This window comes from Dasypus novemcinctus, chromosome X (genome assembly GCF_030445035.2).
Source record: "Dasypus novemcinctus isolate mDasNov1 chromosome X, mDasNov1.1.hap2, whole genome shotgun sequence".
NCBI lineage: Eukaryota > Metazoa > Chordata > Mammalia > Cingulata > Dasypodidae > Dasypus > Dasypus novemcinctus.
The window spans coordinates 89,400,590-89,472,678 of record NC_080704.1 but is presented as its reverse complement, the minus strand read 5'-3'; the positions used below and the strand labels follow the sequence as shown (position 1 = coordinate 89,472,678).

At 36.3% G+C, this 72,089-nt stretch overlaps 1 protein-coding gene across 1 annotated transcript; it reads right to left on the bottom strand.

Annotated features, from left to right (window-relative positions):
- Positions 1 to 35,293: 35,293 nt before the first annotated feature.
- Positions 35,294 to 49,514, bottom strand: TENT5D (terminal nucleotidyltransferase 5D). The gene is made up of 2 exons (XM_058291255.2): positions 49,442 to 49,514; positions 35,294 to 38,025 (listed from the first exon to the last, which is right to left on the bottom strand). Exon 2 carries the CDS (start codon positions 38,004 to 38,006, stop codon positions 36,834 to 36,836), a length of 1,173 nt encoding a protein of 390 aa, XP_058147238.1. The 5' UTR covers positions 38,007 to 38,025; positions 49,442 to 49,514; the 3' UTR covers positions 35,294 to 36,833.
- Positions 49,515 to 72,089: the final 22,575 nt, after the last annotated feature.

The window sequence follows — 72,089 nt, the reverse complement described above, 5'->3', positions numbered from 1 at the left end:
GTATCCATGTGGAATCTAAGTCCCCACTTGACATAGATGTGCAATGGACACAACCAATCCAATGTCCACAGAGAAAATGTGGAATGGGTGTGGGAAGGGTAGCCATGGTGGCTGCTGGGTTTGGGGAATCGGAGGAAGAGATGAGATGTGGAGGCGTTTTCGGGACGTGGAGTTGTCCTGGGTGGTGCTTCACGGGCAATTACAGGACATTGTAGACCCCCCAGGGCCCACTGGATGGAACGGGGGAGACTGTGGGCTATGATGTGGACCATTGACTACGGGGTGCAGTGATGTTCAGAGATGTACTTACTGGGTGCAATGGATGTCTCATGATGATGGGAGAGAGTGTTGCTGTGGGAAGAGTGGGGGGTGGGGGCGGTGGGGTTGATTGGGACCTCATATTTTTTTAATGTAATTCGTAAAAATAATTTTAATTAAAAAAAATAAAATCAATGTGCAAAATCAGTAGCATTTCTGTACACCAAAAATGAGCAATCTGAAGAGGAAATAAATCCAGAAAAAATAGTATTTGCATTTTTAAATTAAAAAAAATTAAATACCTAGGAATAAATTTAACTAAAGATGTAAAAGACAGAAAACTACACAGCACAGTTAAATGAAATCAAAGAAGACTTAAATAAATGGATGAATATTCCCTGATCATGGATAGAAAGACTAAATATCATTAAGATGTCTATCCTACCCAAACCAATATACAGATTTAATGCAATCCCAATAAAAATCAACACAGAATTTTTTAATGAACTGGAAAAACTAATTATGAAATTTATTTTGAAGGGAAAGAGGCACAGAATAGCCAAAGATACGTTAAAAAGGAAAAAAAAAATGAAATTGGAGGAATCATACTACCTGAATTTAAAATGTACTACAAAGCTATAGCAGTCAAAACAGCATGGTATTGGCATGAGGGTAGACATACTGACCAGTCCAACTTAACTGAGACTTCTGAACTAGATCATTGTATATAGAGTCATCTGATAGTCTACCAGAAACCAAGGCCACTCAACTGTTGAGAATGGCCTCTTCAACAAATGGGGTTGGACAACTGGATATCCATATTCAAAGGAATGAGATAAGAATACCATCTCACACTTTATACAAAAGTCAACTCAAGATGGATCAGAGCTCTAAATAGAAGAGCTGAGACAATAGACCTTGGAAGACAATGTTGGGAAGCATCTGCAGGACCTTGTAATAGGAAATCGCTTCATGAACTTCACACCTTAAGCACCAAGAATGAACATAAATAGATAAATGGGACCTCCTCAAAATTAATGCCTTTTACACCTCAAAAGAGTTTATCAAGAAAGTGGAAAGACAACCTACCAAATGGGAGAAAATATTTGATAAACATATAACTGACTGGCACCTAATATCCATCATATATATAGAAATCCTATATCTTATAAATAAAAAGACAAACAACTCATTTAAAAAGTGGGCAAGAGATTTGAACAGACTCTTCTCCAAAGAAGAAATACAAATGGCTAAAAAGCATGATATACTCAACAGCACTAGGTATCAGGGAACTGCAAATCAAAACTACAATGAGATACCATCTCACAGTCATTAAACTGGCGACTATTAAAAAAACAGAGGGCTACAAGTGTTGGAGAGGATGTTGAGGAATGGGGACCCTCATCCACTCTTGGCGGGAATGTAGAAGGATGCAGCCATTCTGGAGGACAGTTTGGCGCTTCCTCAAAAAACTAGCTATAAACAAGCTATATGACAGCAATTCCACTGCTGGGTATATATGACCAGACGAACTGAAAACAAGGAAACGAACCTATATATGCACACCAATATTCATAGGGGCATTATTCACTATTGCCAAAAGTTGGAACCAACCCAAATGTCCATCCACAGATGAACTGATAAACAAAATGTGGTATTTACATACAATGGAATACTACTCAGCTATAAGACTATTGAGGCCCTTATGTTGAGTGAAGCAAGCCTGGTAATGAGGATAAATACTACATGACCTCTCTGATATGAATTAAGCAAATCAAGCTACCTCAGAGAAATAGAGATTGGAAGATAGGCTTACAGGAAATGGGGGGGGGGAGAAAAAGGTTTGCGCCAATGCCCACATGGGCAACATCTATGATAAAATGGAGGTAAGTCGTTGTGCAGTAAAGGTATAAAATGAGGGCATTGGAATACTCTTCATTTGGGCTTTGTAGGCTTGAGGGGGCTAGGGTTGAAAGTATGCATGAGAAGGCGCAAGGAATTGGGGGTGGGTTGGGGAGCAGGTGAACACGTGAGATTGTCGGATTTGTTGCTGAAACTATAATGTTGAGAAAACTCTTAAGAAAGGAAGGGTAACTGGTTTAAGGGAATTGACAGGGGCATCTGGCACAGAGTGCACCTGTGGCAGGCTTCTAGGGAGTGTGTGATTGCTCATCTTGTCATAGTGTGGTATATCAGTGGGTGGAGACCCAAAAAGATGAATGGGAAGGTGCTATACCCCATACTGGGGAGGCCTGATGTTCTCAGATAGAGAGGAGGGTGTCTCAAGAGCATGGGTGGCACACAATGGGGGAGAACAGACTAGTGTGTAAAACTCTCAGCATTGTTGCCAGTATCTATGAATCTTGTCCTTCCAGCAGTGAAGCATTGTTGTCACTGTGAGCACTGAGGGGAGGGAGAGAAAGGAATAAAAAAGATGAAAGAGCATGTAACAGTGGGACATGGAACTGTTCTGCATGACTATACAATGATGTGTACAGGCCATGTTAAATTTCATGAAAATTTTATAAATGTGTATATTCTAAAATGTAAACCATAATGTAACAAAAATTTATAAAAGTATACAGTCCAAAGTGTAAACCATAATGGAGATTATAATGGAACCATGGTTAGTAACTATGTTTCAATATCTGTATATCAATTGCAGCAAATGTAACATCCACATGTAAAAAGATCATTGCTGGGGAAGGGGGAAAAGGGTTTGATCTTGGGTATATACGAGTACCCTATATTCTATATATGACTTTATTGTGACCAAAACTTTTAAAATAGTTATATAGGAGAATACCTGTAAGTCCATGCTAATCAATATTTTATTCCTCCTTCCTGTGGACCCTGGGATGGTAATGTCCACTCCACCTCTAAATCGAGAGGGGGCTTAGATCCCACTTGGATGATGGATGCGATTCTACTGCACAATATAAACTATAACCATTTGGTGCAGCGGTGTTTCAAAATATATTCACCAAATGCAATGAATGTACCACAGTGATTCAAGAGGTTGTTGATGTGGGAGGAGTGGTGGGGGTGAGTTATGGGGTATATGGGAACCTCTTATATTTTTAATGTAACATTTTTTATCTATTTATCTTTTTAAAAAGACAATTAAAAAATAAAGAAAAAAATCGTTTTAAAGACATAATAAAAAAAAAAAAGGATGTAGTCACTGAGGAGAAAATGGAAGTGAATGCCCTACCACTGTACATACAGGGCAACACCTATTACACTGATGACAGGCAAAATGTCAAAAAAGATTTTTTAATGAAATTTTTCATTTTTTAATGCTCCAATTTATCTTTTACTTTATTTTAGTTTTTCTAAATTGTTACATATTCTATTTCTAATCTTTAAACCTATATTATTTCATTTCCCTATTAAATGAATTTTGCAATATATTAGGCTTCACTTTTTAAGAAGTTTTGGATTTCAAAGGTGTTCAACTATGGCAGGGGAGAACTGATGTGGGGTGTCATTGATGGGTGGTACATGTGTGATATAGTGTGTGTATATATATAAATGTTTGGATGGTCATCGTGTATTGATATAGTGAGTAGAGTTTCACATGACAACTGAGGGAATGTTGAGTTCCCACTTGAGGGAACTCTGCCACACTCCCCAATGGAGCAGCCCAATTCCCAAGTGCAAAGGCCAAGACCCATGAAGTAGACTGGTCATATGATGGACCCTTAATACTGATGGCTATGCTTATGAGCCTGTGTGCTTGAAATCTCATCTAGGCCTAGAGCTGCAGGGTGTATAAGATTTACCTCTTGAGAGCCTCCATGTTGCCCAAATTTGGCCATTCTCTATGCCAAACTCAGCATGTAAATGCATTAGCTTCCTCACAGAATGGGACATGACTACCTGGGATGCGCCTCCTTGGTATTGAGGGATTACGACCAAGCACCAGTTGGTGATGCAACTAGAAAAACATCTTGAATAAATGGGCAAAATGGTAAACACAATGGAGTTTAAATGGCTAAGAGACTTCAAAATGAGTCAGGAGTCATCAGAGGCGTTGCCCTTAAACACATCTCTGCAGGAGCTCAGAGATAGCCAAAGTAGATACAACCAAAAATAGTGGTGCTCCTGATGTCTACAGAGACACCCAGGTCCTATGGTCATGTTTGATGGCTCTGGATTTCAGTGCCTTGCCAGTGTACCCAACTTTGGAATTTGTGCTCCTGAGTGTGATGGAGTTTGGCTCAGATGTGACCTCCCTACACATGACTTTTCTGTCACTTTTTCTGAACCTTTGGTTGGCACTGAGGTTGGTGTATGCTCAGGAGATATGAATCTCTGGACTGTATATGTGCCAGCTGAGCCCTGAGCCTCAGCACAGTTGCAACGCCTATCCTGGTTCATTGGACTTACCTAGATCACCAAATAGGGAGGTGAGGATGGTCAACCACTGCAACAGGGGACTGAGAGAGTCTATAACTGCAGGCAGGAGAAGCCCATCCCTCAGTCTTGTGAGATCTATGCCCCCTCTTGATTTAGACTTGGAGTGTACATCACCATCCCAGGGTCCTCAGGATGGAGGAATAAAATATAGATTAGAGTGGGCTTAGTGATATTCTACTATAAAATTATTGTGACTCTAGCAGTGGAAGAAACTGTATCAATGATGTAGAGACAGTGGCCATGGGAATTGCTGATGGCAGGGAGAGGGAAGAAGAGGTGTGAAATTGGGACATTTTCGGGACTTGGAGTTGTGTTGCATGGTATTGCAGGGACAGATGCAGGACATTATATATCCTGCTGTAACCCACCGAATGGACTAGGAGAATGTAAACTACAATGTCAACTATAATCCATGTTGTATAGCAGCACTGCAAAACGTATTCATCAAATGCAATGAATGTATCATGCTGATGGAAGAGGTTGCTGCTGTGGGACTAGTGGGTGGGGGGCAGGGAGTGGAATATATGGGAGCCTCATATTTCTTAATGCATCATTTTGTGTGAACTGTGTATCTTTAAAAAAGATAATAAAATATTTTTAAAAATTGCTATGTTATTCAGAAATGCCTTTAAGTTCAGCCACTCTCTTTAACTCATTTCTTTTCTTTCTAGAAGAATGGTCAGTTTCACCAAACTTTTATTTGTAATCTAATACCTTCTCATGTATATCAGTTGCAAGTGTTCATTTGACAGGGGAGAGTTTATTTTATTTTATGACATGTATATTAAGTATCTGCTACATTTGTGCCTTTGTCTATGCATGGGTGCAGGGAGTTGTCTAATATAGAACTTAAAGACTTCTGGGAAAAAGGCATCAAAGTAGGTAGGCAGAGCCCAGCTCTCTCACAAAAAAAGAATGGAGAAAGGGCAAAAACCTATCTGACAGGGCTACCTTGGAGATATATAGAACAGAAAATGGCTATGCTTTATCGAGGAGGGAGTAAGACAGATAAAGATTCCAAAGGAAAACCATGAGTTATGTGCCCCTGTGGCAGGAAATGGCACATATACCCCACCCCAAAGGCAAATAGCCTGAGTACAGGCCCTAACACTCTGCAACCAACTGAGTGGAAGGGAGCATTCCCTGGGTGCAGACAGAGGGTGTCTGACAGAGGGTGGAGTGTGGTTTCTTTTAAGGAGTTTTGCTAGCTGAGCCGGTTTTGAATCTTGGAGGGGACTGATATGGTGCAGGGACAGGAGAGGGGGGATCGGATCATGCAGGCTATCTCATACTCACTGATCTGGAAGAAAGAGGAATTAAAGTAGAGGGGGGACAGAGACAGTTACCTAAACAGGCTGGCTTGGCAAACTGTTAGAAACCTAACTTTCCTGAGGTAATGGAGCATGGAAGAATCAGAGAAGCTTTCAGACATCTATTTAAACTATGAAATCTGTGTAGCTCCAGTGGAAGAATTCCTGGCTTGCATATACAAGGTCCCAGGTTTGATTTCCAGTTCTCCTTAGAGAACTGATCCAGAGGGTGGTCTACTGGGTTATCAGGCTCACAGCTAGAACTTTACAACAGGGAACATAGAGACTTTTGTTGTTTTTTTTTTTTAGATCTTTTTTTGATTTATTTATCAGTTCCTTGTTTTTTTCTATTTCTTTGTTTTATTTGCTAGGAACGGGTACATCACCTGTGGAGGGCAGGCTGAAAGTTGATTGATTGATGAGTATCAGCAGCCTGAGAAGCTCCATAGGGGCTTAAGAGGGAAGGCTGCTTATCCTGGGTTGTATTGCTGTTGTTGTGTTTCTTGTTTGGTGTCTTTCAGCTTTCTGTTTTTCCTTTCTTTTACTTATGTTTTCTACCTAATTTATTTTTTCTCTCCTTCATTTTTCTGTTTTAAGTTGTTTTTATTTCATTCTACCTCTCTTTGTTTGATCTTCAACATTTTAAATTTTCTTTTTTCTGTTTTCTTATTTTTTACTTTTTTCTCTTATTTTCTTATCTTCTCATCATTGCAGCCTTTTAATTCAATGTAAATATTTTACTTCTATATTGTTTCTTGTATCATTTTTTCTTTTCCACTTTTTATTCTTATTCCTTCATACTTCTTATGACTTTTTACTCATGATAATTATTTATTTTCCTAGGTCTTGTACAGGTCTTCTATCTTTTTATTATTCTTTTTCTCTTATTATCATTTTCCTTTTTTCTGGACTTAATATTCTTTTTCAAGTGAACACAGGCAATAGGAATGAAATAGAATTAGAGGAATGAAGTGTCAAAGTGAAACTTAAAACATATGCAAAAAAAGAAAAGCAAAGTAAAACCCAAGAGTAGTAAGAGAAGCTAACCAATCAAATAAGACCATCAAAATAAACAGATGCTTATACAGCAACAAAGAAAGTACAAACCAGGCTAAGAAACAGGAAGACATGGCCAAGTCCAATGAAAAACTTAAAGCCAAGATGAAATTCATAACTTGGAACAATGAATCAGACATGTCCAAACAAATATCATGAATCAACTTAATGAAATGAAGAAAGAGATTAATGATGTAAGAAGACACTTGGAGAACATACTGCAGAAATTGTAAACATGCATAAAAGTTAGAAGATATGATGGTGGTGAATAGCACAATCCAATGAATCAAAAATAAACTGGAAGCACATAACAGCAGATTTGAACAGGTAGTGGAAAGTATCAGCAATGTGGAAGACAGTACATCTGAAATCAGACAGATAGTAGAACAGATAGAAAAAAAATAGAAAAAATCCAGCTTGGACTTAGGGATTTGAATGACAACATGAAATGCATAAATATATGCAGTACAGACATCCCAGAGAGAGAAGAAAGGGGAAGGGGACAGAAGGTGTGTGGAGGAAATAATGGGTGTAAACTTCTCAACCGTATTAAGGAACATGGACATACATGTCCAAGAAGTCTAGCTCACCCCATACAGTATAAATCCTAACAGGCCTACTCTAAGACATGTGCTTGTCAAATTGTCTGATGATCAAGACAAAGAGAGAATACTGACAACTGCAAGAGAAAAGAGATCCATCACATACAAGGGAAACTTGGTAAGATTAAGTACTGATTTCTCATCTGAAACTGTGGGTACAAGAAGAAAGAGGTATGGCTAAAAGAAAAAACTGTCAGCCAAAAATTCTGTCCTTCAAAGGTACCTTTAAAAGTGAGTGAAAGTTCAACATATTCACAGATACACAGAAATTAAGAGAGTTTGTCAATAAGAAACCAGCCTTAAAGAAATAAAAGAAGGAGTTCTGCAGGATGAATGAAAAAATAAGATAGAGAGGTTTGGAGGACAGAGTATGAATAACTAAAAAGATAAAAAAAGAAATAAAAACAACATATGACATACATAAACCTAGAGAAGATATGACTAATGAAGTAATTCCTGGACAGCAATAACATTGAATATTAATGGAATAAGCTCTCCAATTAAGAGACACAGATTGACAGACTGGATGTGGAAATATGACCTATCTACATGCTGTCAACAAGAAGTCCATCTTAGACCAAGGGATGTAAAGAAACTGAAAATGAATAATTTAACAGCTGGAAAACAATTTTATATGCAAACTATAACCAAAAAAGTGTGGGAGTAGTTGTACTAAAAACAGACTAAAGAGACTTTAAATGAAAAACTATAATAAGAGACAAAGAAGGTCACTATATATTAATAGAAGGGGTAAATTCTTAAGAAGAAAGAACAATCATAAACATTGATGCACCTAACCAGGGTGCTTCAAAATACATGAGGCAAACATTGTAAAAACAAAATGAAGAAATAGATGCATCTACAAATATAGTGGGGGAGTTTAATACACCATTATCATCAGTAGTCAAAACATCATGACAGAGGATCAATAAAAAACATCTAGAACAGATCTCATGTTAGGCCACAGAACAACTCACAATGAATTAAAAAAGACTGAAATCCTACACAGTAATTTCTCTGACCACAATGGAATGAGGCTAGAAATTGGTAAGGAACAGAGAAGCAGATGAGGCACAAAGATATGAAAGTTAATCAAGACACTTTTAGACAACCAATGGGTCAATACAGACATTACAAAACAAATTAGTAACCGCCTTGAAACAAAAGAAAATGACACACATGACACAGCATAATAAAACCAAAGGGATGCAGCAAAAGCAGTGCTTAGAGGATATTCATAGCCATAAAGGCATATATTAAAAAAGAAGAAGAAGCTAAAATCAAAGGCCCAATTTCCCACCTGGAGGAATTATAAAAGATAAAAAAAATAACTCAAAGAAAGTAGAAAGAAGGAAATTACAAAGATTAGAGCAGAACTAAATGAAATTGAAAATAAGAAAGCATTAGAAAAAATAAGTCAGAAGCTGGTTCTTTGAGAAGAATATTAAGATGGACAAACCCTTAGCTTGACTAACAAAGAAGAAAAGAGAGAAGATGCAAGTACATCAAATGAGAAACAAGGAAAGGGATATCACTACTTACCCCATGAAAATAAAGTGTGTCATAAGAGAATTCATTGAATAATTGTATGCCCACAAGATGGATAATTTAGAGGAAATAAACAAATTCCTGGAAACACACAATAAGCCAACTTTGAGGAAAGAAGAAATGGATGAACTCAGCAGGCCAATCACAAGTAAAGAGATTTAATTAGTAACCATATCCTCCCAAATAAGAAGAGCCCACATACATGGCATTACAAGTGTATTCCACCATGCATTCTGGAAAGAAATAACACCAATCCTGATTGAACTATTTCCAATAAAAGAAGTGGGAGAAACATTTCCTTACCCATTCTATGATGTCAATATCACTCTAATACCAAGATCACACAAAGACTCCACAAGAAAGGAAAACTATAGACCAATCTTCCTAATCTAAATAGATGCTAAAATCCTCAACAAAGTACTTGCTAATCATATTCAACAACTCATCAACTGAGTTATGCACTATGACTATATAGGTTTCATTCCTAGTATGCAAGTATGGTTCAATATAACAAAATCAATGTAATGCACTACATCAACAGAAAGAAAGATAAAAAGAAAAAAAATCACATTATTATCTCTATTGATGTTGAAAAAGCATTCAACAAAATAAAGCACACTTTCCTGATTAAAAAACACTTCTAACAATATGAATAGAAGGAAACTTATTCAACATAATAGAGGTTATATATGAAAAATGCACAGCTAACATCATATACAATAGTGGAATCCTAAAATCTTTCCCTCTAAGATCTGGAACAAGCCAAGGATACCCATTGTCATCCCTCTTATTTAACATTGTGTTAGAAGTACTTGCTCAAGTACTGAGGCAAGAAACAGATATAAAAGGCATCCAAATTGGAAAGGAAAAAGTCAAAATTTCATTATTTGCAGATGACATGATCCTATACATAGAAAGCCCTGAGAAATCTACAACAAAGCTTCTAGATCTTATAAATGAGTTCAGTAAAGTGACAGGTCATAAGACTAATGTGCAAAAATCAGTAGCATTTCTATACACAAATAATGAAGAATCTGAGTAGGAAATAAAGATAAAATTCATTTACAATGGCAAATATTAGAATCAAATACCTAGGAATTAAATTAACTAAAGATGTAAAGGACTTGTATGCAACAAACTGGAAACACTGTGAAAAGAAATCAAATAAGACCTATAAAAATAGAAGAATGTTCCCTGTTCATAGATAGGAAGACTAACCATTATTATGCTATCCAGCCTACCCACACTGATTTACAGATCTTACACAATCTCAAAAAACTTACATGGCATTTTTAACTGAATTGGAAAATCTAACTATGAAATTTATTTGGATGGTCAAGTGACCATGAATAACCACAGACATATTGAAAAAAAAAAAGAAAATCAGAGGAATCACATTAATGGATGTTAAAACATATTTCAAAGCTAAATACTCAGAACAGCAAGCATTGATACAAAGATAGACATACTTACCAATAGAATATAACAGAGTTCTGATGTAGATCCTCATATATATGGTCAACAGATATTTGGCAAAGCCACCAAGCCCACTTAAATTGGATAGAATGGCCTGTTCAGCAAATGGTGCTTTGAGAACTGGATATTCCTATCCAAAATAATGACAGCATACCACCATCTCACACCTTATACAAAAATTACCTCAAAATGGATCAAAGATTTAAGTACAACAGTCAAGGTCATAAAGATCTTGGAAGATATAATGTAGGGAAGCACTACAATATCTTGTAGTAGGATATGGTTTCATGAATTTTACACCTAAAGCATGAGAAACAAAAGAAAAAAATAGATAAAAGGGACCTCTTCAAATTAAAAGCTATTGTACCTCAGAGGAGTTTGTCAAGCAAGTGATTCAGTTCTTCAGTAGTCTTGCAACTCTTATCTTCTGGCTTATTGGACTTACCCCGGCCAGTGAACAGGGAAGTGAAGAAGGTCAACCACCACACCAGGGAGCCAAGAGTGCCTACAACTGCAAGTAGGAGAATTGCATCCTTCATCCATGTGGAATCTAAGCCCCCTCTTGAAATAGAGGTGGAGTGGACATAACCATCCCAGGGTCCACAGGATGGAGGAATGCAGTATGGATTAGGGTGGACTTACTGATATTCTACTATGGAATGATTGTAATTAGTAATGGAAGAAATTGTAGCATTGATGTGGAGAAAGTGGCCACGGTAGCTGCTGAGGGTAGGGAAAGGGAAGAAGAGATATGATGTGAGGGCATTTTCAGGACTTGGAGTTTTCCTGGGTGGTACTGCAGAGACAGATGCTGGACAATGTATGTCCCGCCATCCCCCACTGGGTGTACTGGGAAAGAGTGCAAACTACAATGTATACCATTATCCATGTGGTGCAACAGTGCTTCAAAATGTATTCACCAAATGCAGTGAACATCCCATGATGATGAAAGAGGTTGTTGATGTGGGAGGAGTGGGGTGAAGGAGGTGGGGATTATGTGGGATCTCTTATATTTTTTAATGTAACATTTAAAAAAAAGAGTGAGAAAAAAATAAAGTGAAAAGGCAGCCTACTCAATGGGAGAAAATATTTGGTAACCATGTATCTGCTAGCAGCCTAATATGCAGCATAGATAAAGAAATCCCACATCTCTAAAATAAAAAGGCAAATAACCCATTAAAGAATGGGCAAGTGATTTGAATAGGCACTTCTCCAAAGAAAAAATACAGATGGCTTAATAGCACATGAAAAGATGTTGAACATCACTAGCTATTATGGAAATGCAACCTCAAACTACAATGAGATATCATTTTACAGCCATTAGAGTAGTGGCTATTAAGATTTCAAAGTGATTTGGGAGATCAACCCACAGGTAATACTTATGCACTTTTTAGCAGGATCTCATAGACTGCCAAAGAAGATACTACCCCAAAGAGTGGGGCTCTATGGTCAGGACAGACATCTCCCGGGTTAGGCGCCTTCCCATAGGACCTTACTTTGGAATTTGTGCTCCTGAGTGTGACAGAGTTGGACTCAGTTATGGCTTCCCTACACATGGCTCATCTGCCACTTCTATTTGAGCCTATAGTTGGTGCTGGAGTTGAGTGAAGGAAACCAGGCACTGCAGGACATATATTACATGACCTCACTGATATGAATTAAGAAAACTGAGAAAACTCACAGAGTTAGAGTCTGGAAGATAGGTTTGAAGGAGACAGATAGGGAGCAGAGGGATTTGAGCCAATACTCTTTTGGGCCAAATCTATGATAAGGTAAAAGTGTGTGGTTGTGTAGTGGATTGGCATAACAGTGGTGCAGTGATGCCATTGGGTTTCGCAGTGCTGGTCTGTGAAAGGAGTAAGGTGGGGTGCTGCACTGTACTGTACCTGGAACTAGGGGAGTTTTGGGGGAAGGAGCAGGTGAACTCTGGGGATTTGCAGGTCTGTGGTTAAAACTACAATGTGGGGGATGTTCTTTTGGTAAATATGGCAGAAGAGGGTTACTGTTGTAGGGTATTGCATGTGGGGTGGAATAAGGACAAGTAACATCTAGGGTGGGCTTCTATGGAATACATAAGTGTTCATCTTGTCATAATGTGTTATATCAGTGGTGGATACCAACACAGTAAACAAGAAAATATGAAACGCCCATCCTTAGGAGACCTGCTATGGTTTAGGGCACTAGAATTGTTCTGCATGATCAGTCAATATTGGATACAGGAGGCGAGGCAAGATAGTGTCTGAGTGAGTGCACCTTATGGTCTCTCCTGTGAAGAGGAGACTGAGTGGGGTTGGAGTCTTGCTGGAGCAGGCTGTCTTGGGGGCTTACAGGGCAGATGGGGTGTGGACATCAATTTGGAGAGAGAGTGGTGGAAAGGCTGCTAGCTAAAGGTAGAATTGAGGCTTACAAGTACAGAGTTCAGAAGTTATGAACTGGCAGGACCCTTCCCCCTGGGACTGGCAGCCACAGTGTTTCCTGAGAACTGTCGGTTGAGCAGTGACACTCCTGGACCTTGTGGCCCTGGATTCGTGGTCCCCAGGTCAGTGTCCCCTGAGCCCCCATAGCCCATGTTCCACAGACCTACATACCCTGGGTCTGCAGAATCCCAGACTTCTCTTTCCCAAGTCCAGCACTCCCAGAGGTCTGGGATAGCCTTAGACCTCCAGTTCTGGTCTGATTCCATGGGTGGGAGGGATTCCATGGGGGGTGCAGTGGAGGGGGGGCTGGCTAGTGTAGGTTCAATTTTCTGGTGTTCCCCCCTACTTTTTTCTTTTCTTTTTTTTTTTTTTTGCACTTGGAGGGGCATACCAGCTGGCTTGGGGAAAGTCTGGGAAGAGAGGACTGGTGAATCTGCTGAGAAACCACAATTCACCTAAATACCCTGGGATAGGAAACTTGGCCTGGGAGAAGGTGGAGTAAGAAAGTCAACTAGCCCTCTCACAGCACACCTAAGCAACTGACTAAACCCATCAAGATAAAGTGATTACCAGACAGCAAGAAAAAGCTACAAACCAAACCAACAATCAGGAAAACATGCCCCAATCCAATGAACAAACTAAAAACCAGGAAGAGAAGCAGAATATCCGACAAGTAATGAAAGATCTCAAAACATATATTAAGGACCAATTTGATGAGGTGAAGGAAGAGATAAGAATATGAAGAAAACAATTGTAGAAAATATGGGAGAAATAGCAATCATACAAAAAAAGATAACGGATAAGATGGTGATGATCAGCAAAATTCAAGAAATCAAAAAATACATTCTCAGCAAATAACAGCAGACTCGAAGAGGCAGAGGAGAGATTAAGTGATGTGGAAGACAATACATCTGAAATCAAACAGAGAGTAGAACTAGTTAATAAAAAGATAGAAAAATTCAGCAGGGGCTTAGGGACATGAATAACAATGCAAAACATGAAAACATATGTATTATAGGCAGCCCAGGAGGAGAAGAGAAGGGAAAGGGGACAGAAAGGATGTTGGAAGAAATAATGGCTGAAAACTTGCCAAACCTACTGAGGCGGGTGGTTGTACATGTCCAGGAAGCACAACGCACCCCAAACAGCATAAATCCCAACAGGTCAACCCCAAGACATATACCTGTCAAATTATTCAATGCTCAAGACAAAGAGAAAATACTAAAAGCAGCCAGAGAAAAGATAATCATCACATACAAATGAGGCTCCATAAGATTAAGTGCTGATTTCACATCTGAAACCATGAAGGCAGGAAGACAGTGGTATGACATGGTCAAAGTACTAAAAGAAAAAAATTTCCAACCAAGAATACTCTATCCAGCAAAGTTAGCAGTCAAAAATGATGTGGGTTTCAAAATATCACAGATAAACAGAAATAAAGAGAGTATTCCAACAAGAATCCTACCCTTCAAGAAATACTAAAGGGAGTTCTACAGGAAGAAAGAAAAAACAAGAGAGACAGAGTTTGAGGAGAGTGTAAGAGCAACTAAAAAGACAAAAACAGAAAAAGAAAATCAAACAGAATATGACAAACATAAATCCAAAGAAAATATTGCTAATATAAGGAATTACTTGAAAGTAATAACAATGAATACCAATGCATTAAACTCACCTGTCAAGAGACTCAGCTAGGAAGACTGGATAAGGAAATATGACCCATCTATATGCTCTCTGCAAGAAACACATCTTAGACTCAGGGATACAAGGAGGTTGAAAGTGAATGACTGGAAAACAATCTTACAAGCAAACAATAGTCAAAAAAGGGCAGAAGTAGCTATTTAATATCAGACAAAATAGACTTTAAATGCAAAAAAAAATTATTATAGACAAAGATGGGCACTACATATTAATGAAAGGGGTAATCTTTCAAGAAGAAAGAACAATCATAAACATTTATGCCCCTAACAAGGGTGCCTCCAAATACATGAGGCAAACACTGGAAAAACTAAATGAAGGAATAGATGACTTTACAATTATAGTGGGGTACTTTAATACACCTCTATCAACTCTCAAACAAGAATAAATAATGAAACTAAGACTTCAAACAACATATTAGAGGGTCTGGACCTAATAGACATACACAGAACATTACACCCAAATACAGCAGGATATACATTCTTCTCAAGTGCACATGGATCATTCTCCAAAATAGACCATATGCAAGGCCACAGAAAAAGCCTCAATGAATTCAAAAAGATAAAAACCATGCCAAATAATTTCTCTGACCACAGTAGAATGAAGCTGGAAATCTGCAAGGGCCGGAGAACCAGATTTGGCAACAAGATTTGGAACTTAAATAACACACACTTAGAAAAACAGTGGGTCAAGGAGGAAATCTCAAAAGAAATTAATAATTATCTTGAAACTAATGAAAATGATAACACAAAATATCCAAAATTATGGGATGCAGAAAAGCAGTACTGAGAGGGAAATTTATAGCCATAATTTCATACATCAAAAAAGAGGAAAGAGCTAAAGTTGAAGAACTAACTGCACACTTGGAGGAATTATTTAAAAAATAACAAACTAACCCCAAAGGAAGAAGAAAGAAAGAAATAACAAAGACCAGAGCAGAACTAAATGAAATAGAAAATAAGAAAGCACATGAAAAAATAAACAAAAACAAGAGCTGATTCTTTGAGAAATCAATAAAATTGACAAACTCTTAGCTAGACCAACAGAGAAAAAAAGAGAGAAGATGCTAATACACAAAATAAGAAATGAGAAAAGAGATATCACCACTGATCACACAGCTATAAAGACTATCATAAGAGTATACTTTGAAAAACTATATTCCAACAAAAACAAAAATTTAGAGGAAATGAACAAATTCCTAGAAACACATAAGCAGCCTACATTGACAAAAGAAGAAGTTGATGATCTCAACAAACCAACCACAAATAAAGAGATAAAATCAGGCATTAAAAACCTCCCAAATAAAAAGTGCCCTGGGCCAGACTACTTCACAGGTGAATTCTACAAAACATTCTGGAAAGAACTAACACCAATCTTGCTTAAACTCTTCCAAAAAATTGAAACAGAAGGAACATTGCTTAACTCATTCTATGATGCCAGCATTACCCGAGTGCCAAAGCCAATCAAAGACACCACACGAAAGGAAAATTACACACCAATCTCTCATATGAACCTTGACATGAAAATCCTAAACAAAATATGAACTAATCATATTCAAAAACACATTAAACAAATTATACACTATGACCAAGTGGGGTTCATTCTGGGTATGCAAGGATGGTTCAACATAAGAAATATAATTAATGTAATACACCACATAAATGGATTATAGGATAAAAATCACATGATCATATCTATAGATGCAGAAAAAGCATTTGACAAAATACAGCACCCTTTCTTGATAAAAACACTGCAAAAGATTGTAATAGAAGGAAACTTTCTTAGCATGATAAAAAAGTATATATGTAAAACACACAGCTAACATCATAAACAATGCTGAAATGCTAAAATCTTTCCCTCTAAGATCAGGAACAAGACAAGAATGCCCACTATCACCTCTCCTATTTAACATAGTCTTAGAAGTACTTGCTTGAGCACTGAGGCAAGAACCAGATATAAAAGTCATCCAAATTGGAAAGGAAGAAGTCAAAATTTCACTATTTGCAGATGATATGATCCTATACAGAGAAAACTCTGAGAAGTCTACAACAAAGCTTCTAGAACTTATAAATGAGTTCTTTAAAGTCACAGGTTACAAGATAAATACACAAAAATTAGTAGCATTTCTGTACACCAATAATGAGCAATCTGAGGAGGAAATCAAGAAACAAATACCATTCACAATAGTAAATAAAAAAGATCAAATAACTAGGAATAAATTTAACTAAAGAGGTAAAAGATTTATACACAGAAAACTGCCCAACACTGTTCAAGGAAATCAAAGAAGACCTAAGTAAATGGAAGAATATTCCCTGTTCATGGATAGGAAGGCTAAATATTATGAAGATGTCTATCCTACCAAAACTGATCTACACATTCAATGCAATCCCAATAAAAAATCAACACAGCACTCTTTAAGGAACTAGAGAAACTAACTATGAAATTTATTTGGAAAGGAAAGAGGCCCTGAGTAGCCAAAGACAAATTGAAAAAGAAAAATGAAATTGGAGGAATCACACTACCTGACTTCAAAACATTCTACAAAGCTACAGTAGTGAAAATGGCATGGTATTGGCACAAGGAGAGACACACTGACCAATAGAACCGAAATGAGAGTTCTGATATAGATCCTCATATATTCAGTCATATGTTATTTGACAAGGCCACCAAAACCTCTCAACTGGGAGAGAATGGCCTCTTCAACAAATGGTGCCTGGAGAACTGGATATCCATATGTAAAAGAATAAAACAGGATTACCAACATACACCTTATATAAAAATCAACTCATGATGGATCAAAGACCTCAATATAAGGCGCAAGACCATAAAGACCTTGGAAAGCAAAGTAGGGAAGCATCTACAGTACCTTGTAATAGGAAACATCTTCATGAACTTCACACCAAAAGCACAAGAATCAAAAGAACAAATAGCTAAATGGGACTTCCTCAAAAGTAAACCCTTCTGCACCACAAAGGAGTTTGTCAACAAGTGAAAAGAGAGTCTACACAATGGGAGAAAATATTTAGTATCCATATATCAGATAGGAGACTTTTATCTTGCATATATAAAAAATTCCTATATCTTGAAAATAAAAAGACAAACAGCCCATTTTAAAAATGGGAAAAAGATATGAACAGATTCTTCTCTGAAGGTGATATATAAATGGCTAAAAATCACAAGAAAAAATGCTCAAAATCCTGAGCTATTAGGGTAATGCAAATTAAAATAACAATGAGATACCATCTTACTCCCATAAGACTGGCAGCTATCAAAAAATCAAAAGACTACAATTGTTGGAGAGGATGTCCTCATCCACTGTTGGTGAGAATGCAGAAGGATCTAGCCATTCTGTAGGAAAGTTTGGTGGTTTCTCAAAAACTAACTATAGATTTGCTATACGATCCAGCACTTCAACTGCTGGGTATATATCCAGAAGGTCTGAAAACAAGGACACAAACTGATATATGCACATCAATGTTCATAGCAGCACTATTCACTATTGCCAAAAGTTTGAATCAACCCAAATGCCCATCAACAGATGAATGGATAAATAAAATGTGGTATATACATACAATGAAATACTACTCAGCTATAAGAACAAATACAGTACAAACACAAGTGATAACATGGATGAATCTTGAGAACTTTATGTTGAGCGAAGCAACCCAGACATTGAAGGACAAATACTACATGACCTCTCAGATATGAAATAAGTAAACCAAGCTGTCTCAGAGAGCTAGAGACTGTATGATAAACTTTAAGGTAGTTGGGGTGTACAGGAAGGTTGTGAGGTGACAGCTACTTAGTTGAAATCTATGATAAGCTAGAGGTAAGTATTTGTACAGGGAAAGGGTAAAATTGGGGCATAGGGATAACTTTGGATGGGGCTGCAAGGCCCTTAGGGGCACTAGGGATGGGAGGATGGATCAGATTGCCCAAGAAATTGGGGAAAGGGTGGGGGGATCATTTGATCATGGAATATTGTCAGGTATGTGGTTGAAATTGTGGTGCAGAGAAAACTCTGTGGAGAATGTAATATGGAAGGTTGCATGTTTGGGATGCTTGGGGGGGCATCTGACACAAGGCAAGCTTCTGGGGAGTGTGTGAGTGCTCATTTTGTCATAGTGGATTATATCATTGGGTGGAGACCCATAAAATGAGAGTGAAGGTACACCCACATCCTGGGGAGGACTAAAGTTCTCAAATAGAGGGAACTGTATCTCTTGAGAGAATCGGTGGCTCCCAATGTGTTATGGCAGTCAAGTATGTCAAGCCCTCATCATTTTTGCAAGTATCTCTGAATATGGTTCCTCAAGTAATGAGGATTGATTGTCATAGTAGGCCCTATGGAGAGGGGGAAAGAGGTGTTGAATACATAGAATCAGGCTAACTGTGGGGCAATGGAAGTGTTCCTTAAGATCATAACATGATGGATATAGGTCATGTTAAATTACACCAAAAATGTATAAAAGTCTATAGGCTAAAATGTAAACCATAATGTAAAATATAAAATAACTAAAAAATTTAGAAAATTGTATAGTCTAAAATATAAACCATAATGTAAACCCAAATGGAACCATGTTTGAAAGCTATTGTTTCAAAATCTGTATATTACCTGCAGCAAATACCATATGAACATGTTAAAAGATCACTGTTGGGGAAGGGACAAAGGGTTTGATGTTTAATACGTGGGAGTACCATATATTGTATATGTGAATTACTGTGACCTAAAACTTAAGTCAATAGAAACTTAATAATTAGGGGGAAAAAAGAAAGAAAGGAGGTAGACACTGAGGAAGAAATGGAATAAATTGCCCTGCCACTGTACATACAGGAGAACACCTGTAGCAGTGATGAAAGGCAAAATGTCAAAAACAAAGCTTTTTCATTTTTTGATACCCCAATTTATTTTTCCTTTTTTAAATTTTTCTAAATTTCTATGTATTCTATATCTAACCTTTAAACCCATCACTATATTCCATTTTTCTATTAATGGTACCTGGCAATATATTGAGCTTCCATTTTGAAGAAGTTTTGGACTACAGAGAGGTTCAACTATGTTGAGGGAGGAGCACTATTGTGGGCTGTCATTTGTGGGGGGCACATGGTTGGGAGGAAGTTCTCCAGGGCATGTATATAGGGTACATAGAAAGGTTTGGATATTTTCATAGTGGTTTCAGTTGGAAATGATGGATGAGAGAGTGCTGAGTTCCTGACCAGGGGAGCTCTATTACATTCCCCAATTTAACAACAATCCCCAAGTGCAATTACAAAGACCAATAAAGAAGGATGGTCCAATGATGAACCCTGTATTCTGATGGCTCCAATTATGAGCCTGTGTGCCTGAAATATGAACTAGGCCTATAGCTGTGGGGTACCTAAGAGTTACCTCCTGAGAGCCTCCATGTTGCTCATATGTGGCCACTCTCTAAGCCCCACTCAGCATGTAAACGCATTTCCTTCCCCCCAACATGGGACGTGACTCCCAGGGATGAACCTCCCTGGCACCAAGGGATTACTACCAAGCACCAGCTGATGATGTAACTACAAAAACATAATGAACAAAGAGGTCAAATCATACTGGCAGAATATCTTAGCCTACATGTAATATCAGGTGTTAAAAACTGCTTTTTGACTTTGGATAAAACTAAGGGGGAAATGGAAAGGACAAGTGAGTTTATATGGCTAAGAGTCTCCATAAAAGAGTCAGGAGGTCAACAGAGGGTGATGCTTATGCATGCCTCAGCAGGGTATCAGAGACAGCCAAGGTTGATGGAAACCCAGGTGCTGGTTCTCCTGAGGGTTCCAGTGACCCACAGGTTCTATGGTCAAGGCAGATGGGTCTGGAATTCAGGGCCATGTCAGTTGGCCCTACTTTGGGGTTTGCACTCCTGAGTGTGATGGAGTTGGACTCAGATATAACCTTTCTACACATGCCTCTTCTGTTACTTTTACCGGTTCTGTGGTTGGCGTTTGGGTAGGTGTATACTCAGGAGACCTGAATCTCTGAAATGTCCATGTGATGGCCAGGCCATGGGCCTCAGCAGACTTGTGACTCCTACCTGCTGGTTTCTTGGACTTACCCTGGCCAGCTGACAGGGAGGTGAAGAAGGTCAACCACCACACCAGGGAGCCAAGAGTGCCTACAGCTGTAAGCAGAAGAATTGCATCCATCATCCATGTGGAATCTAAACCCCCTCTTGACATAGAGGGGGACTGGACATAGACATCCTAGGTCCACAAGATGGAGGAATAGAGTGTGGATTATAATGGACTTACTGGTGTTCTGCTGGGGAACTATTGTGATTAGTATGCACAGAAATTGTAGTAGTGATGTGGAGAGGGTGGCCACGGTAGCTGCTGATGGTTGGGAGAGGGAAGAAGAGATATGGTGTGGGGACATTTTCAGAATTTGGAGTTGTCCTAGGTGGTGCTGTAGTGATGGATGCTGGATGTTGTGTGTCCTGCTGTGGCCCATTGGGTAGGCTGTGGGAGAGTGTGGACTGCGATGTGGACCACTGTCCATGTGCTGCAGTGGTTCTCCAGAATTTATTCGCTGGGTGCAGTGGATGTGCCTCAAAGATGGAAGGGTTTGTTGATGTGGGAGGGGTCGGGTGGGTGGGGTGGGGGTATATGGGGGCTTCATATTTTTTGAATGCAACATTTAAAAGAAAATAAGGAAGAAAAAATGATAACAAATATTGAATACAGTTCACTTTAAATTTCGCCAAAATTTGTAAAAGTGTATCATCCAAAATGTAAACCATTGTCCAGGGTTAATAACATTGCCTCAATATTTTTACATCAATTTTAACAAATGTACCATCCACATGTAAAATGTTATTAATAAGGTAGCAGGGGAAAGAGGAGTGTGTTGGGTGTTTGTGAATCCCCTATAATCTCCACATGACTTTCCTATAACCTAAAATTTCTTTTAAGATAAAATGAAAAAATAAGACATTGAAGGAATATTTGGAAGAAAACGTCACTGTATATACAAGAAAACAGATCTTACAGTGATGAAAGATACAGTGTCAAAATATTTTATTACTTACATTTTTATAAATTAAATATTTTGTTATTTTTAAAACTTCCATTATTATTTCATTTTTGTATTATTATTATTTTATCATTTTCTTTGCTTCATCTTTAGAGAGGTTTTGAATCACAGAAGGTTTACAACTCTGGCAGTGGAGGATCATTGCTGTGGGGCATCAGTGATTCAGGTTGAATGGTAGGGGGTTCATCTGGGGCATGCCTCAAAAGCATATTAATGTGCTCAAGTTTTCATGGGGCATTGTTATGGTGGGTGGAGATAAACGCAATAACCAAAAGAATATGCAATTCACATTCTTGGGAGTTCTGCTACATTCTGTAAAGGGACAATGAGAATATCCAAGTAGAGTGCCTGCCCTTCATAAAGGAGGATGCACCATTGCACTGGGCCCTTGATATTTATGATTACAATAGTGAACCTTTTATTTTTATGTTTATTTTTATTTTTTTAGTGTGATATCTTCATTGCAATTGATGAACACATTTTGGAGCATTGCCACTAAGCATGGATTAAATTTTATATTGTAGTTTACACTCTCTCCCACACAATTCTGTAGGACATAGCAAGATATATAATGGCCTGCATCTGTCATTTCAGTGTCATTCAGGACAATTCCCAAGTCCCAAAAATGTCCCCGTAGTACACCTGTTTTTCCCTCTCCTTGCCCTCAGAGCTTTCAGTGGCCATTGCCTCCACATCGAAGTTATAATTTCTTCCATTGCTAGAATCACAATAAGTCAATAGTAGAATACCAGTAAGTCCACTCTAGTCCATAGTTCATTCCCCAATCTTGAGGATTCTGGGATGGCGATGTCCACTCCACATCTAATTAAGAGAGGGCTTCATTCCCATATGGCCGATGGATGGGACTCTCTTGCTTGCAGGTGTAGCCTCTCTCAGTTCCTTGGTATGGTGATTGTCCATCATCACCTCCTTGTGAGTTGTCCTGGGTGAGTCTAATGAACTGGAGAGTAGGTGTTGCATCTCCATTGAAACTCAGGGCACAGCTAGCAAATGGACATTCTAAAGATTCAAGTCTCTTGTATTTACCCCTACAAACTCCAGCACCAACTATAGGTTCAAATAGACAGGACCAAAGAACCATGTGTAGGGAAAAAACAACTCAATCCAATTCTGTCACACTGGGGAGCACAAACCCCAAAGTAGGGCCCGCTGGCAAGACACCAAACTCATGAACAGTCTGCCCTACCAATAGATTCTGGACATCTCCATAGCACTCAGGTGCACTGCTATTTGAGGTAGTATTTACTTTGGCAGTCAATGAGATCCTGTTGAGATGTGCATAAGTGTAACCATTGGAATGACCTCTAGACTCACTTTGAAGTCTCTTAGCCATATAAACTCATTTGTGTTTAACTTTTCCCCTTTTCGGTCAAGGTCTTTTTCCAGTTGCTAACAGGCTTTCAGGAGGAAAAACTTTTTTCTTTTGAAATTGAAAGGTAGAATACTGTTATATGTTGCCTGAGAGTTACCTCCTGAGGGTCTCCTTCTTACTTAAATGTGACCTAAGCCAAATCTAGGATATAAAGATACTATCTTCCCCCAGCATGGGACATGGCTCCTGGGGATGCACTTCCCTGGCACCAAGGGATTATTACCAAGCACCAATTAACAATGCACCTGGAGAAAGACATTGACCATAAGCAGGAAAAAGTAAATATAAATGAGTTCATTTGGCTAAGAGATTTCAAAGTGAGTTAGGTGTGCATTCCCAAGGTTATGCTTATGCATGTTTCACAAGGATCTCATTGACAGCCACAGTAAATATTGCCTCAAATTGTAGAGCCCCTGAGTACTCTAGAGAAATCCAGACTCTATAGGAAAGGCAGACAGCTCAGGAGTTTGGCATCCTGTCAGTGGACATTACCTTAGAATTTGTGCTCCCCAGTGTAACAGAGTTGGACTCATTTGTGGTTTCCTACAAATGACTCTTCTGCCCCTTCTATTTAAATCTTAAGTTAGTACTATACTTGATAGATTTATGTCCAAGAGACTTATATCTTTGGTCTGTCCATATGTCAGTAGGGCCCTGAATCTCAGCAGTGTTGTAACACCTACTCTCCAATTCACTGGATTCCCCGGGACAACTAACAAGGTGATGATAATGGACAACACACATCCCTAGAGACAGAGAGTCTGCAACTGCAAGTAAGAGGGTATGCCCCATGGGGTCTAAGCTCCCTATCAATTAGAGGCAGAGTGCGCATCACCATTCCCAAATCCTCAGGATTGGGGAATGAACAATGGACTAAATTAGACTTACTATTATTCTACTATAGACTTATTGTTTTCTAGCAATGGGAGAACTTCTATCATTGATATAAAGGCAGTGGCCACCAGAGGATCTGAGGGGATAGTAAAAAATAGGTGTAATATGGGGCATTTTTGGGAAATTGGAATTGTTTTTCATGACTTTGCAAAGATGGATGTAGGCCATTATATAATTTGTCATAAATTAAATTAAAAAATTGCATGGAACAGTGTAAACTATAATGTAAAGTATAATCCGTAGTTAGTGGCAGTGATTGAATATGTGTTCATCAATTGGAACAAATATACACTAATGAAGGATGTTGATAATGTGGGCGTGGGATGGGGATGAAGTGGGGTATATGGGAATATCCTATTTTTTAAAAAATTAACATTTATGTAACCTAAAGTTTCCAAAAAATAAATAAACAAATAAACTTGCTGAAAAAATATTAAGTCTATTTCGAAGGGATAACTTTGGGTGGGGCTTTGAGGGCTTGAGTGGGTTAGGGTTGGAAGGATGGGTCAGATGGTCCAAGGAAGTGGGGGGAGGGTGGGGGGGAACAGTTGAACATGGGAGACTGTCAGATATGTGATTGAAGCTACAATGTTGAGAAAAATCTTTAGAAAATATATCAAGGAACGATTACCTGTTTAAGGTGCTTAAGTGGGGGGGGCATCTGACACAGGGGCAGGCTTCTAGGGAGTGTGTGAGTGCTCATTTTGCTATAGCGTGTTGTATCATTGGGTGGAGACCCATACAATGAGTGTGAAAGTGCACCCACCTCCTGGGAAGGCCTAATGCTCTCAAACAGAGGGAATTGCGACTCTCAAGAGAATTTGTGGTTCCCAGTGGGTTAGGGCAATCTAGTATGTCAAGCCCTCAGCATTGTTGTAAGTATCTGTGAATCTGGTCCTGCAAGTAGTGAAGATTGATTGTCACTGTGGGCCCTGAGAGATGGGGAAGAGAGATATATAATAGATGGAAGCAGGATAACTGGGGAGCAATGGAAGTGCTCCACAAGGTTATGCAATGATGGATATATGACATGTTTACACCAAAAATGGATAAAGTCTATAGGCTACAATGTAAAACATGAGGTAACTAAAAATTTAGAAAATTGTAGTCTAAAATATAAACCATAATGTAAACCAAAATGGAAACTTGTTTGATAGCTATGTGCCAATATCTGTACATCAGGTGCAGCAAATAAAACATGAATATGTAAAAAGATCATTGCTGCAGAAAGGGGGAAAGGGTTTGATGTTGGATATATGGGAATTTCCTATAATTTATATGTGAATTACTATGATCTAAAACTTTTTTTGAAGACAAAATTAAAAATCAGAAAATAAAGGATGTAGACACTAAGGAAGAAATGAAAGAAATTGCCTTGCCGATGCACATACAGGGCAAGACCCATTACAGCGATTAAAGGCAAAACATCAAAAACTAAGTTTTAGAATATTTTTCATTTTTTAATATCCCAATTTATTTTTACTTTATTTTAGTTTTTCTAAAATAGTATGTATTCGATTTCTAATCTTTAAAACTATCACTACTATTTTATTTTCCTATTAATTGAATTTGGCAATATATTAGTCTCCATTTTTTAAGAAGTTTTGGACCACAGAAGAAGTTCAACTATGGCAGGGGAGGAATGCTGGTGTGAGGTGTGCTGGTAATGGGGGGCACATGGTTGGGAGGGAGTTCTCCAGGGCATGTATATAGGGTATATAAAAATGTTTGGATATATGTTGAGTATTTTCATGGCAGTTACAGTTACAAAAAACAAATGAGAGAGTGCTGAGTTCCTATCCAGGGGAGCTCTGTCACACTCCCCAATGGAAAAGCAACAATTCCACAAGTGGAACAGCAAAGACCAACAAAGGATGGTCCAATGATGAGCCCTCGATACTGATGACTATGCTTATGAGCCTGTGTGTCTGAAATATGAACTAGGCCTAGAGCTGCAGGGTGTCTAAGAGTTACCGCCTGACAGCCTCCATGTTGCTCAAATGTGGCCACTCTCTAAGCCAAACTCAGCAGGCAAATGCATTACCTTTCCCCCAGCATGGGATATGATTCCTGGGGATGAGCCTCGTTGGCACTGAGGGATTACTACCAATCACTAACTGGTGATGCAACTAAAAAGAGACCTTGAATGAAACGGTCAACTCAGACCAGCAGAATATCTCAGCCTGCATGTAGGATCATGTGTTAAAAATTGCTTTTTGACCTTGAATAAAAGGGGGAAATGGCAAAAACAAATGAGTTTACATGGGCAAAAGACTTCAAAAAAGAGTCTGGTTGTCATCAGAGGGGTTGTGCTTACGCTTGCCTCAGCAGGACCCCAGAGACAGCTGAAGTAAATACAACGCCAGGTACTGGTGCTCCTGAGGGCCAAGGAGATACACAGGTTCTATGGTACTGGCAGATTGCTCTGGAGTTCAGTACTATGTCAGTGGGCCCTGCTTTGGAATTTGTATTCCTGGGTGTGATGGAGTTGGACTCGGCTGTGACCTTTCTACGCATACTCCTTCTGTCACTTTTACTGAACCTGTGGTCGGCGCTAGGGTTGGTATTTACTCAGGAGACTTGAATCTCTGGACTGTTCATATGCCAGCTGGGCCCCGAGGCTCAGCAGAGTTGCAACTCCTACCCTCTGGTTGGTTGAACTTACCCATGTCAGCTAACAGGGAGGTGAAGATGGTCAACCACCACACCAGGGAACCGAGAGTGCCTACAACTGGAAGCAGGAGAATTGCATCCATCATCCATGTGAGATCTAAACCCCCTCTCAATATAGAGGTGGAGTGGACATCACCATTCCAGGGTCCACAGGATAGAGGATTAGAGTATGGATTAGAGTGGACTTACTGATATTTTACTATAGAATTATTGTGACTTGTAATGGAAGAAATTGTAGCATTGATGTGAATAAAGTAGCCATGGAGGTTGCTGGGGCAGGGAGAGGGAGGAGGTGGTGTGAAGGGGGGACATTTTTAGGACTTGGAGTTGTCTTGAATTATATTGCAGGGACAGGTGCTGGACATTGTATATCCTGCCATAACCCAGTGAATGATGGGGGAGAGTGTAGAGAACAATGTAAACTAGTATACTTGTGGTGCAGTGGTGCTCTGGGGTTTGCTCACTGGGTGTGGTGAATGTGCCAAGGTCATGGAGGAGGTTGTTGATGTGGGTGGAGTGGGTTGGGGGTGTGAGTGGGATATGGGAACCCCATATATGTTTTAATGTAGCATTTTTTTGTGATTTATCTTAAAAAATGCAATTAAAATAATGATGGGTGGGGGTGGCAAGTGGGGTATATGGAAATCTTACATTTTTTAATATAACATTTTGTGTGACCTATTACCTTTTAAAAAATAATTAAGAAATTAAATTAAAAAAATAAATAGCAATAATGTTTCTCCACTTTAACATTGGAAATAAGGGGGGAAAATCCATTAATCAGTAAGTCTAATCAAAATAGCAAATTAGGTAACAGGCAAGTAACTAAAGGATATTATTGTCAGAGAACCCAGAGCAAATGCTTCTCATTTCTATCAGTGCTCAATAGTTAATGTTACAATGCTTGATAAAATATACTGTATGAATAAATGGATGTCTCTTTTTTACATCACCCATGATTTAACTGGCACATTGCGGGCAAACATTGTGGGGCAGCAACGGTAATATTTTTGGCTTGTATTTGCTATTTATCACCCTTTATTTTATAATTAAAAAGTAGCTATTTTTATGAAAATATGCACAATTTCTATGATTTCTGGTAAAGTATGAAATCTTTGCAAAACAGGCAAGAAATAACTTATCTTTGTATACAATTAAAATATTTGTTCTGTCCATAGTTTGTTTTGGCTGTATTGTACTCTAAGATTTAGTCATCTGGTAATGTACTTTATATAAAGAAATTATGCAGTCTTCCATATAAATGCATTCACTGACATATTGCCCAATATTTCACATAAGATACTTAAATCTCCAGAGCGTTGCTCCACTGTTGCTGAAGCTGTAGAATCTTCAAGCAACATTGAGCGGTGTGCTCTCTCCCATATTACTTTCACCATGGCTTGTTATTCTTCTTCTAATAAATGCTGTAATCTAACCTACTTTTTCGCATCATAGAGTGTTATAAGTTACCTGTGATCATTGCTTGAATATGTGGTCAGCATACACATATCTGAGTAAATATATTATTTGATTGTGTAACAAGTGTGGTGCTGATGTGTTTACGTGAGGGGTAAAGGGGGATTCAATACCATGTCATATAATTTTGTCCATTTCCCTGATTCTGCCATTTTATTTCACCAACATTGTTTGTATACAATGTGTCATAAGTATCACATATTTCAGAAAGAACAGATAAATGAGTAAACTTTAGAAAAATAAAGTCAAATGAAATTTGGGAAATGAATGAATACAAATATTTAATAAAATTAGGTTATGCAGATGGGGCTGTTAATTAAACTATTATAAATTATAAAAATAAATTTTTTAGTCATAATATACTGAAAGTCAGTCACTCCCCACACTCCATATGTACAACTTCTAATGAAATAAATGGGAATTCTGTAGAAATTTTTAAAAAAGATTTTTTTATTTCTCTCCCCCCCCCCCCCGTTGTCTGTCTTCTGTGTCCATTTGCTGCTTTTTCTTTGTCTGCTTCTGTTGCTGTCAGTGGCATGGGAATCTGTGTTTCTTTTTGTTGTGTCAGCTCTCCGTGTGGGCAGCACCATTCTTGGGTAGGCTGGACTTCCTTTCGCACTGGGCGGCTCTTCTAACGGGGCGCACTCCTTTTGCGTGGGGCTCCCCTAGGCGGGGGACACCCCTGCGCAGCAGGGCACTCCTTGCGTGCAACAGCACTGCGCATGGGGCCAGCTCCACACAGGTCACAGAGGCCCCGGGTTTGAACGGCGGACCTCCCATGTGGCAGACAGACGCCCTAACCACTGGGCCAAGTCCGCCGCCTGTAGAAATTTTAGGGTAAAACTTCTAAGTACTTTTTTGAATATGCTATTGGTGATGTTTGAAATAAGAGTCATTTTATCCATTTTGCAGTTGGCACATCACTGCATGTTTCACAGTGATTTTATTTCAAAATTCATTCAGTCTATAATGAGTCTATAATGCTTTTTCCAGAGTGCACAAAAGCATGAGGCAAAACAAATGAAACAGATATAAGCACTATTAGATAAACAGTAAGAATACAATTATCATGGTAAAATTCTTTTAAAAAGTTTCCAACAAAAAAGACCCTGCACTGTTCATACACCATTTTTGTACATAAAAAGATACAATTTCCAAAATAGTGCACACAACTCTCACTTAGAACTATATAATGAACAATAAAATGGCAAAATTATTATTCTGCTTTAACATATAAACATTATAGCAAAGATATACGTTTCACTCAAAACTGGACATTTCAGTCATCTTTTAGATATTCCATCAATTCTTCTGAAAAATTTCATTTATAGAAACAGCGACTTCTTAAGAACAACTTAAAATATTTGCACTCAAAAACTAAAATTGGTGATGTAACCTACAGGGATAAATGGCACCTAAAAGCTTTGTAAAGCTGTATTTATATTCATTGTATTCTAAAATACTGAATTGCTATTGTTTAAATGTATGTCTGTCTTCTTGATGGAAAAAATCATTTCAGAAATTTTACTGCATTCTAGGCAAAAGTTTTCATGTTTCTATTTCATTTCTCATACATTGAATATAATTCCTTTTTATCTGATATTTTCTTTAATGCTAAACAACTGGATTTGAATTGACACTTGAAACAAATCTTTAAGATAAATGCTTCTGGATCCAATTCATTTGCATAGCTTTCAAGTCAGAACCTCTTCTAATGGAATTTATTCTTTAACAAATGAACTCTTTTACATCTAGTATAATGATATTATAGTACTTTTCTCATATCTAATAATTAGCCTTGATAGGATTTAGATGGGAAAATATAGATAATATCCAATGATTTGGACCATAAATAGTTTAGCATTTCCCCTTTCTTGTTCATTACTTAGTGACAGGTTTCTGGCCTGAATTACCTGGAAAATTAGTTTGTTTTGCAGGTTAAGATTTTCCTTTAAAATCCAGAAACACTTGGCATTTAAAGGAATCACTTTCTAGTAGCTCATACTTTTCAAAATAGTAGGAAAGTTACTAACATGATTTTCACTCAACCTAAATAGGGACTATGTTACAAAACAATTAGCCACAAGCTGCCAAAGGGAAATTTTACTTTTCAATTAAATCTAGTAGTAGTGCACGGATATAAAAGACATGCATTTTTCAGAGATACATGAAATTTTTAAAATAATAATAAGATGTCTGTAAATGGAAAAGGAGAACTTGTCATGTCACTTGATGTTGTAGCACTAGTTATATGTAAGTGGGGAACTAAGCTGTGTTAAAGAACTTAGACAAATTTTAAAGCAGAGCCATAGGACAATATCATCCAATTTTAATGAGTTGAGGTCTGGAAAATTCAGATAATCCAACAGGTTGTTTCCAATCCCCTGTTGGGAAACGTTTAGATTTTTTTGAATAAAATGTATGAAATGTATTAAATGTTTTAATTCCTAATAAATATGATGCTTCATTTTAATTTGTGGAAGTGAATGACTTAGTTTTATATTATAAAGCAATATTAGTTTTATAGGAATTTAAGTTTTTTGTAAGTTTCTATGTTTTGACCTAATTTTATGCATTAAACCTAAAATATATGGGTTTACAATTTTTAAAAATTTTAAATGTTTTGACCTAAAATTTTATATATTATAATCTGAACTGAAATGTAGCTTTTCTAATTTTTAAATATTTCCCAGGAATTAAACTAGAATATCCAGCTTATACTGACTATCTTACTAAAAAAAGTTAGTTTGTAATTTACACCAGTGTGCACTCTGAATAAATACAGTAAAACAATTAAGTGATTTAATCACATTTAATTGCCTAGAATTCCAGGGATCTTCAAGAACTGATAAGTGAATGTTTAGATCTAGAATAATGGTCTCTGACAGTTGTCAGGGTATCCTTTAAGAGAAACTTTGAAAATGCAGAGATCCCAAAATCGGATTCTCCACAATGAATACATGGAAGTTTTATTTTCTAGGACGAGACCAGGAATTAAAAATTTGCTCTTAAGGCAAATTAACGAGCTGTCTCCTTATTGGTAAGTGTCAGGATTACCCAAAATTTGTAAATATTTTCTATACAGGCACTCTCCTAGCCTCAGTAACGGGTACAGATTTATCTCTATTTACAGGTTACATATAGTCCTCAGCATTTCTAAATCAGATAACCTCCCTGGCATGTTTTCTATTTTGAATCATATAATACTTACTTAGAAGATGTCTTTCACTTTAAAAAACAGACTTAGGTGCTTTTATGAGAAGTTTTTTCACCTTAAAAACTGTTATCATTTATATATTTAACCTGTTTAAAATATCTGACATTTATCCTAATAATAAATCTGTGGGAGATATAGTAATATAACTATTTACTTGGAATTCAGTGCCTAAGAAACCATTGCTTTTTTTTCTTTTTAAAGATTTATTTATTTATTTTTCTACCCCCTCCCCCCGCCCGAGTTGTCTGCCCTTTGTGTCCATTCACTGTGCATTCTTCTGTGACAGCTTCTATCCTTATCAGCGGCACTGGGAATCTGTGTTTCTTTTTGTTGCTCAGCTCTCCGTGTGTGTGGCGACATTCCTGGGCAGGCTGCATCTTCCTTCGAGCTGGGCGGCTCTCCTTACAGGGCGTAATCCTTGCACATGGGGACACCCCTGCGTGGCACGGTACTCCTTTGCATGGGCCAGCTCCACACGGGTCAAGGAGGCCCGGGGTTTGAACCGCGGACCTCCCATGTGGTAGGTGGACGCCCTTTCCATTGGGCCAAGTCCACTTCCCAAATGTTTTCTGAAAGCATTTAGTCCTAAGTGTTTAAAAGATACCCTTCAAAATTACAGAAAACACAATACGTTACATAGAAATCTATTTGTTTAAGGAGGTTATGTGTTAGGCTTGAAGAAAATTATTTTCAATCTTCTTTATTCTGATATCCCCTACTATATGTTTTGGTTGACTATTCTTTAATTTGATTGGGGGGGGGGTCATTTGTACAAACTTTTAAAGCAGAAATTTAAAGTTCCAATTGCTACCTAATACCAGTTTTTATTTTAAAGAATAATTTTGGGGATGAATACTACAAATATACTGGAATTCATTCTTTAACTCTGACTTTGCAAGTATATAATAATATCTTTTTATTTTTCCTTTTAGGATTGCAGCTGTCTTCTCTATACAAAAGTTTTGTTTATGTTGTCTTCTTTAATTACAATGAAATTGCTGAACAACATAGTGCACACTAATGCCACCCTGCACAGTAATTTTCTTGGAGTCCAGTCTACCCCACTGATACTTCCAGAGCTGTACCTATGCTAAAATAGGAATTCAGTCCTAGGTTTCTGGGTTCTCTAGTTGAGCCAAAAAACCAACTGTGACTGGACCATGTCTGTTTATAATAGCAAGTGAATTACTTGTTAGCATTTTAGACAATGTAAAGTTTGAATTCTTCCAACAGTTCACAATGTATAACAAGTGAATCACCATAAATCACCAGGAAACTATTGGGATTGAATTTCACAGGGCTATTCATTTAATCATTTAATTTATGGACCTAAGAGAAAATTTTGTACCTCCCTTTTAGAAAGGCTTTTTATATAGGCCATTTACAGAAGTTAATTTTTTGGTCCCTAGATACCGAAGGGTAGATCTCTATGGTAATCTTCCTCTATGATAGAGAGTTTAGGATTCCTAAGGGGGACATAAAAAGCACATGCACAAAATCTTATCTGTACATTACCTGGTTCACTTTCAAGGGATACATCTAAACAAAAAACCATGTAGTCCTATTTTAGATACAATCCTTTGATAAATAACCTCACATTCCCTATATTAAAGCAAAGCAGAGCAGAGCAGAGCAAAACAAAATAGTGCAAGTAGTAAACTTAAAGCTCAGTAGTTACATTTAAAAGTGGTTCCCAGGTACCATACACTCTAATTGGGAGGTGTTCTTTCAAACTATCAAAACCATTTCTTTAATAAATTATTGAGAGCAATACACTGTCTCAACAAATTCACTACCTCAAGTTACAAATGCTGAAGAATCATTTATAAAATGGAGCAGTAAATTAGTTTTACAATTTCCAATACTCATTACATAAATTATAGCATAACATATAGAATATAACTACAAATAGAACTGAAAATGAATATTTTTAAATGTATTTTCTTCTGTAATGATACAACAGATGAATCCCAAAGTTGGTTAAAATGTTGGGTTTTATGCCTTGCTAAAATGGTCTTCATAATAATGTTTTCCATGGGAGGATTGCATCCAGCATCCAGGTGGAATCTGAGCCTCCTCTTGACATAAAGGTGCAATGGACACAACCAATCCAGTGTCCACATAGAAGAGGTGGCATTGGATTGGGAAAAGTGGACATAATGGACAAAGGGTATGGGGAAAGGCAGGAAGAGATGAGAGGAGGAGGCGTCTTCGGGACATGGAGCTGCCCTGGATGGTGCTTCAGAGGTAATCACCGGACATTGTAAATCCTCACAGGGCCTACATGATGGAATAGAGGAGAGTATGGGCCATGATGTGAACCAATGTATATGAGGTGCAGAGGTGCCCAAAGATGTACTTACCAAATCCAATGGATGTGTCATGATGATGGGAACGAGTGTTGTTGGGGGGGGGGAGAGGGGGGGGGTGGGGGGGTGGGGTTGAATGGGACCTCACATATATATTTTTAATGTAATATTATTACAAAGTCAATAAAAAATAAAAAAATTAAAAAAAAAAATAATGTTTTCCAAATTGTAGTCCCATATATTTTACAATCCTGTTAATTTATAGCCCATTTTTAAAAAATCCTCTATGAATATAACTGTTGTATTCTTAGATAATTACTTTGGAAAACATTATAAAAGGTCAACAATTTTCTCAATTATGTACTTTAATGTCCTATATTTTAAAAGTTGAACAACTATCTCCATGTAATACACTGAATAGAGTTTTAAACTTATCTGAGGCATTTTGCATATTTATAACCTTGTCAATGCCTAGAACTAAAATGCAACTTTAGAAATGAGTTTTTAAAATATTTAATATGGATGCATTTTAATAGGACTTTGCTGAATAAGAAAATGGAATTTTGGTACAAGATGCTCTCCTAATTTTTTGAAGTTCATAACTGTTCTAGCTCTGATATTTTTTCTTTAATTGGGTTAGCTCCCAATTAAAACCATTTACTCCTATATTCTTTCAGTTTTACTGAACTGGGTATCAGTCTCTATTGGAAGGATATGTATGAATTTAAAAGTTACAAATATCCCACTAGTGTAATTTTTATATTGATGTGTGGATATTTGTGAAATGCAAGAACATTCTGGTTTTTAAATATTATATGCCTGTAGCTGACACTTTGCCCCCATTGATATGAGTACTAGAACTGTATCAAAATGTTTCCTTTTCTACTTCTGATTAGGTGTCTGGAGGGGGAAAATCCAGTTTTGAATTTGTGTAAAATCAAATGGCTATAGATAAAAGTAGGCAAAGACAACACAGGTTCTCTTTTGTAATGGAATGGTATTTTTTGAGAATCAATAACATGGAAGTCATGAGAGGGAAAGCTATACTATTCCCATTCACTATGTCTGGTTTTCTCTCTTCAGAAAACTCTGAGCAAATTCTGAGCTGTTTTACAATAGACAATCATGCTTGAAAAGTGAGGAGGAGGCCTGCAGCTTTCAAGTCATCCCCCTGAAGGATTTTGCCTTGTAGATAAGATGTTAAAATTCCCAAATAGCACCAAATAAAGCTAATGGGGTAAGATGTTTCTCAGTAGCTTCAGCATTCTGTTTTTCAGTGTCAAACACTACTCTGGAAAATACTGAAACTTTACTATCATAGTTTTTCTATGTCCTTACGAGGATGTTTTTTTGTTACTGATAATATAGCATATATTCCTTCAGTTCTATGTACAGGTACTCTCATTGACTGAAAACTAGAGTATACTTAGGGCAGAAAGAAAGGTCAATCATTTTTAGTCAACACAATATGTAAACAGACTACAGCATTTTCTCTTTAATATAATATTTATAAATGCTTTATTTGTCCCAAGGAAGGAGGTAGGTCCATATAATGTTTTAAAGCCTCAGGGTTCTGTGATATATATAGTTCTTTTAAAATATATTGATGTTAAGTGGTACTGTGGTATAAAACATATAACACTGGTATTTGAAAATGCCATATCTGATGTACTTCTTGTATCCAAGATTGTAATACAGAGAACGCAAGTTAAACAGTCTGTGTCAAATTCTCAGAATACGACTGTCAGGTCACGTGACGGAAGAATCTGTGATGTTCAGCGAAAATTGAGATGGAAAGTCATAAAAAATCAGAAGTAATTTAAAGTACTGAAGTTTTCAGATGGTCTTATTTATATTCATTCAGGATAGTGCCCTTCTGTCACCATAGATAATATTGGTCATGGATTATTTTCTTCATTATGGGAAGAAAAATTTTAATCCTACTGGTAAATTTCCTAACAAATTTGATGTAGTAGGTAGATATTCAGGTACCTGGTGAACAAATGTGATTGCACAACACTAAATTATAGTGTTATGCTAAACTCACATGACTGGCTGGCAATTGAGTGTCAGTTCTTTGGTAATGACAAATACTTCTTTTAAATGCTTAATTTAGTTTCACTTACGAACACACTGAGTAGTTCCAGAAATATCAAGCTGTTGGTTAAATGGATCATAAAAATGGTAAGTACCATGGCTAAAAACTCTACCTTTGTTTTCTTGTCAATTAGAGTCTTTTTTTTAAGAAATGATCATAGAAAGCATTCACATTCAGAGTTGGTCATTTTCATTCTTTGGAGCTTATTTATGGCAAAAAATGAAGAAATGTGTAAAACGGGTCAGAGTATTGGTTGTACACCTGGATATTATTTTTCAGATCTACAAACTAAAGTAAAGGTCTTATTTGATAATTGAGAAAATACAAATGCCCAGGGTTTTCCAGAAATAATTTTTCAGTGTTCCTTCAACTACAGTAGGATTTTGTATCCAGTACGTTTTCACGGAGATACAAAATAAATGCTCTCCAAGTCCAGGGTTTTAATATTTTCTGAATTTGTCATGTTTGAAATTTGGTATTTCTGTTAAGTACTGAAAATTCATCAATGGTGATATTCACGAGAAAAAATGAAGTGAAGGTAACAAAGGTATTGATTGACATTTCTGGTACTTGTCTTCAATGCACCTCTAGATTTTAAAATATGAATCTATTGTTTTATGTTTTAATAAAATGTGCAGGCATCTTTAATGTATTTGTCACAGTAAGTTTGAAAGTCATTTTAAGTAGTCAACAAGATTATGAAAATCATTTTAGGTGCTCCATAACATTTGAAAGTCATTATAATTAATAACATTTGAAAATCATTTGAAATAGTTGTATTTGCTATGATGATTTAAGCTGTAATTGATGGAAAATTGTTGGCAACTTCACAAAAAATAAAAATAGATTTTGAATTTTATGAAATTTTGAAACTTGCTTTAAGAGGTGTTTAATTAAAGCAAAGTTTCTATTGCATGTGTTTGTGTGTTTTAAACCCTACCATTTGGCACAGGAAAGTGCAATGGATGGTATGGCTGGAAGAAAATGGGTGGTGGTCCAGATGGTACATAAAATGTAGGAATACTTCCTTCAGCAGCACAGTATGGAGCAGGCTGATAAATGCAAGTTACATTGTCTGTATTCAGGAGGATACTCTGTTCTCCAAGTACTTTTAAAGCCATTAGGGTGATCATATTGAGAGTCTGTCTTCTTTCATGACCCATGAGACAAACAGTGCTTTCATTCACAACTCCACGCAAGGTCATAAGATAGTCATACTTGCTCTTTCCTTCACCTATGAAATGGTTGCGGAGGTATGATTCAATCTTCTTTTGCTGTTCTGCTACATCAGGAAAATCAATGAAGAATCTGGAACACATATAACGCTCCAGGGTCTTGATTTCTTCTTCACAAGCTGGCTTGAATTCACGAACCAGCAAATTGCTGTACTTCAGAAGGCCACCACCTCTAATTTCTTCAGGTTTTCTGGTAGATATAAGCTTGTATTGCAAATGTGTCATTGCTTCTTGGAAGTCTCCATACATGCTTTCAGCTACAACAATAGGATATGATTCTTTGAGCAGCTTAGCATTTTTATCACTGTAGAAGTCTAACATGGGATCCAAAATGATTTGAAAGGAATCAACACTAAATTCAAATTGTCGTCTGAGTGAATTTACAAATTTTAATTCTACATTCTTTCCAGTATTATTTGAGAGGGAGATGAGACTCCAGCGATCATGTTTATTGCAAACTTTGACCATCTTCTGCACATAAGCCTCTTTCATGGTCTTTAGGGTGATCTTTTCCTTTTTTACACCTTTTGGTAAAAAATCAAGCAGACAGCCTAGAACTGCATCCTTAACAACTTGAAATTCTTGATCACTTGGAAGTTCAACACCAAAAATAACATCAAGATCCTTATAGCTGATTCCATTATGGCTTGCAAGTATGTAACTTGCTGTGGAACCATTCAATCGGGTATCTTTAACAATAATTCCTTGCTCTATGAGTTGACATTTCACAATATGAATGATATCTTTTGGTTTTACCTCCAGTGTGGGGAAATTTCCCCTTCCATGAATTGGAATTATTTCATCTAACACTTTATCAAGTGTTATAACTTGATCCCAAGTGAGATTGGTGAATCTGATTTCAGACATTGTGAAGTCAGTAGATCAACTAGAAATCAAGCAAAATATTGAGAGGACGTGTTAACACTTTAAAACCAGTATTATATTTAAAAAGGATATGAAAAAAGTTAATGAAAAATATACTTATCCTCAACAAAAAACAAGTTAAAGCTAAGAAGTAAATTACCAAGATATCTAATCATGTTTAAGTCTAGAAATTAAATAAAAGCCATATAGATTATGTCAAAAATATGCAAATGTAGGTATTCTCAAGGATTGGTTGGAAGAGTCATAAGTGTAATGCTTACAGATATAAAATGGAGGCCTTTCTCAATATTTCTTCATTTACATACTGGAATGATAGTATATTTTTGGTGGTATTCATTTGGTTCATGAGATAATCATAATATATTCACTGAGACTAATGGTCATGAATTTAGATACCAGATAGAATGTCTGTATGTGCTCCTATAACCACATTCAACTGCCTGGGTGCAGATTCCTTTACAAGCAGAAATTTGGATCTCTGGAACATGCAGAAATTGGATTTAACTGGAATTGGATTTTGTCAGCAAATATGGAGGAGGGAAAAAAGGGCAAAAATGTCGAGTGCATTCAAGTGAATGATTATAATTAGAGACTATGGAGTTTAAGCTAGGTAGAAGGAAATGAGGTCTCAGGCGATAAAGGGAAAGTGAAAAGGAGTTATGAGAATTGGACTAAATGACATAATGTTTAAAAATAATATAGCACACCATTAATACAAAAGCATCAAAGCATTCCCACAAATATTATTCAATTTCATATACTTTACTGATGTCATTTTACAGAATATTACTGAAGCTCTCTATTAGACTATGAATTATTTGAATAATTGAGGATAGGATAGTGTCTAATTTATCATCTCCTCTATGTATGTACCTGATAGTACATTAAGAAATGTTGGCTGAATGAAATAATGAATGTCACTTTATTTTCTTTCTCTATTTTTTTTAATGTTATATTAAAAAAAATATAAGGTCCCCATACACCTGAAAAACAAATGAAACTACTACATTTGCCCCCAAAATGAGAGCAAGAATATATGCAATACACTAAAATTTCTGACCTTTAAAAAACGTTTTCTGCACATACACATTATGATATGCTCAGAACATTTTTAGAATTGGGAAGATGTTAGGAAACTGAAATTTTAAAATGTGTTTAACCACTATAAATGTACTTATATATAATGATACTTTTATGGTATTAGGTACATTTACAGAGATTACATAGATCTTCAAATACTCTATTAAGCTTTCTAAGCAAATACATCTACAAAAGTAATAAAGTTTATCATAGATATAGCTTTGAGATTAAGCGTTATTTCCTGAATACGAGAAGTTCAAGTATATGAAGGAGGTAAATCTGTGTTGACAGCATTTATATTTTGTCCTGTGAACAGAATATGAATATTTAGAATTTAGTGTTATACATTGCTATGTAAGAACTAGAACAAATAGAATACTCTTACTTGAATTATATAGAATGAAATTGATAGCCCAAGAATTTTGCAAAAAGCTAATTAATCACTGGCAGATCTGTTTCAGTGAGAAGATAAACCAATCACATTCTATTTATCTACATGTATTTCCCATAAATATGAATTAAAGGGTCAATAATTATTTGTATGTGAAAAAATGACCCACATAATATGCTGCTTGTTTTAAGTCACATCAAATATTAATGTTCATAGAGTTTAATCAGCTATGTGAATATCCAAATCAGTCCTTAAGTATGGAACAGGATGAACTGTCTACACATTAGATTGTTGGAATTTTACCATGAATCCATCAAGTTAAATAATCTGTATTGTCTCTTAAGGACATTGGAAAGAGCAAGATGCTACATGAAGTAATACAATATGCAATAAGAACTATTTTTTAGTTTCTTTTCCTGGAATTATCACAAAATTGTTGAAGCTAGCAAAGTTTTCTATGCTCAAATTCTCTATTTGTAGAGATAATTCGTAACACAGACTGGTATTATGTAAAGGTTAGGAAGCTCAATAATATACTTACATATTTTAGAAATAGCAAACATAAAATTATAATTTTAATTAATACAGCAAAAGTTCCAAAATTGCTTCCTATTATGCCAATTTCCTTTGTCAATAATAGTAAATAGTTAAAAATTCAATGGCTTAATAATTCCAGGTCTGCAATCACCATGTAAAACTAGATCTCCAGGCATCTATGATCTGAAAATACAGCAGATCATTTATGTTATATTCATATTCTTCAAATTACCAAGTTATTTTCCATACAGAAGCTGTCAGGACCTTTATGTGTAAATAAAGTCATTCAAAGACATTATAAAATTAACTAACTACCAAAATTCAGTATTCCTTGATCCAAAATGTGTGAGATCAAGAGACAGGAAGTCCAATTTAATATCTTGGATCTACTCAAATATATTAGAGAAGGAAGGGAGGGCACAGAATTTTGTTTTCTAGGCAGAATCAGAAGGAATTCTTGCAAAGATAAGAAAGAGTTTCAAAACTTAACTTCACGATATACCATCTAATTGATAGAAAATTGAACATAAGTATGTGGAAAAACCAGTTGCCATTTGATTACCTACATTGATGATTCCCAAAATTTTATTCCTCAGAATTATCTAGAGAGCTTTTAAAAAATACAGGTAAAGAATATTTTAGCCCTAGTATTTCTTGATTAAAAAGTAATAGTAAAACAATGTTACTTATGATGTTATGCATGTTTGTTTTGCAAGTTTACAACTTCTAATATACACTTCCTCTTTATGTATGTTCATGTATTAATGATATACTTCAAATAAATTTAAAAAAAAGTAACAGTGAAAGGAAGCTGATGTGGCTCAACCAATTGGACTCCCATCTAGTATATGGGAGGCCCTATGTTTGCTTCCCAGGGCCTCCTTGTGAAAGCAAGCTGGCCCACACTTGCAGTGAGCTGATGGCTCATGCCAATGGAGACTGGTGCAGCAAGATGATATAACAAACTGAAACAAGCAGACACAGAAGGACGCACAGTGAATGGACATAGAGAACAGACAGCAAGAAAGCAGCAAAGGGGGTGTAAATAAATAAAAAAATAAATCTTAAAAAAAAATAACAGTGAAGCCAGCTTGCTAGGATGTGGGATAACAGTGTCCTTGGTTGAGCAATATATTACTTAACTGTCAAAAGATATACATTAATAAGTTAGTTTATTACCTTTTCTATCCACAAATACTTAAACTGAATTTTTAAATCAGATATATATTTTGGCTGAATTAAAGTATCAATACTACTGAGGAATTCTGAACTACCTTTTCATCGAGTAAGTCTGGTATTTATTCACAGGAAATACAAATCAAAAATTAAAAATGGCTTAGAAAAACATTAATTATGATAAATCTGCTGATACAAACACATATACACATATATGTATGTGCACACATACATAAAGAAATATATGTCACAATGGTATAAATATGAGTGATTTTTATTCTCCATCAACATAGTTAATCATGATTTGACTGTAATGTTACACTCCTCTGGCACAGTTAGTATTCATTTTCTCTTAACGTATACTCTAATTAATACAATGCTTTTAGTACAAATTTCAAATATGACTTAAAAAAATAAGGCTAATCTTCAGTGTAGATTCTGGCTTAGTACTTCACTGTTGCACTTCATATATCAGAATCAGTCCCCAATATATCAAGGGAAAAAACACATGAGAAAACTTGTTGGGAACCTTAATTTGAACTTGCTTAACCAAAGTCATTGCTAAATATAAACTTTGGATGACTATACCATGATAAAGGGGAAGAGAACGAACAAAACAAAAAAACAGAAAATCATCCATTGTTTCTATTGCTGTCTTGATTAATTAATTAATGGAAGTTTGTTTATTGAACATGAAGTATAAAGCTACCATTTCCCGGGCTAAAAGCCCAAATTCAAGGCAGAAACCCTCAATTATTTGCCACATAAATGTACACGAAGCAGGAAACTTGAAATTCCTAATTATTCTTTCCCAAATGTGGAGATCAGCAGGAGTTCAATCTTTTACAGAGCATATAAATCTTATTCCGACCCTCTGCCTTCTCCAAAACTATTTATCTTTAAAGTTATCACTTTTCCATCTAACTTTATTAATATTAGTATGCCTAATACATATATGACTATAGTATATACTGATACTCAAAACAAAAGTTGTTTCAATAATTCAACTGATTAAATTCACCTGGGAACTCAAGTTAAAGTAAGTAAGTTGCCAAAATTTCATAAAGTTCTGTGAATTGACAGGAAGCATAATTGTTTTTCCTACCACATCACTATAGTCCTTCTGACCATGTGAAAAGAAGGGGAACTTAGCCACTGCTTTCATGTTTATATTAATATTAGAACTGTGTTCAAAGAAAATGAGAAAGGATTTAAAATTTACTTTGGAAGGAATACTTTCAAGGATGCAATACAGTTGGTTTAATATGATGATCCAATGGATCCTTCAGTGAAAATAGGAATTATCTTATTGCTGAATAAAATCATGAATCAATAAGGAAAACTGCAATGAGAAGAAAAGGCAACAATAGAGGTCTTTGATAAACATTATATATAATTAATCTGAAGCCCACTGGCCACAGTATTGTGTGTGTGTGTGTGTGTGAGTGTGTCTAAGGGGGGAGAGTGAGGGAGAGAGAGAGACTGAGCGAGTGAGAGGGCGAGCGTTCTAAAGAGGTCTCAAATTTTACTATGCATCAGATTTACCTGGAGGACTTGCAAACACAGAGATTTCTGTATTCTACCTCCAGAGTTTATGATTCAGCAGATCTGGGGTGGGGCCTGAATATTTGTATTCGTAACAACTTCTCAGGTAATGATGATGCTGCTAGTCATGGGATAACTCTTTGAAAACCACTATTCTAAGTAAACTGAGAAGGAAGAGAAAAGGAAAAGTAGTTTTTATGGCAGTATCTAATTCCTCATAATTTGGCTATGGCTATTCAATTTACAGCATTACACTGAATAAATGTAGACAATTCCAATGAACGTGAATGTTCTTCTAAACTACAGATTTTTTTACACTCTAATATTGTTTTCTCAAATAAACATTATGACTAATAGAAAGTCAGCATTATGGTTCTAAAATAGAAGTCTGATTAATGCCCCAACCTACCATAAATTATTAAATATGATAGATTTCTGCACTTCAGAATCCTTCATATAGAAATCACATATACAGATGTATAAATATATAAACAGATTTTGGTTACAATGTAATATATTTTACCAGTTCAAAGAAGTATGAAATATCATTTGCCTATTGGGAAGAGGTTTACAATATTTATCTGATAACCTAAATTTTTTTCCTAGAGAATGCTAATGCCTATTAGAAATGGTAAGAAATGACAAGGCAGTACTTAAACTATGATTTACTTATAACCATTTCCCTTTAAAAATACAGGTATCTATATTTCAGAAAAATATTTTCCTTGTATCAGAAGAAAACATCCAATTACCAAACGATTTCACTTTGATTTTCCCATTCTGTGTTCAGTAAGATAGTGAAATATCCTGGCTAACATTAATAGTCTAAAGCACTACAAGTGAAAATATTATCTATCAAACAAAAATCTTAATCATCTCACAGAAGTATCTTGCATTGTTTTCTTTCTGTAGAAAGTAAAGAGTATAGAATCACATTAACCCAAGAGAAGAGTTTTACTGATATTTGACTCATTCAATTATGAAAGGAAGAAAAGTAATAAAATACTGATTGGGATATTTGTGAATAAGCTAGGCAAGAATCAGAAAGAACCCCTCCCCATCACAACAACTACTTTGTGTCTGACTCTGTGGAAAAATTAAAGTCCACTGTTTTGTGATTTTTCCCTTCAAAATAAAGTTGATCGAAATCAAATATCTGGCTCCTTAAATCATATTCTTTTATTTATTTAATAATTGCTTGAGTTTGGAAGGGGAACTGTAAAAGAAATGAAATATTGCAATAGCTATGTAAAAATAAAAGCTTCTAAACTAATGTCTCTAAGTCAGGTTTGATACTTTTAAAATTATTTGGTTTTTTTTTGCTTGTTTATTTACTGTATTAACACAAACCACAATCAGTCAGAGATGATAAAAACAGCAAAAAAAAAATGGAATAAAGGAAGAGGATGTGGCTCAAGTGATAAGGCCTGCTTCTACCATATGGGAGGCCTTGGGTTCATTCCCTAGGACCTTCTGGTGGAAAAGAAGAAGAGAAAGCGTGCCTGCATGGTGAGCCAGTGCCCATGTGGTAAGCAGTGTGCCCATGTGTTCAGCCAAGTGCCCACATGGTGAGGTGAGTGCTCGCATGGCAAGCTGAGTGGACATGTGGGTACCCATCTGGCAAGTCAAGTGCCTACGTGGTGAGTCGAGTGCCCACACGAGTGCCTGTGTGCCAAGTCAAGTGCCCATGTGGTGAGCTGAGTACCTGCATGGTGAACCGAGTGCCCGCATGAGTGCCCGTGTGGCAAGACTACTGCCTGCACAGCAAGCCGAGTGCCCATGCAGTGAGCCAGTGCCCATGCAAGTGAGTCAAGCAGCAAGATGATAACACAACAAAAGAGATGAAGGGGAGAGTCAAGGTGAAGTACAACAGAGACCAGGAGCTGAGGTGGCGCAACTGACAAGGAATCTGTCTTCACTCAGAGGTCCCCAGAATCAAATCTCAATGAATTCTAGAGGAGAAAGACTAGAAGAGAAAACTAAAGTGGAATAAAATTGATTTCTGTATGAATAGAGAGCTCCAGTGCTTTAGTTGCCTGATTACAGAGAAAGCACATTAGAGGTGGAGGTCTGCTTTCAGTAGTGCTTATTATACAGGTAGGTATGGGATTTAAAGTGAATGCACACTTAACTTATTTTGCCTTGAGAAAGTATTTTGCAGTTATTTCAACACACTGATGCTTTCCCTATATATCTCAGCTACATTAAGTCCATATCCATATTACTTATGCATATTTTTCTGAATATCTACTATTTATCATGACCTATATAACCCTAAACTAATGTTTAGAATGGCCAACAAATCAAAACTTATGCCCCTTCATGGAGACACAGATGACTGCACAGAATCAGATTATATGCCAGCTGAAACCAGTAGCAGGATAAAGGAAAATATAGGTACATATGCTTAAATTTAACCCCATGTAGTTCAACCTATCCTTACATGAGGATTCTTAGTTGCAACAACTTGAGGCAGTCTCTTTCTCTATGCTTGTTGTATTAATTTATGCCCATGATAGCTGAAGTTGTAAAAATTTGATGGTTGAAATTGTAAAAATGTTTATAAATAAATTGGAAGTTAAAAAAATACTAAAGTGCTAGTTTCTACTACTTTCAATTAGATTTGTCTTCACTTCACTAATATCAGAGTAAGGTCTACTTATAAAACACAGAAATAAACCTATAGTTAGAGACCAACTATAGATGTAAAATATTTTAAAGAAACTCTGTTCTCCATAAGAACTAGTTCTAACATTAAGTTCTGTGGACAACCTAGAAAGAACTTTTTATAAACTCCGTAATCACAATTTGTTTATCAGTTCTTCTAAATTTTATAGTTTAATTTTATAATACATTCAAAAATAGGCATCTTGAAGAGAAATGGCTAATTATAATATAGTATTAGGTTGTTTTTCCTTGTGGACTTTTCTGTTAGCTTATAATATTCAAAATATTGAATTGTGAAGCAATCTTAAATCATAATTAAAATCAGACAAAGGATGAGTATTTTAAATGAAAATATGAAAACATTTAAAAGGAACACTCCATTGCATATTGCCAAAATTTTTCTTTATAAAAATTCCAATAGTTAAATTTTCTCTATTGTTATATTTGTAATTAAAATATATTTACTATTTTAATAATCAAACAAAACAGAGTTGCAAAAGCACAAAATGTCATCATGAGATTAAGCTATTTGAATGCATTCATAAACCCTTTATTATGATATATAATTTTTACATGATTGACCACAGTACTTGAGAGCTAGAACAATACTTACAACATCACAAAACAGCATCTCATTTTTGCCAAAATGCGTTGTTGTTGTAATGAGACTATTATATTTATAGATTCACTTTTAAGCACTAGCCATTTTCAAATTTGGTTCTGAAGAATGAGTCACATATCTATTGATGCTAAAACTGTTCTAATTTAGGTCATTTCACAAAATCATTTTAGTTACAATAAAGTTTGTATCAAAACACTTGCAAATATTTACTTGTCCATGATTCTACTAATGAAACGACTGTGTTCATATTCAAAATTTATAGTCACTCAGAAATGCACAAGGGACTTGTGAGTCTTGAGACAAAGGTGCTATTTTTAAATTGTTTCCCTAATTATTAAGAAAAAGTTTTATATTGAAAATAAAGTTGATATATACATTTTAACTACTAAAAATGAAATAAGGCTCAAGTGATGTAATTAAGCTTATTATAATCAAACTTGCTCATGGGTGGGAGAGGAACCTATAGAACACCAATTTCTTCTGTACCAGAAGACTTTTGTTGGAAGTGTTAAAGATTTCTAGTTTCTATTCAGCCATATATTTTCTATTTTAATGTTATTTATATCCTGATCCATTATTCTCTTCACTTTATGCCCATATCTTTTCAAACACTATGCTTAGCCCTAGTCCTGTTCTAAGTGTCTAGGTGTTCTTAGGACTGATAATTTATACTAATTACAGATTTCCCATCATTGAGGTATAGGGAAACAGTTGTTTCTGAATGTCTTACATGTGGGTAGAACCAAAGAAGGTCTGTAAGTTGAAGGGCTCAGGTGAAAGGTACATTCGAACAATAAAGATAATCATGCCAGAAACTTAAACATCTAGAAAAACAGGTCCCAAAGAAGTAGAGCTCTGGGTTTAAAAGCTTCGTACTCAGAAGCCAAAAAGGAACTGCCTTACCCCAGGCTCTACACTTCCTCCCCTAATACCAAAGAAATCTTATTCATTTCTTTCCACTCTGTGCCCTAACCCATTATTTTCTGCATTGCTGTGACATTTGTTTATTGCTTTCAAGTGTTAAAAAAATGTACAGCATTCTAAGTAAACCACCTTCCAAGTACTTTTGGGTTTAAGATTTATCTTTAAAGTGCAGTGGAAAGTGTGAACTCAATGCAGCACTTTCTCTTTCCTTCTGTTGCACTCCCTGCTCTTGAGAGTAGCTGGTAGAGGTTGATGCAAATTTAATAGGCAGTAAGAGAGACTATTTTGCTTCTGATATCCCTAATGCAAGGAGTTGCTGACTTTTCAAACTGCCACCAACCTCAGAGAGATGCATGGGTAGAAAGAATTCCAGTTCCCTTTAGAGGTAACAACTGGATGGGGACATGGCTGGAAAGACCTTAAAGTGGAATTGGTTTCTGGGCAAACAGTGAGCTACAACTACTTAAGAGAAACCAAAACATCACCCCCTCTGCACTTGAAGATGTTCAGCTCACCATGACCCTCACAGCAAATTCCGTAACCAGGTAAGCATTTCCGAAGTCATTAGAAATATGTTACCCCTTGTATGGGTAACCCTGTCAATGTTCAAGTGATGAAAGTTTCTCTGGACACTGCAGGCATCACCAGATTATAGCCAACACCATGCACACCTATCACATGTCTCATGGATGCTATCCAAAGAAGTGGGAAGTAGGGACTCACTGGAATATTACAGGGGGAAAGCCTCACTTTAATGTTTTCTCTGTATACCTCTCTCCCCTTCTCCTCTGTGTCTTCTTGACTTTAGAATCCATTTCATCAACTGTTGCTCTCTTCCAATTGGTCTTCGCTAGGATCTGTGTGTTGCATTCGGGAGGGAAGAAAGGGTGGGCTGAGAGAGAGGCTTAGGACTGAGCCTACTGGTGAGATGTGGGATAAGAAATAGATAAATGCAGAAAAAAAATTATAAGGAAGTAAGACTGGGATGAGGAAGGAAGAAAAAAAGGAGGTATGAAAGAAATTAAGGAAGAAAGGAGGGCACGCAGGGAGAGCAAACTTAACAGCTAGTAGGGCTGCTAAGCCTCTACTGTCCATGGCCAACTGGAAGCTGAAATGATTCAACATAACCCTCTAGTCCCATTCACTGGCTCTACAGATACATCCCTTCCTCTCAGGTGCATCTCCCTGTAGCATAAACAATATCCATGACAACCTGTCCTTACACAATTTAATGTGGTCCTAGTATTGAGTTACAAGGATTCTATCTACCCTAGACAGTGTGTCCTACCCACTATATTCCATTCTGCTTTAGAGCTGAACTTTCTCTGGTAGAATAATACTACAATATTTCCCTTCTTATATTGAAAACCAATTCCTCCCATCCCTTACAAATATTTACTTGCTTTACTCCATACTCCTGCCCCCTACATTGGTTTAATCATTCCCAACATAAGCACAATCTCAAGTTCCTGCCAGAAGGCAGTTTTGATGAAACAAGTAATATCTGTAGTGGCTTTCTCCCTCAAATCTCTTGATCATAGGGATGTTCCCCCTACATCCATAACCTTCTGCTCTTGGTTTGGCTAGAAAAATTCAGATTCTAGTGTTTTAGCTTATATCTTTAGCCACTTCTCACAAGAGAACAAAACAGCTAGATGATAGCATTATTTAAAAACAATTCCAAAATGCAGCATTTCAAAATTTAACATAAAATTCTTTAATGAAATCCACTACAGTTATGATTAATAATATTAAATGTCTTAATCATATTATTGTTTCTAACCTTCATTTGCTATGAATGGTTTTCTTAGATGAAAATAAATTGATTCCATTGTTAAAGTACCAAAATACCACAGAAAAGTGAAGATTTGTTTAAGTGCTTTATATGAAGAAAAATACCTATAAAATAGGCAGCTCAGGATTTCAGAAAAATCTACATATATATGTGATCATGTTTGATTATCTTGCTATAATTTCCTTCACTGATGTATAATAATTAAAGATTGTTTATATCTAAAAGAATTAGGCTTAGACTCTTATTTTAATACTTCACTTTAAAAATGTCAAGTTAAATCTTGAAAATCATTCACTATCAGACTATTTTTAAGATGTTAATGTGTTAGTTGATTAATACAGGGAGTTTTGTAATTCCTTTAAAGTTCTGAATAAACAAAATTGTTTATTAATGTATCAGTTACATCTCTTTTCTTACTGTCCAGTTAGCTCAAAAAGTAAAATACAAAAATTATTGGCAGTGTATTTTTTAGCACATTAACCAAGTTCAGTTTTACTATAGCCATAATTATAGGCACATTTATTAATAAAATAATTTTCTAAGAAACTCAATATATGCATATTAGTTTAACAAAATAAGTTTCCGGATAAAATGTAATTTAAATGCCAATTTCAATGACTACTCATTACAGAAAACTGAAAGGGAAGGTAATGAAACTCCGTTTCTACAGGATTTCTTACCGTGTCTTTTGATAGCACACTTTTTTTAGTTCAACACCAGTCCTATTCTGGAGACTAACTTCTTTCTCCAGAGTTTCCCATCAACTGATCTCCTCACATTCTCTGCACTTCCCTTGGCATAATACCATGGGTACTGTTGCTGGGAGACCAAGAATATTACTGTTGCATCATTAGTGCTCTTACAGTTAGGAACATTTTCAAATAAGAAATTTAAATTACACAATTCTGAGTCCAAATCTCTAGAAAGACCAAGCTACACTGGGCATATTAAAGATTAAAAACAAATTCCTCAAGATAATTGCCCTTTAATATAAATAGCAAGGATAAATAAATAACACACATTGATACACATAATCAAATATGTGTGCTTTATAGGGATTGCAACTGGCTATATGTGGATTCTACTTAAGTTATAATTTTTGAAGAAAAAGACGGGGGAAAATATTGTCTACTAAATTTTTACCTACAAGTGAACACTTTAAGAACATTTCAACAGTTAAAAAGTGTTGTAATTGATTAATATTTTATTATCATTTTGGATACCAAAAACTAGTATTAAACCATTTAAAAGACAGAGTTTTTTCCATCATAATGTCTTGGTTCAATATATCCAAGGAATAATCTCATAACTGCTTTAATAAAAACATCAAAATTAAGGCAAGAGTTACAAGAAGAAAATTTTTTGGCAAACTCAATGACCCATGAGATATGTTTTGGAAAGCCCATCTATGGCACTTTGCAGTAAAATGGACTGGGAATAAGTACATTTTTGAAAGGCCAAAGGTGAAACAAGATGCGTGCTCAGTTTTTTCTTCTGGCATGTTTTCTTTGACATATAAGATACATCAAAGGAAGAAGAAGCAATGCATTGGAAAACAGCTGAGAATTATAAATCATGCATGTGAAAAAAAGAGAATGTTGAATCAGAGCTTAATTAGAAAAGAAAATCATATCTGTATGGTTTCCAAAGGAAAATATAAAAATTATATGACACTGATGGAGTATAGATTTTTATTATTTTAACCCTTTGAGTATAGATTTTAAATGCATAATTAAATAGTAACAAGAACTAACAATGATGTAGTGCATTTAATGTGCCAGTTACTAAGTGTTTTAACCAATGTATTTAATATTTACTCAAAATAATGAAAATAAAATTCTTCAGAAGGGTCTCTTGATCCCATTGAAAAATAAATGAATGAATAGAGTAATATATAAAATGACCCAGGAGGAATTATGTGTTAGACAAGTAGGCACAAAGTGGAGGTAGAATAACGGATAAGGTTTTTTGAAGTGTGCCATGCAATATACAAGACAGTGATACTTTGAATACGTACCAAAATGTCATATAAAGGTTTAATTAATCAGCAATAATCAATTCAGCAAAGTATTACATGGCTACAATAAAATAAATATAAAATATAAGCCAGATTCTAAAGGACCTTGTTAATATGGTTGGACAAACAAATCCAAACCAAATGTAAAAAAAGAGTCAAAACAATATAGCAAAAAATAGACAGTGTATGTAATTCAGGAATAATATGGGAAGAAGGAATATTGGGAGGAAACAAATACAAAACAGGAGTTAAAATAAAACTATCACATTAATAAATTAAAAAAAACAACTATCAATAAGTAGCTTCTTAGAGATTCAAATGGTTGTTTCAACCCTATTCATTCCAAGGGTATTTTAACAGTGACATATCTCTTTTGGCTCAGATTTGATATATTTTTAAAAATCTTCGATGATTCTTTCTAAAATAAAAATTATTTGAAAAATTATTGCTGCAATGTCACGTTTTAGGGTAAAACACATGTTTCCTTCTTTGAGCTCCTGTGAAGAAAAGTAATAGAGGAATTTTCTCTGAAGAGCCAGAGGGCAAAAACAAGATAATGGACACTGAATTTAGTGTAGATGGCGCAAAAGCATCCTTGAATGGATTTATGAACATAAGCTGCTAGTAATGGAAAAGACTGAGTATTTCAAGTACATAGGTATATATCATCCTTGATCAGTGACAGCTAACTTTGTATAAAAAGTATCGTCAGTGATGACTTAATCACATAGAGAGCATTAACATTTACTTCTTGATGGGCTTATCAGAATGAAAAATAGTTTGCCTAGGATTTTTTGTGTCACCATATTATACTCACAAAAATATCTGTATTTTAAAAGCTATTCTGTATTTTGTTGTAGCAAGTTCAGAATATTTATAGTATAAATTTAATAAATATAAATATATATTTACCCTTTTTGTTTCAATAATTCAGCCTGTCCTTAAAGATAGAAAGACAAATTTCAATTCAATATAAAAAGAACCTTCTGATAGAGCGATCCTAAGGCAGAACAGGCTACCTTTGGAAACAGAATAAGTTACTTGTTGCTGGAGCTATTCAAGTATTTACTGGATAACTGGATATTAGGCCTGTTGCATGGAGAATTTAGAATTTGTTGGGTTGTTGAACTAGATGGCCTTTTATGCCCCCTGTAACTCTGATATTCTATGATTAATAACCTTTAATTTGAAATTCTGAATATAACTTGTTTTGGGACATGAAATTCAGCAATGAGGTATGACTTCTAGCAAAATTTAGCATAACAGAATGTCATCAACATGGCAATGTGAACATCCCTTGAAAAAGTGTTCCCAGAGTTTGTTAATAAAAGGGCAAACTCTACTTGCTTTGAATTCTGGAGGACTGTAGATACTGAAGAACAAATCTAGAAATGCCAAATGAAAGAAAAAGAAAAATCTCAGGTAGGAAAAGTCCATCCTGAACCATGCATCCCCTCTCAGTCAGTTGTTATGTATGGCTTGGGAGCTACATAGAGGCAGCATGGCCCTGGGTCCACCTCACTGTAGAGAGAGACTGTAGACTGAATCAGAGCAGTGAGTTAATCTCCACATGTAGCCAGGCACAGAGACTTATGTCCAAGGAGAACCAGGGTAGAAAATGAGCCACTGAGGAGAAGTGCACGCAAAAGCACCCTGAGGTTGAGAGGGGTAGACCACCATAGTAAGGCTGGTAAGAACTGTTGTAAACAATGTAGTTTCAGTTGATTGGACCACCTACCTAAAGGCAAGAAAGACTTTTCTGAAGTAAAACACATTTCTGGATTGACCCATCTGGCTCTCCAGTATGGGATACCCTAACAGAAAAGAAACTGGAAGCAGGGAAGATTCCTAAAGAAAAAAAAAAGGAGGGTGCGGGGTAAACTTCAGTTCTGGGATGGTTTCCAGAACTGAAACCTGTAAGGAAAGTGGGGTACTGAGTAAGGGAGAAAATTTAAACATATCATAGGAGCTGGGGAGAAAAGCTGCACAAAAAGAAACAGAACACATCAAGATTGCCAGAGAAAGAACAGAGAAGGAAAAACTTTCTCCTGGATGTGAAATAATTGCACAAATGTGCAATCTTAAAAACTGCAAAGCATATCCAGAGCAAGAATCAGATGAAGAAGAGTTGAAAAATTCTAAACAGTTAAACACAGGCTATTCTAATAGTTTAGAATAAATTATACCAAGCATCAAAGAAAAACTTTACCACAAAGCCAATCAACAATAAAACGCAAGACAAGAGGGACAAACGGACATTCAGAGTTAAGCCATCAAGAGAATAAGATGCCTAGACAACGGCATAAAATCATAAGTCATACCAAGAAATAGGAAGACATGGCACAGTCAAGGGAACATATTAAACTTTAGAGGAGACTCAGAAGTTGTAACAACTCATCAAAGATGTTCCAAAGAATTTAAATCAAATCAAAAAGAGGAAGGAAAATATGCATAAAGAGATAAAGAATATTAAGGAAACAATGTGTGAGCATGAAGAGTTTGAAAGTGTAAAAAGAAACAACAGAAATTATGGGAATGTAAGAACAACAGTAGAGGTTAAAATACACTAGAGGCATATAACAGCAGTTAGAAAGAATGAGTGAAATATAAGACAGGACCATTGAAATGGTTCAGTCAGTAGGACAGGTAAAGAAAAGAAGAGAAAAATGTGAGCAGTGTCACATGGATTTAAGAGACAGCACAAAGTTAACAAAGATATGCATGATGGGTATCACCGAATAAGAAGAGAAGGGAAATGGAGAAGAAAGAATAATTCTGGAAATGATGACCAAAAACTTCCCAACTCTTATGAAAAACACAAACATACATATCCAAGAGATGCAATGTTGTCCAAACAGAATAAATCCTAATAGACGTACCTTAAGACCATACTAATCAGAATGACAAATGCCAAAGATGAAGACTAAATTCTGAAAGCAGCTAGAGAAAAGCAATTCATCACATAGAATGGATCCTCAATAAGATAAAGTGCAGATTTCTTATCAGAAACCATGGAGGTGAGAAGACAGTGCTATTAAATATTTAAGGTTCTGAAAGAGAAAAACTGCCAGCTAAAAATTCTTTATCTACCAAAATGTCATTCAAAAAAGATGGAGGTCAAGTATTCACAAATCAACAGAAATAGAGGGAGTTTGCCAACTAGATATCTGCCCTGCAAAAACTAATAAAGAGAGTTCTGTAGGTTAACAAGAAAAGACAGGAAAGAGAAGCTTGGAGCTGTGTGAAGAAATGAAGACCATCAGTAAGGGTAACTAAGAAGCTAAATAAATGCAAACCCAAAAGTACTACATCCTCAACATATATCTCTACTCTTTAACTCATATAAGAATCATAATACAATTGAACAAGAAAAAGGCGTAATTCCTCATAAATAATGTGAAAAAATATAAAGAGGTAATGTGAGACAAAAATAACTTAAGAGAGAAAACAGAAGGAAATGGGAGCAGAGACCGTGTATGCTGTTGAAGCTAAGTTGGTATATTTTCAAACTGGTAGAATATAGATGTAGGTTGTGCAATAAAACCCCCAGGATAAACACAAAGAAAGCATTTTTTAAAAACACAGAAACAGAAGTGAGAAAGGGATCAGTGAGATATATCACAAAAGATCATTTATACAGAAAAGGAGGTTGCAAAAAAATAAGAGACAACAAAAGGATATTACAGATAAAAACCAAAGAACAAAATGGCTTGAGTAAGTACTGCCTTTAGAATAATAACACTGAAAGTCAATGGATTAAACTCACCTATTTAAAGACACAGGTTGGCAGAATGGATAAAAAAAGCATGATCCAACTAGATGTTGATTATAAGAGATGCACCCTAGCCCCAAAGACACAAATAGTTTGACAATGAAAGGTTGTAAAATGATATTCCAAGCAAATAGTAACCAAAAAAGAGCTGAGGTAGCCATACTCATACCCAACAAAATACTTTAAATGAAAAGCAGTTTTAAGATTTACAAAGGCAATATATATTAATAAAGGGGGGCAATCCTTTAAGAAGAAATAACAATCATAAACATTTATGCATCAAACCACGGTATCCCAAAATCCATGAGGCAAATACTGCCAAAATTGAAGGGAAAATTAGACGCCGCTACAATAATAGAGACTTAAATGCACCATTCTCATCAATAGATATAACATCCAGACAGAAGATCAATAAGTACATGGAGAATTTGAATATGATAACTGAACATGACATGACAGACATATACAGAACACTACCTTCCAAAAAGGAGGATATACATTCTTCTTAGGTGCACATGGATCATTCTCTAGGATAGAGCAAATGGTGGGTCATGAAACAAGTCTCAATAAATTCGGAATGACTGAAATCATACAAAGCATCTTCTCTGACAATAATGGAATGAAGCTGGAAATCAACAATAGAAAACAGGAAAATTCACAAATATATGCAAGTTAAATAATACCCTCTTAAATCAGTGGGTCTAAGATGAAATTGCAAAAGCAATCAGTAAATATCTTGAGATGACTGATAATGAGAACACAACATATCAAAACTTATGGAACACTCTTTCATAGTTTGTAACAATTATTTCACAACAATGCAAGGTGTTGGTGGTAGGGTAATATATGAGAGCTCTGTATGATGACAAGCATGTTTGTTCTGTAAGTTCACAACTTTCGCTATACACTTATTATGTATGTTCATGTATGATGATAAACTTAATTTTTTAAATTAAAAAAAAACTTATGAGATGCAGCAAAGGCAGTGATGATAAGAAAATGTATAGCCACAGATGCCGACGAAACTAAAGACAACAGAGTTAAAATTAAAGATCTAACTGCACACCTGCTGGAGCTAGATAAAATAATACCAAAGTAACCACAAAGCATGAAGAAGCAAAGAAATTCTAAAAACTTACAGGTTGGGCACAGAGCAGTTGTGGTAGCCATGGCCTTTACCCTGCACTTACTGCTGCAGGTGGCCCTGCTCTACATCAATGCCATCGTAACTGTAGCAGTTTCGTACAATTTTCGAATTCCAAAAGTAGATATTGAATTATGTTTGTAAATCGGTCTGTTCCTCTAGGTATATTAGATTGTATTGGATTCAGAGGTTTCACTCTTGATTAAATTATGACCAAGGCTTTAATTGGGTCACATCAGTAGGATACTGTAGCAGTTTGATATGGATATGAATTCCAAAAATAGATACTGGATTATGTTTATAATCTGATCTGTACCTGGGCCTGACTGAGCTATGATTAGGGCTTTAATTGGGCCACGACATTAGGGCACTGAGTCCCTGTCCCTTGGTGGGTGGGGATTCACAGATAAAAGTCATGGCAAAGGACAGAATTGCAGGTTCTTAATATTGGAGATTTGATGTTGGAGTCTGATGTTGAAATCTTAAGCTGGAGCCCCGGGGAAAGAGACAGAGCCATTTGCCTGGTATTCTACAGCTGACCTTGTGAAGAAAACAGTTGCTGAGCCCAGAGGAACACAGGAAGCCTGAACCCTCACAGACGTCAGCAGCCATCTTGCTCCAACACGTAGAAATAGACTTTGGTGAGGGAAGTTACTTATGCTTTATGGCCTGGTACTCGTAAGCTCCTACCCCAAATAAATACCCTTTATAAAAACCAATTTCCAGTATTTTGCATCAGCACCCCTTTTGGCTGACTAATACAGATACCAAGGGGGCAGGTACTCAAAGAAAGCAGCATAGCAGAGGAGACAGTTGTAGAATTTTAATGCTGGAGGCCTAGGAAGTAAATACACAGAGAAGCAGATACATGAGGAAAGAAAGATGGCTCCATTAGACATACAGAGGTCTCAAGAAGAAAGAAGATCCATTCACCTGATGGTTTACAGCTGGCCTTGTAGAGTGAGCAGAGCAGCTGAGCCTGGAGAGAAATGAACCCCAGGAAAGAGACCAGAGTTATCCCAACCTACAGCTGATACTGGAAGAAGCTGGGACCATGGAGCTTTAAGGGGAAGAAGCCTGAACCCTTGCAGATTTCAGCAGCCATCTTGCTACAACACGTGGCAACAGACTTTGCTGAGGGAAGTAACTTATGCTGTATGGCCTGTAAGCTTTTACCCCAAATAAATACCCTTTTAAGAAAGCCAACAGATTACTGCTTTTTGCATCAGCAACCCTTTGGCTGACTAATACAGCAATACTGCACTTTTTTAAGAATACTGTCTGGAGAACAAAGCAGGGAATTGTGGAATTCAGAGAGAAACCAGAAGTTAAATCTTACATAATAAATCTTATTGGATCTGTAAGAAATATGATGAGAGAGCCATTGATAATAAGAAACTCAACTGCAATTGTATTACTTTCATTCTTTGGGTGGGAAGATCCATGGGGTAAATGGAAACTCAGGAGTCAAGCAGAAGTTATTACTTCAGTCATTATTGGAACACAGATATTTTTGGTGGCCAACCATGCTCTTGAAAAATGTAAAGCTGACAATAAAATAAGAGTTTCTATTTACCTGAGGGTTTTTTTTAACGTTACACTTGTAGTGTCATTACAAAAAAGTCAGATTAATACAAAAGAGGCAGTAACTATTCATAAATGAGAAACGTTGCTGTGGTAAAAACTGTTAAAATGGATCAAGATGTCATGTCTATGTTAAGAGATTTTCCTTTTTCACACTTCTAAGGAATAAGTCTGTTGTTCTTGTTATTGTTTTCCCCCAATTTTTGATGCTTCTTATGACTTAGCTAGAATGTGGGAGTGATTATCTCCCTAGGTAAAATTTAAAGGATTTTGAAAACTATTACATAAAAAATGATAAATAGGTAATTTAAAACTTTTTGGTTAAATATTTTGAATATACATTGTCTCAGCTATGGAAAAGTCAAATTTAAAGTAACTACTGAGGAGCAGTAATCCCTAATTTCGAGAATTGTAATTTTGCAATTCAGTAACATGATGATTGTATTTTGTTTTAAGTGCTTTCATGCATTTGTTATTTTATTGATTTTCCAGTCCATAATTTCATTGGTACAAAAATCTATGTAGGGCGGCAGACTTGGCCCTGTGGTTAGAGCATCCGTCTACCACATGCGAGGTCCACGGTTCAAATCCCGGGCCTCCTTGACCCGTGTGGAGCTGGCCCATGCTGCAGTGCTGATGCACGCAACGAGTGCCCTGCCATGCAGGAGTGTCCCCACGTGGGGGAGCCCTACGCGCAAGGAGTGTGCCCCATAAGGAGAGCGCCCCGTAAGGAGAGCCACACAGTGCGGAAGTGCAGCCTGCCCAAGAATGGTGCTGCACACACTGAGAGCTGATGTAGCAAGATTACGCAACAAAGAGAAACACAGATTCCCGTGCCGCTGACAACAACAGAAGTGAACAAAGACGATGCAGCAAATAGACACAGAGAACAGACAACCAGGGTGGGGGGGAAGGGGAGAGAAATAAATAAATAAATAAATCTTAAAAAAAAATCTACGTAGGAAAGACTGTGCCCTTATTATAATAATGACATTTTAAAATCAGTATAAATGTAAGCCTTCAAGTGCAATCCGAAACTATCACAATTATGCTATAGTATGTAAAAAGACTATGTTTTATTGTGAAGGATTTACCTCCAAATATTATCATGTTTCCATTTTCTTGGTGAAAACATTAAGGTATGTGAGTTTAATTCTTCATTCTGTTTGGCAATAGAGCATATATGCCTGATAAGTTGTTTTGTTTAGTTTTGTTTTTATGTCTTAGAACTTCTTGTGAGGTTACTTGTTCATCCCATAATACGGTTTTGTGCAAAAAGGTTAAAACTATGTAATGTTTTTGTGGAAGTTATCAGTTACAGTATTTTGAAGAGGAACACATGTAAATTAAGTTGACTTTCCAACTCAAAAAAATTAGAGCAGAGATAAATGAAATAAATAAAAAACAATAGAGAGGATTAACAAAATCAAAATTGGTCCTTTGAAAATTAATAACATTGACAAGCTTTTTGCTAAACTGACAAAGTAAAACAGAAAAAAGTGGCAAATAAATAAAATCATAAATGAAAGAAGGGACATTCCTATTGACACTACAGAAATAAAAAAAAGATCGTAAGAAGATACTACAAACAACTGTATGCTAACTAATTAGACAACATAAATGAACTGGACAAATTTCTAGATATATTTGAACCACCAACATTGACTCTTCAAGAAATAGAAGACTTCAACAGTCCAATTACAAGTAAAGTTATTCAATCATTCATCAAACACCTCCCAACAAAGAATAGCACATGAAAAGATGGCTTCACAGGTGAATTCTACCAATCATTCCAAGAAGAATTAATACAAATCCTGCTCAAACTCTTCCCAAAATTTAAGAGAAGGAAACACTAACTAACACATTCTATTAGGTTGACAGTACCCTAATAACAAAGCCAAATAAAGATACTACAAGAAAAAAATTAAAGATCAATTTCTCTTTGAAAATAGATGCAAAAATTCTCAGCACAAAACTTTAAAGTTGAATCCAACAATACATCAAAAGACTTATACATTATAATCAGGTTGGTTTTATTCCAGATATGCAAGGGCGATTCAACGTAAGTACATCAATTCATGTAATGCATCACATCAACAAAATGAAGGGAAAAAGCACATGGTTATCTCAACGGCACAGAAAATGAATTTTATTAAATTTAGCATCTTTTTCATGAAAAAACCCTTAGAAAAATAGGAATAGAAATAAACTTCCTCAACATAAGAAGGACATTTATAAAAATCCCACTGAAAACTCATAGTTAACAGTGAAAGACTGAAAATTTTCCCTTTACAATGTGAAGTAAGACAAGGATGTTCAACGTCATCACTGTTACTCAACATAGTAATGGAAGTTCTAATTAGAGCCATTAGGCAAGAAAAGTAAAGCCATCCACACTGGAAGGGAACAAGTAAAACTTATCCTATTTGCAGATGACATGATCCTATATATATCAAATCCCAAAAAATCAACAGCAAAACTACTATAGCTAATAAACAAATCCACCAAAGTGTCTGGGTACAAGATGAACACACAACAAAACTGTGGGAACATGGCCATTGAGTTAGGCAGATAAGGCTCAGCTCTCACTAAAACAATGGAGAAAGAGCCAAAGATTGCCTTTGGGACCTGTTTTGGGGTACAAGAGACCCGGATGCTGCTTCACAATGCCCAGGAGAGTAAGGGGGCTGAGAGGAAGAAGCCTAAACAATAGTGAATTATTAAACTTCCTGGCCAGTGGGAAGGTCTCTCCTCCCCCCCTCAAGATATTAAACTAGGGTAAAACTCACAGTGAATTGCATCTGAGATGAGGGCAGATGTCTTCCTCCCAGCCAACTGTTTTGGATATATATTGAATGGGAAGATGCTTTGAGGCAACTAGGAGGGTAATGGAAAGATAAAGAAGCCAAAGGAAAACTGTGAGTTCCTTGGCCCTGTGGCTGGAAGCATCATATAAAACCCAAACTTAGGGCAAATAGCCCATGTCTCCCTACTCAGAATGCAGTGTGAGGGCAAATTCCCTGGGAGGAAGAGGGGTCTGGGAAGGTGGAGATAGGTTTATTTGTGGTGAGTTTGGCCAACTGAGTCCCTTTTGAAGGGACCCTGACTTGACAGCAAGAAGGGAGGGGGATCTCCTCAGGCAGGCTGTCATGCCAAGCTGCCCAGGTAAAGAGAAGAATTAGATTAGAGAGGAGGCAAGGACAGAGACTTGCCTAATCAGCAGGACTCTGGAAAACTGCAAGGAATCTAACCTGGCCAAGGGAAAGGGGTTGGATAGCCTTCTGAAAGGTTAACTAATCTAAGGAGACACTTGAGCTCAGTAGAAGAATTCCTTCTTTGCATATAAAAGGTCCCTGGTTCGATTCCAGGCTCTTCTTAGAGAAGTCATCCACTGGGTTATTGGTCATTCAACTGAAAGTTTATGACGGGGGAATGTCCTTTATTAAATTTTCCTTATTTTACTCACTAACACCAGGTTCAAAACCTACAGAGGGCAGACAGCAGGGTGATTGATTAATGAAGACTGGCAGCCTGAGAAGATCCTTATGGGTCTAAGAGGAAAGGTTGTTTTTTGATGCTTTTGTTTCTTTTCTTTTACTTCTTTCTTTCTCCATTTTAAATTAGTTGCTGCTGTCTTGTGTCTTGTTTGTTGTGCTTCATGTTCCTTTTTTCCATTTTTTTTGTTTACAAATTTTTTCCTACCTACATTATTTCTTTTCTCTCCTTCATCTTATATCATCTGTTTTCTGTTGCTTTTCTTTCATTCCACCTCTTTTTGTTTGGTCTTGTTTCATTCTTTCTATACCACTTGTTTATTCTTGTTCTTCTGTATTTCTTACTCATGTTAATTACTCATTTTCCTAGACCTTGTACAGTTCCTCTTCTACTATTATTATTACCATTATTCTTTTTCTCTTCTTATTGCTTTTTTTTTCCTCTGGTCCTAAAGTTTTTAAGGGAACATAGACAACAGCAATGAGATACAATATGAGGAATAAAGTGTCAAAGTGAAACATTACCATACACACAAAAATAACAACAAAATAAAGCACTAGAGTAGACAGAGAAGCTACTCAACTGAATAAACCCATAGAGATAAGCAGATGCCTAGACACCAACAAAAAATTACAAGCCAGACTAAGAAATAGACATGGCCCAGTCCAATGAACAAACTAAAAACTACGATGAGATGTAGAATATGGAACAACGAATCAGTGATGTACAAACAAATATCATTAATCAACTTAATGAAGTAAAGGAAGAGATTAATTATGTTAAGAGGACACTGGGAGAACATACTGAGGAAATTGTAAATATACATAAAAAGATAGCAGATATGATGGTGATGAAGAGCACAATCCAAGTAATCAAAAATACACTGGAAGTACATAATAGCAGATTTGAACAGGCAGAAGAAAGAATCCACAATGTGGAAGACAGTACGTACTATCTGAAATCAGACAGATAGTAAAACAGATAGATAAAAAGAAAAAAAATACAGCATGGACTTAGGGATTTGAATGACAACATGAAATGCACGAACATATGGATTACAGGAATCCTAGAGGGAGAAGAGAAGGGAAAGGGGGCAGAATGACTGTTGGAGAAAATAATGGCTGCAAACTACCCAATGCTATTGAGGAACATGGATGTATATGTCAGGGAAGTGCAGCTCACCCCAAACAGTATAAATCTTAACCAGCCTACTCCAAGATATATACTTATCAAATTGTCTAATGCTCAAGACAAAAAGAGAATGCTGAAAGCAGCAAGAAAAAAGAGAACCATCACATACAAGGGAAGCTCAATAAGATTACATGCTGATTTCTCAGGTGAAACCAGGGAAGCAGGAAGGCAGTAGTTTGACATAGTTAAGGAGTTAAAATAAAAAAAAAAAAAACAACTAAGAAGTCTCTATCCAGCAAATCTGGCAATCAAAAATGAGGGAGAATGCAAAATACTCACAGATAAACAGAAAATAAGACAGTATGTTAATAAGAAGCCTGCTCTTCAAGAAATACTAAAAGGAGTTCTGTAGGTCAAAAGGAAAAAAAAATTACAGGAGAAAGAGTTGGAGGAGTGGAGGAGTGTGTTAGAACAACTAAAAAGATAAAAATAGAAATAAAAACAACATATAGCACACATAAATAAAGAAAATATGGCTAATGTAAGCAATTCCTTGACAGTAATAACATTAAATATTAATGGATCAAACTCACCAGTGAAGAGAAACAGACTGACAGAATGGATAAGGAAATATGACCTATTATATGCTGTATAAAAGAAACCCACTTTAGACGCAGGGATGCAAGGATGCTGAAAGTGAATGGCTGGAAAACAATTTTACATGAAAACAATAACCCAAACAGACTGGGAGTAGCTATACTTGTATCAGAGAAAATAGACATTAAATGCAAAACTACTGTAAGAGACAAAGTAAAAAAGAGAGACAAAGAAGGACACTATATAGTAATAAAAGGGGTAATCTATCAAGAAGAAAGAGCAATCATAACATTTATGCACCTAACCAGAGTGCCTGAGAATATATGTGGGAAACACTGAAAAACTAAATAGAAATACTTGCCTCTACAATTATTGTGGGGGATTTTAATAAACCATTATCACCATTAGACAGAACATCCTGACAAACAACCAATAAAGAAACAAAGACTTTGAACAATACATTAGAAGATCTGAACCTAATAGATATATACAGAATATTACAGCCAATATAGTGGGATATACATTCTTCTGAAGTACACTTGGATCATTCTCCAGGATAGACCACATGCTAGGCCATAGAACAACAATCAATGAATGCAGAAAGATTGAAATTATACAAAGTAATTTATCTGATCACAATGGAACGAAACTGGAAACAGTAAGGGCCAGAGAACCAGACTGAGCAAACTTCTATGGAAGTTAAACAACACATTCTTAGACAAACAGTGGGTCAAGGAGGAAATCTCAAAAGAAATCTGTAATTACCTTGAAACAGACGAAAATGACAACAAAACCTACGGGATGCAGCAAATGCTTTACTGAGAGAGAATTCATAGCCATAAAGGTCTATTGTAAAAAAGAAGAAAGAGCTAAAATCAAAGACCTAACTGTACACCTGGAGGAATTAGAAAAAGAACAACAAACTAACCCTAAAGAAGTAGAATGAAGGAAATAATAAAGAATAGAGCAGAGGTAAATGAAATTGAAAACAAGAATGCACAAGAAAAAATAAATAAAACCAAAATTTTGCTGTTCATGAAGATTAATAAAACTGACAAACTCTTAGCTAGACTAACAAAGAAGAAAAGAGAGACTATGCAAATATATCAAATAAGAAATCAGGGAGGGGGAAGCAGCTGTGACTTAATAAGATGAGCTCCTGTCTACCATATGGAAGGCCCTTGGTTCACATCCTGGAGCCTCCTTGTGAGGGCAGGCTCGCCTGCACACTGCAATGCACCGCCCAGCCCACAGACACTGCGGAGATCAGACTCAGCAAGGTGACACAACAAAAAGAAGGGAGACAAGCGAAAACTCAGAAAAGGTCACAGCGAGTGGACACAGAGAGCAAACAGCAAGCAAGCCCCAAGGGGGGAGGGGAAATTAAATAAAATAAAATACAGACACAGAAGAATGTACAGCTAATGGACACAGGCACGGAAAAAGTCATGGGGGCGGGGATAAAAAATAAAGAAACAAGGAAAGTGATATCACTACTTACCCCATAGAAATAAAGTGTATCATAAGAGGATACTTTGAATAATTGTATGCCCACAAGATGGATAAATTGGAGGAAGTGGACAAATTTCTAGAAACACACAAACAGCCGACATTGAGGAAAGAAGAAATGGATGAACTCAGCAGGCCGATCACAATAAAGAGATTGAATTAGTCATTAAATCCTCCCAAATAAGAAGAACCCAGGACCAGATGGCTTCACAGGTGGATTCTACCATGCATTCTGGAAAGAACTAACACCAGTCCACCTTGAACTATTTCAGATAATAGAAGTGGTGGGAACATTACCTAACTCATTCTATGATGCCAACATCACCCTAATACCAAAGGCACACAAAGGCTCCACAAGAAAGGAAAACTATAGACCAATCTCTTTAATCTAACTAGATGCTAAAATCCTCCACAAAATATTTGTTAATCATATTCAAAAACACACCAAACGGGTTATGCAACATGATTATGTGGGTTTCATCCCTGGTATGCAAGGATGGTTCAACATGACAAAATCAATCAGTGTAATACACCACATTAATATATCAAAGGATAAAAATCACATGACTATCTCTATTGATGCAGAAAAAGCATTCAATAAAATATAGCACCCTTTCCTGGTTAAAAAAAAAGACTTCTAAAGACAGGAAGGAATAGAAGGAAACATCCTCAAAATGATAAAGGGAATATATGAAAAATGCACAGCTAACATCATATTCAATGGCAAAATCCTAAATGTTTTCCCTTTAAGATTGGGAACAAGAGAAGGTTGCCCACTTTCACTGCACTTATTTAACATTGTGTTAGAGTACTTGTTCAAGCACTTAATCAAGAAAAATATATAAAATGCATCCAAATTGTAAAGGAAGAAATAAAAATTTCATTGTTTGCTGACGACACGATCCTATTCATAGAAAGTCTTGAGAAATCTACAACAAAGTTTCCAGAGCTTATAAATGAGTTCAGTAAATTGGCAGGTTGTAAGATTAATTTGCATAAATCAGTAGCATTTCTGTATATCAATAATGAGCAATCTGAGAATGAAATCATTTACTACAGCAGCTAAAAGAATCCAATACCTGGGAATAAATTTAAATAAAGAAGTAAATGACTTATATAGAAAACTATACAACACTGTTAAGGGAAAGCAAAGAAGACTTAAATGAAGAATGTTCTCTGTTCATGGTTAGGAAGACTAAACATCAGTAAAATATTTATCCTACCTAACTGACTTACAGATTTAACACAATCCCAATAAAAATTACTAAAGCAATTTTTACTGACCTGGAAAAGACAACAATAAAATTCATTTGGAAGGGCAAGGGGCCTGGAATAGCCAAAGAAATATTGAAAAAATAATATGATACCAGAGGAATCACACTACCTGACTTCAAAACACATTATAATGCTACATTGATCACAAATGCATGGCTGTGGCAAAAGGATAGGTATAATGACAAATGGAACCAAACTGAGAGTTCTGATATAGATCCACACATATACAGTCACCTGATATTTGGTGAGGCACCCAAGCCCACTCACCTGGGAGAGAATGGCCTCCTAAACAAATGGTATTGAGAACTGGGTATCCATATCCCAAAGAATGAGACAGGGATACCACCTCACACTTTACACAAAAATTAACTAAAGATGGATCAAAGATATAAACATAAAAGCCAAGATCATAAAGCTTCTAAAAGATAATGTAGGAAAGCATCTACAGGATCTTTTATTAGGAAATGTTTTCATGAACTTTACTTGCAAAGCACTAACAATGAAACAAAAAATAGATAAATGGGACCTCTTCACATTTAAACACTTTTGCACTTCAAAGGACTTTATCAAGAGTGAAAAGGCAGCCTACCCAAATAGAGAAAATATTTAGTAACCATATATCTGATGCGGGCCTAATATCCAGCATATATAAAGAAATCCTATACCTCAAAAATAAAAAGACAAAGAACCCATTTAAAAAATGAGCAAGCAATTTGAATAGACTCTTCTCCAAAGAAGAAATAAAAATGGCTAAAAAGCATATGAAAACATGCCCAATGTCACTATAAGTGAAATGCAAGTCAAAAATAAAATGAGATATTATCTTACAACTGTTAGACTGGTAGGTATTAAAAAACAGAGGACTACAAGTGGGGGAGAGGATGTGGAATAAAGGGAACAGTTATCCACTTCCAGATAGTTTTGCAGTTCCTCAGGATGCTAACTATAGAACTGCCATATGATCCAGCAATCCCACTGATGGGTACATATCCAGAAGAAATGAAAAAAGGAACATGATCATATATATGCACACGAATTTTCATAGCAGAATTATTCTCTATTGCCAATAATTGGCAAATGTCCATCAACGAAATGATGGATAAGCAAATTGTGGTAAACACATATGATGGAATATTACTCACTGTAAGAAGGAATGTGGTATTAACACATGGGATAACATGGATGAATCTTGAAGACCTTATCTTGAGTGAAGGAAGCCAGGCACTGAAGGACAAATATTACATGACCTCACTGATACGTATTTAGAAACCTGAACAGACTCACAGAGTTAGAGTCTGGAAGACAGATTTATAGGAAACAGAAAGGGAGTGGAGGGTTGTGAACCAATATTCTTATGGGCCAAGTCTATGATAAGGTGGAAGAGTGTATTTGTGCAGTGGATTGGTATGACAGTGGCGCAGTGATACTATTGAGTTTGGCGGTGCTGGTCTGTGAAGGGAGTAGGGTGGGGGGTTTGGGCTGTACATGGAACTGAAGGAAGGTTTGGAGGAAGGAGCAGGTGAACTCTGGGGATTTACAGGTCTGTGGCTAAAACTACAACATTGGGAATGTTCTTTTGGCAAATATGGCAGGGGGGCAGGGGAGGGTTACTGGTGTAGGGTACTGGATGTGGGGTGGCATACAGGACAAGGATCACCTGGGGAAGGCTTCTAGGGAGTGTGTAGCATTCATCTTGTCATAGTGTGTTGTTTCAGAGGGTGGAGATTCAAACAATGAGCAGAAAGGTGTTGAATTTCCATCCTGCAAAATCCTGCTATGATCTCAAATAGAGGGTGGGAGTCTCTTGAGAGCATAGTCAGTGCCTAATTGGGGACAACAAGCCAGTATGTTAAGTCCTCAATGTTGCTGCAAATAAATATGAATCTGAGTTAATCTTGGTGGTTACCGTGGGTCTCGAGGGGAGAGGGAGGGAGGACTAAATTAGATGTAACACAGGATATTTATGGGGTAATGGAACTGTTCTATATAATCCTGCAAGGAAGGATACAGACCACGTCAAATGTCATTAAAATCTATTAAAGTATAAGGTTCAAATGTAAACCAAAATGTAAACTACTGACCATGTTTACTAGCAATGTTTCAATATTTGTGTATCAATTGTAACAAATGTACTATCCACATGTAAAACGTTATTTTAAAAATTTATTGAAGTATATCACTCACCCATAAATATGCATAAACAATAAGTGTATAGTAATAATTGTGAACATACAAAAAAACATACATAGCATCATACAGGACTCTCTTAACTCTTCTAACCACCAATATCTTGCATTGTTGTTAAACATTTTAACGTATTGATTAAAGAACGTTGTCAAAATATTACTACTAATCAAAGTATTTTCCCCCAACCTACCATATTATTATCTTTATATCATTTATATATGAATATACATAAACAATAAATGTATAGTAAAAGTTGTGGACTTAAAAAGCAAACATGCCTAACATTATACAGGTGTCCCATAGCTAAAAAAAGGAACGAGGTCCCCTATCTCATACTTTATCCAAAAATTAACTCAAAATGGATCAAAAACCTAAAAGTAAAAGCAAGAACCATAAAGCTTCTAGAATAAATTGTAGGAAAATATCTTCAAGCCCTGGTGGTAGGTGGTGGATTCTTAAAGAAGAGAAGAGGAAGACTGAGATGGAGTACTGATGTTTATTTTCCAGGTTTTCTGTATTTTGCAACTCCAATGAATTTTTATCAAGTGCCTACTATATATATTTCTAGGTTTCAAAGATGTTTCAGTACAGAATTCTCAGATTTTATAAATGAAGTGTGTATATCTTTTCTATACCCCTCAGGGTATATAATTTTTGAGACACAATGTGTTTTTACTATCCTAGCAGAGATGGTGGCCATACTATTTATAAAGAGGGCTGAGATAGGTACCCCAGAAGGATTTTGACAGCATGATGGCCAGAAGTTTAGGAATTGAAATAGGTGAAATTTTGTTTTATTTACTTATTGAAAATTTAATCAATGGTAAATTTAGAAAGAAGATTTTTATTAGAGTTGGGGTAATGAGCCTTATATTATTCAGAATATATGTGAGTGCTATCCCCTAAGTTAATGCAATGTATATGTGGGACTTCTATCTTGGGCTTTCTACCTCAAACCTAGACAGTGTCTGCCTACTTAAGATAGGCTAGAGAGATCTTTTCTTTCTTTACTTCCTCACACTAAAACAATTAAATCAGGGCCTGTTCTACACACTCTGTAATCTATTTTATTTTTCTCTCTTTTGTTTCTGCCCAGTCCTAGACACATAGGGTGCTGTCCCAAAGATTTCTATGCCAAGGGGAAAAGAAAAAGCACCAGCTCTACCCAAAATATTCATCCTAAAGCATATGCTATAGCCCAGGATCCAGTGCAGCCCTCAGTTAGGATAATGGGAGCTACCCAACTAATATTAAAGTGAAAGTTTGATTTACATTTGGTTTGTTGCTTTGTTGCAGAAAAATTCTGCAGGAAGAAGGAGTGAATGATAAGGCAAGATCCAGGGAGGTCTGAGTGCCTGTTTATTACACCATCCAATAGAAATGGAAATCTTCCCCTCTAGAAGAAACTTTCAGTTTCTCAACAGAAATTCAGAATTCAGAGCTGTTTTCTCTAAGAAATATTAAAACTCTAAAAACAAATAAAGTCTGTTTTTTGTATTATTACTCAACATAATACAACAAACAAAACTAAACAACTTTACTCTTGTTTTTCATTTAAAAACAAAAACAACCAACAAAATCTTCTTCAACTAGTATGACACTTGAAAGCTTCCTCATACCTAAATTTGTACCTGATGGGGACTTTTTGTCTCTGACTATCCTCCAATCATCTCAAAAATGCCATTTTTTTCTTCAGAAAGGTTGATCCCAAGGACTTTCATGAAGATGGCATCAGAGTAGAGGGGCAGAGGTCAACTCTTAACAAAAACGATGGAGAAAGGGCAAAACGTTGTCTAAGGGCATTGCTTTGGGGATCAGCAGACCAAGAGAGTGCTATATAACTTCAGGAGGGTGAGGGACAGAGAGATGAAGACTAAGCAAGAACTGTGAGTTACTAACCCCTGCAGTGGCTAGGAACAGCACCCATTCCCCACCTTTAAGGCATGCAGTCTGGATAAAAGCAGGGGCTCACTGCAGCTGACTGAGAGGGGAATAGACATCTTCCTCTCTGGGAAGATGGAGGGTGGAAAGTGGTTTCTCTTCAGTGAATTTGGCAAGCAGAGCCCACTAAAAATCTTGGCTCTGGCCAGACCAGAATCATGAAGTTGAAATAGACAACTCCATGGAAAGATTTTCCAAAGAGCTCCATCTGCTAACTGGCCAGGAAACTGTAAGGAGAAAAACCACTTTTAGGAATCTCTTTTCCTGAAAGCCTGGGAGAAAATCTGTGCCCCATTAGTGAGTTCCTGGCCAGATTTTGATAGCTTAAGCTGGGAAAATTTAAAGACTTAGAATAAGTTGAGCCAAAATTTAAAAAAAAATCTGTCAAACAAAGCCATTAGGCAAAAGAAAGAAATTGATCATTACAGTAAAATTCACCAACATATTCAGATGCCTAGAAATCAGCAAAAACATTAAAAGCCATACTAGAAACAAGCCAAAGGAACAAAACAAAAATCCTAATGAGACAGAGGATTGAAGATAACTAATCACAAAAATATCCTAAATCAATTCAAGAAGTTCAAGGAAAATATAATTAAAGAGATAAAGGCTATTAAGAAGATACTGGAGTGAGCATAAAGAGCAATTTGAAAGCCTACAAAAAGAAAGTAACAAAGCTTATAGGAATAAAAGAGACAATGGATGAGATTAAAAATATATTAGAGGCATAAAACAGCAAATTTGAATTGATGGAAGACAGAATTAGTGACTTGGAGGGCCAAGTATCTGAAGGTGAAAAGATAGGAGAACAGAAAGAGAAAAGAATAGAAAAATGGAACAGGGTCTTAGGGAACTGAATGAAAATGCAAAATTCACAAACATGCATTATTGGTGTCCCAGAAGGAGAACAGAAAAGGGACAGAAAGAGTAAACTATTATCCATTGGTGTAGCAGTGCTCCAAAATATATTCACCAAATGCAGTGAATGTCCCATGATGATGAAAGAGGTTATTGATGTGGGAGGAGTGGGGTGAGGTAGGTGGGGATTATATGAGGACCTCTTATATTTTTGGAATGTAACATTTAAAAAAATAGAGAAAAAAATAAAATAAAGAATATATGAGGAAATAATGACTGAAAACTACAAGCCCTTATGAAAGGCATAAATATCAATATCCAACAAGGACAATGCACAACAAACAGAATAATTCTGAATAGAATTACCCAAGACATCCACTATTCTGAAGGAAAAATATGAAATAAAGGGAAGATTCTGAAATCAGGAAGACAAAAGCAAAACATCACATACAAGGGAAATGCAATACCATTAAGTACCAATCTCTCATCAGAAAACATGCAGATGAGAAAAAAAAATGGTATGATGTATTTAAGATACTGAAAGAGAAAAACTGCAAGTCAAGATTCTGTAGGTGGCAAAACTATCTTTCAAAAATGAAGGTGAGTTCAGGAAGTGGCTGTGGCTCAATCAGTTGGGCTCCAGTCTACCATATGGGAGGAGGCCCTGGGTTTGCATTCCTTGTGAATGCAGGCTCACCCACAAGCCACACAGAGCCGCTGGTCTGCAAGTGCTGTGGAGTGTCGCCTGGCCCACAAGCGCCATGGAGTGCCACCTAGCCTGCAAGAGCCGCAGAGTGCCAATGGCCTGCAAGTGCAGTGGAGAGCCAACTCAGCAAGGTGACACAACAAAACAAGGGAGACAAGTAAAAAGACAGATGAGCATGCAGCAAATGGACACAGAGAAGAAAAACCAACAAGCAAGCTGTAGGAGGGGAGGATAAATAAAAATTTAAAAATACAAAAATAGTATAAAACAATGAAGGTGAGTTCAAAGACTTCACAGACAAACAAAAACTGAGAGATATATTACCAAAAGACCAGATCTACAAGACATACTAAAGGGAGCGTTGCAGCAATGTAAGGAAAAAAGAAAGGGTGAGGAACTTGGAGAAGAGTCCAGAAATAAAGATTATTAAGAAGGGTAAATTAAAGGGTAAAAAGACAGACAATTGTAAGATATGACATCAGAAAGCCAAACTTAAAATTGATGAAGAATTGCCTTTACTGTATATCATTGAATTCCCTGATCAAAAGACAAAGAATGGAAAAAGAAAATATGAGCCACCTATACGCTGTCTATAAGAGAATCACCACAGAGGTAAGTACAGAATCAGGTTGAAAGTGAAAGGGTGGAAAAAGTAATTCGATGCAAATAGTAATGAAAAAAAATTGAAGTAGTGTTATGAATATTGGAAAAAATTTAAATGCAAAAATTTATAAGAGTTGAAGGACATTATATATTAATCAAATGGGAAATTAACCAAGAAAAAATAACTATAATAAAAATGTAAGCACCTAAACTGGGTTCACAAGACACACATGGCACACACTGGCAAAAGTGAAGGAAATGGGAGCAGATGTAGCTCAAGTGGTTTGAGTGCCTGCTTCCCATGTACGAGGTCACAGGTTTGCTCTCTTGTACCTCTAAAAACAAACAAACAAAAGAAAACACCAACGCTCATTGGAGAGCAGATGTAACTCAGTGGTTGAGCACCTGCTTCCAATGTATGAGGTTCTGGGTTCAATTCCTGGTACTGCCTAAAAAAAGAAAGGAAAAAAACTGAAGGGAGAAATAGATGTCTCCACATTAACAGTTGA

Excerpts from the sequence above, each read along its gene's own strand:
- TENT5D (XM_058291255.2), bottom strand. The coding sequence starts at position 38,006 with ATGTCTGAAATCAGATTCACCAATCTCACTTGGGATCAAGTTATAACA.